The 72,089-nt window shown below is 37.6% G+C and overlaps 5 protein-coding genes and 1 long non-coding RNA gene across 6 annotated transcripts; 3 read left to right on the plus strand and 3 right to left on the minus strand.

The window, feature by feature from the left end:
- Positions 1-16,412: 16,412 nt before the first annotated feature.
- Positions 16,413-20,000, plus strand: LOC145557763 (uncharacterized). The gene is made up of 3 exons (XM_081618939.1): positions 16,413-19,009; positions 19,087-19,174; positions 19,269-20,000. Exons 1-3 carry the CDS (start codon positions 16,413-16,415, stop codon positions 19,998-20,000), a joined length of 3,417 nt encoding a protein of 1,138 aa, XP_081475065.1.
- Positions 20,001-20,774: 774 nt separating this feature from the next.
- LOC145559927 (uncharacterized) lies at positions 20,775-22,882 on the plus strand. The gene is made up of 6 exons (XM_081621204.1): positions 20,775-20,892; positions 20,988-21,200; positions 21,279-21,374; positions 21,457-21,558; positions 21,648-22,014; positions 22,605-22,882. The coding sequence occupies exons 2-5, from the start codon at positions 21,078-21,080 to the stop codon at positions 22,005-22,007; spliced, it is 681 nt and encodes a 226-aa protein (XP_081477330.1). The 5' UTR covers positions 20,775-20,892; positions 20,988-21,077; the 3' UTR covers positions 22,008-22,014; positions 22,605-22,882.
- A 12,260-nt stretch (positions 22,883-35,142) lies between these two features.
- LOC145558596 (uncharacterized) lies at positions 35,143-38,605 on the plus strand. Its single transcript, XR_014092554.1, has 3 exons — positions 35,143-35,412; positions 37,816-37,957; positions 38,340-38,605. It is a non-coding gene; the product is annotated as an uncharacterized LOC145558596 (long non-coding RNA).
- Positions 38,606-41,184: 2,579 nt separating this feature from the next.
- Positions 41,185-46,654, minus strand: LOC145557764 (GABA transporter 1-like). Its single transcript, XM_081618940.1, has 4 exons — positions 46,516-46,654; positions 43,176-43,406; positions 42,417-42,514; positions 41,185-41,490 (listed from the first exon to the last, which is right to left on the minus strand). Exons 1-4 carry the CDS (start codon positions 46,652-46,654, stop codon positions 41,296-41,298), a joined length of 663 nt encoding a protein of 220 aa, XP_081475066.1. The 3' UTR covers positions 41,185-41,295.
- A 3,303-nt stretch (positions 46,655-49,957) lies between these two features.
- LOC145557765 (putative mitochondrial protein AtMg01250) lies at positions 49,958-50,380 on the minus strand. Its single transcript, XM_081618941.1, has one exon. The coding sequence runs from the start codon at positions 50,378-50,380 to the stop codon at positions 49,958-49,960; it is 423 nt and encodes a 140-aa protein (XP_081475067.1).
- A 300-nt stretch (positions 50,381-50,680) lies between these two features.
- On the minus strand, positions 50,681-51,867 carry LOC145557766 (uncharacterized). The gene is made up of 2 exons (XM_081618942.1): positions 51,418-51,867; positions 50,681-51,250 (listed from the first exon to the last, which is right to left on the minus strand). The coding sequence occupies exons 1-2, from the start codon at positions 51,865-51,867 to the stop codon at positions 50,681-50,683; spliced, it is 1,020 nt and encodes a 339-aa protein (XP_081475068.1).
- Positions 51,868-72,089: the final 20,222 nt, after the last annotated feature.

Here is a 72,089-nt window from a genome sequence, read left to right on the forward strand (position 1 = left end):
CAAGGGAGACCAAGAATCAAATTAGGCACAAGTACAGAAGCAAATATAAGGGCAATTCGGGAAGCACGGGTAATAGAGGTTAAAAAAATGAGGGCATTAATGTCATATGAGGTTGTTGGGTGGCACCTGAAATTGCGATATGTGACTAACATTTTAGGGCGCCTAAAATGACATAAGTGACAATCAAAAGGGGAAGGAAGGAGTATTATGTGGCAATATATATTTTGGAAAATTCTCAATGGTAACACTAAACTTTTTCATTTTCTCAGTGGTAAATTGCAAAAATTCTTATTATCCTTGGTAAACTTTAATTTATTATAATTTTCAATGGTGAACTTAATGAAGCAATTTAGTTAATATTAAACCATGGTAAACATCTTTAATTTTTAGTTAAAATCATTAACCACAGTTGTTTAGGGTATTTTTACCCTGCCACGTGGCCCAATCAGAGGGTGACACGTGTCAGCCTCAGGTTGGTCCAAAATGGACCAATCCCTGCTTAACACGTGTCATTCCAGAAATAAAGGGGAAAAGGTGGCCTTCAGGCCCAAATCCCGAGAACGCCGAAAAACGGCGCAGCCCACCAAATGATTAGGGTTTAGTGACCTAATCAGGGGCAATTCCCAAGGACCCTATAAATAGGGAGATGTCCCTCATTTCGGGGGCACGTTTTGATCATTTAATACTCCTGCCTTCTCTTACATCGGAGAAACACCTGAGCTTGGAATCCGAGCAGATACCCACCTAAATTTCCATACTCTTTATTCCTTTTCAAGTTACTAACTTGATCGTTGGAGGCGGAGCACCACCCAACAGGTGTCTCCGTTTGTTTTGCAGGTACAGCTCATCCCGGATCAGTCTTCGTGTTGTAACTCTCCCGAGGGACAAAAACACCCAAAACATTTGGCGCCGTCTGTGGGGAGAGTACCTCGAAGATGGTTCAAGAGTCTGTACCACCCCCTAACCGTCTGGGTGAAGACCCAGAAGTTTTTACAGACCACGAGGAGGATGAGGATCCTCAGGTCGAAACCTCTACAGCCGAGGACGGCTCTCTCAGAGTCAAGCGCATCCGGCCCAGAGAGACTCTGGAGCGGGGCGCCTCCCAGGCGGGTCCGAGCAGACCTACTGGGCAGCCGGAAGGGTCAACCCAAACGGCAGCTGGATCGGCCCCTGTCACCCGAGACGAACTCATGAGGTTCATGACGAGTTTCAAGGGTGAAATTACAAAGCTGATCACCAAAAACCAGGCTGGCCCAAGTAAAGGTCAGTTGGTGAAGAAGACTCCTCCAGAGAAGGGGAAGTCAGTCAGAAACCGGCATCCCACTCCTCACCCAAAGGAGAAGGCAGCCGGGACCATCGATTGGTCAAAAATTCTCCTTCCTGGGGGGAACACCAATAACACTCGCCGGCCCCAACAGCCGGTGAGAAGTAAAAAACCAACTTCTGATGCCCGGGAAATTATTAACCAGAAAAGAAATCAATCGCTGTCTGAGTCGGCTTCAACGTCGAACTTTCCAGACAGCTTCAACAACGTTTCTGCAGGGAGTGCACCCTCCTTGCATGAGAGTCAGACAGGCAGTAATACCGTCCATTCTGGCCCTCATATGATTGGAGTTGTCCCGTATATGCCTTCTCCGGCTTACGGGCAATATCCTCCTCACTTCATGCAGCCGGCCCTCTTTGGGGGTCAGGCGGCATATCCAAATGTCCAGCCTTTGGACTGGCAGCTTCGTTTGCTGCGCCTGGGTGAACAACCTTCTGCGTTCACTCGAGAGATAACCGAGGCGGCTCAGCCGGCCAAGGTTAAAAATGTGTTGGTTGGTACCTATGACGGTACCTCCAACCCGGAAGATCACCTCATGGCGTACACCAACCTCATGTATCTGCAGGGGTTGGATGATGCCGCTTGGTGTCGATGCTTTCCGGCTACATTGAAGGGCATTGCCCAACAATGGTTTGGTAATCTGCCAGCCGGGTCCATAGACAGCTTCAGGAAGCTTGCCTTCCTGTTTGCCTCTAACTTCTCAATGAACATCCCTGCTAAGAAAACAAGCCTTGATCTGAGCACTGTTAAGCAGGGAGAGAGAGAAGGGCTGCGCTCATATGTCAGGCGGTTCAATCTGATAAGAATTTAGATTCAAGGACTGTCTGACGAGGTAGCTTTTACAGACTTTTTTAAGGGTCTGAGAGACGGGTCGACCTTTAAGTTCGACCTCGTCAGAAAAGGGGCTTTCACCTTACAGGCGGCCCTGAGGGAGGCGGAAAGCTATATTCAAGCTACCGACCTCTGCTCGCCTGGCAGCCAGTCGGACTCTAAGAAGTTTGACAAACAGAAAGACAACCGGCCTGCTCAGCCGGCAAAAAAGAAAGAAGAGAGCAAGAAGAGAAAAGAAGTCTGGGCGGTTAGTGACTCTGACCAGCCGACCCAGAAGAAAAAGAAAGAGTTTAAACCGTACGTCCCCAAGTACGAGTTTAACAAAGACTCCAACACCATCTTCATGGAGGTAAAGGACCGGCTGTCCATTGAGAAGCCGAATCCTATGAAGAGTTCTGTCCAGTCACGGAACAAGAATAAATTCTGTCAGTTTCATGAGGAAGTTGGCCATGACACCAACGACTGCTTCAGTCTTCAGCGTGCGTTGGACCGTCTGGCTGACAAAGGGCTGTTGAAGTCCTACATTTCTAAGTCCCCAGCCGGGGCAAAGAAGAAAAACAAGGGTCAGTCCTCCAAGACTACCCCCCAGCCTGCTAGTAGTTCGGATACCGATAAGGAGCCGGTCTACACTATAGCTGGCGGGTTCTCATGTGGTGGCCCTACCATCCGGGGCACCAAGAGCCATCTTCGAAAGATGGACAAAGATGATGATGAGCAGGCGGAAGCCAGCTCCTCCTTCCCAGACGTCCTGATCACTGAGAAGTACAGGGGCAGCGTCCGCCGCCCGCATGATGACCCGGTGGTCATTGAATGTAAGGTTGCCAACCAGCTAGTTGGACGGATCCTTATAGACACCGGCAGCTCATCAGACATCATCAGCCTCCGGTGCCTGCAAAAGCTGAAATACAATGTCAGCAGCATGCATCCGGTCACCCACCCCTTGGTTGGTTTTGGGGGTGGGATGGTCTACCCAGCCGGGAGAATTGACTTACCCATCCGGCTGGGGGAGAAACGCCAGGGACGACACATTGTCGTCAGATTCTTGGTCGTTGAGGAGTTGACCGCCTACAACATCATCCTTGGCAAGCCAACCCTTAACGTAGCCAAGGCAGTAATCATCCCGTCTCTCATGCTCATCAAGTATGAGAGGGATGACGGCTCTGTTGGTTCCTTGAATGGGGATCAGAAGACGGCCCGAGAGTGTTATCTCTCAGCCGTTCGAGATACCGTGGCCCCAGGCGGTCAAGAACCAATAGACCTTGACAATGTCAAGGATGCCGACCCAGCTCCCGCCCCACCAGCAGTCGGTAAGAAAAGAAAGGCACCTCTGTTGGTGGAGGTGAAGAAGGAGAAAAAATAGCAATCACTGACCGGTGAGCGGTCAGATGAGCTCCGTCCCCAACCGGCTGACGAATGCATTGATCTCGTTCTGGATGACAGCCGTCCAGAACGTACTGTTAAGGTTGGGACGGTTGCGCATGCTACCTTGGGTGCAAGCCTACACCTTCTGCTGAAGGAATTCAAAGACATCTTCGCCTTTGAAGTGGAAGAGATGCCAGGCGTCAGCCCGGATCTCGCTGTCCACAAACTTGCCGTGGATCCCAAAAAGAAGCCCATCCGGCAAAAGAAAAGAAACCACGGCGAGGAAAGAAGTCAGGCGGCAGCTGCCGAAGTCAAAAAGCTGCTAGATGCCAGGTTCATTCGGCCTTGTAATTTTCCCGACTGGGTGGCCAATGTGGTCCTTGTTAAGAAACCGAATGGGACCTGGCGCATGTGTGTTGATTACACAGACCTCAACAAGGCGTGTCCAAAGGACAGTTATCCGCTTCCAAAAATCGACAGCTTGGTCGACTCTACAGCCGGCCACGCCTTGATGAGTTTTATGGATGCCTATTCCGGCTTCCATCAGATACCCCTGTGGAAAAAAGATCAAGAGAAGACAGCCTTTGTCACTGATCAGGGGTTATTCTGTTATACTGTGATGCCGTTTGGCTTGAAAAATGCGCCTGCCACCTTCCAACGAATGATTAATACGGTCTTTGTTAATCAGATTGGGAGGAATGTGGAGGCGTACATTGATGACATGATAGTCAAATCTAAGCAGCAGGCGGATCACCTTGCTGATCTCCGAGAAACCTTCACCACACTCAGGCGGCATAAGGTCATGTTAAATCCTAAGAAATGCGTCTTTGGTGTTGAGTCTGGGAAGCTTCTCGGGTTCCTGATTGATCAAAGGGGGATAGAGGCTAACCCTGAGAAGATACAGGCGGTGATTGACATGCAGTCACCCCATTCTGTCAAGGAAGTCCAAAGACTCACCGGTTGCCTGGCTGCCTTGGGAAGATTCCTCAGCCGGTCAGGCGACAAATGCCTCTACTTCTTCCAAGCAATCAGGAAGAAGACCAGATTTGAATGGGGGGATGATGCTGAGACGGCGTTCCAGAGGTTGAAAGAGCATTTACACTCTCTACCTAGGTTGGTCAGCCCTTTGCCTAGGGAGATGTTGTACATGTACTTAGCCGTCTCAGACCATGCCCTCAGTGCCGTTCTCCTTGTTGAGCGAGACGGCGTGCAGCTCCCGGTTTACTTCATTAGTCATGTTCTTAAAAATGCTGAACTCCGGTACCCCATGGTTGAGAAATTTGGCCTTGCTTTGTATATGGCATTCAAAAAATTGAAGCCTTATTTTTTGGCACATCCGGTGGTGATCTACACGGACCAGCCACTCAAGCGGCCAATGTCCACCTTGGACTCATCCGGGAGAATGTTGAAATGGGCTATTGAAATGCAAAGCCTTGAAATCACTTACGAACCAAGAAAGGCAGTGAAGGGTCAGGCGTTTGCCAACTTCATTGTAGAAATGACTCGTCCGGTGGCTCCGGATAATTTTGATCAGGTTTGGAAAGTGTATGTAGACGGGAGCTCTACAAAGAACGGTTGTGGTGCAGGTGTAATTTATGAGTCTCCTGAAGGAGACAGATTTGAGTATGCACTACGCTTCAAGTTTCAGGCCTCTAACAATGAGGCGGAATATGAAGCCCTACTAGCCGGCATGCGTATGTGTAAGGCGGCGGGGGCCATGAAAATTGACGCCTACTCTGATTCTCAATTGGTTGTTAGCCAGTATGAGGGAAGTTATGAGGCTACACATCCGGCTATGATCAAATATCTTCGGGCAGTCAAAGAGGAGGCCGGGGCACTTGAGGAATTCCGGCTGAACCAAGTGCCTAGGTCTGAAAATAACCAGGCGGATGCGTTGTCAAAACTGGCATCTTCCGCCTGCCATGATACGCCTCGGTCTGTTTTTTGGGAAGTTCTAGAAAAGAGAAGCATCAATGAAGATCCCATTGGAGTTTTGGACCGAAGCTCTACCTGGATGGATGGCATCCGGGCTTATCTCTCAGACGGCACACTTCCTGATTCGCCACAGGAAGCAGCCGTCCTGAAGAAGCGAGCTGCAAGATTCGAGTTGAGAAGTGGAGAACTCTTCAAGGCGGGGTTTTTGAAGCCTTTGTTGAAGTGTGTCACCCCAGAAAAGGGGAAAGAAGTTCTCGAAGACTTGCACTCAGGATTCTGCGCCTCTCACATAGGCGGCAGGTCCCTAGCCGTCAGAGCCAGACGACATTACTTTTGGCCCACTCTTGAGGCAGACGCCAAGGAATTGGTGAAAAAATGTGACAAGTGCCAAAAGTTTGGAAAACTTATTCATCGACCGGCTACTGATTTGATGGCCATCCACAGTCCAATCCCGTTTGCAAAGTGGGGTATGGACATTTTGGGTCCCTACACGCCTGCTCCAGGCGGAAAGTGCTATATCTTAGTGGCTGTGGACTATTTCACCAAGTGGGTTGAGGCTGAGGCGGTTAAGAACATCAAGACCTCAGACGTTATTTCCTTCATCTGGAAGAATGTTATCACCCGGTACGGGGTACCCATGTCCATGGTGTTTGATAATGGTCCTCAGTTTGAGACGCCTCAGCTAAAAACTTGGTTGGGAGATCAGGGGATCTCAAGTTATTTTGCATCTGTTGGTCGCCCCCAAGCAAACGGCCAAGTTGAAGCTTTCAACAAAATCATCTCAGACGGCATCAAAAAGAAAATAGAAAGAGCCGGTGGCTTATGGGCAGAAGAATTAATCCATGTCCTATGGGCCATCCGGACAACAACGAAAGGGGCAACCGGTGAAACCCCATTTCTCATGGTTTACGGTGCTGAAGCCGTCTTACCCATCGAACACTACGAGCCGACTCTCAGAGTCATGTTGTATGATGAAGAGGCAAATTGGGAAGCAATGCGCCTGGCATTGGATTCACTCCCAGAGCGCCGGGGCAATGCCGCCTTGCGTCATGAGATTTACCGCCTGAGAATGACTAGAGCCTACAACAAAAAAGTACACAAGCGTCCTTTGAAAGTTGACGACCTAGTGTTACGAAAAATGGAGGCAACCGGTAGGGCCAATGAGCTGGGGAAGCTAACCCCAAATTGGGAAGGCCCCTACCGGATCTATGAAGAAGTAAGGGACGGCACCTACCGCCTGGAAACTCCAGACGGCAGGCGCCTGCCTAGAACTTGGAATGTAGACAATCTAAAAAAGTACTACTTCTGAGATTGTAATTTTTTGTAAACAATGAGTCAATTATTGAAGATTAAGTCTTTGTTTGCAAATTTGAGTTATCGTTTGATTATCCATCCGGGTAATATCCAGGCGGATTGCCCATTTACCTAACTAAGTTCGATACTTGGTAAAGGTTACATTTGTTTATCCGCCTGGGTAATGCTCGGATCCCTTGTTTACTTAAGTTGGATACTTTGTTTATTCAACTGCTTAACCATTTTTCTAACTAAGTTTGATACTTAGCATGATCCGCCTGGGTAATACCCAGACAGACTCGTTTGATTAAAAAACTAAGTTCGATACTTGGTGTAAATTCAACACTGATTAAGAAACTAAGCACAAAAATGTTTAGTGGCTACACAACCGGTCTCAAACAAGACCAGAGGCTAAAATGGCCGGATGGTTGCTCTTTTTATAAAATCGCCTGTCCCAACATGGACAAAGGCGTCCGGCGACACCCCTCCGGGTGCAATCGTCGCAGAGAACAGATTATTTGTCGGTTCTACGTATCCATGCAGACGACAAAAATTGAACGACCAAATTGGTCAACTCATAGCCGTCTGACCGAAATAACCTACGAAGAACGAATAAGTTCCTAAATACCGGATGCCCATAGGCATCAGTCGGTCACCGGCTGAGGTTCTCACTTAGGTTATCCATTCCAAAAATTGCACCTCACCCCAATTGGGGCAAGAGTTCAATGGCTATGAAATCTCTACCAAGACGGGCGTAACCCGTCTGGGTAGTGACCTAAACGCCTGTGGGTGTACGGCTGTGCACTTGGTTTGGGGCAATCACTACTGTGATTGATTGACTTACAAACATATCATGCTCTTTGCAGCATCAGACGTTTTCAAGTCAATCAACCAGCTCCAACTGAAACCAATCACACAGCCGTCCAGGGGCAAGGACAGCCAGACTATTGACTAGTAAGGCAAAGAATCGCCGCATGCTTTTCATAAGATAGGCAAAATTTAAAAATTCAAATGCAAAATAATCAAAACCGACTTAGTCGGTGCAATTCATAAAGTCCATCCAACCAAACGGTTGTAATGGATCAAATGTTAACCGGACCTCGTCCGGGAGAGAGAAATTGTTAATTAACACGGCTCCACAGCCGGTAAATACAGGAATACTCGGCACGCAGGCCGGAAAAAGCAAGTTTTGGCATACAGCCGCTGAATAAAAGAAAAAGACAAAAGCGGAGATTGGCATACGGCCGCTGAAAAGTCACTTCTGGCCTACAGACGGAGCCTCCTGGTTCTCCCCCTTCTCCTCATCATCTGAGAGAATTTGGTGCGCTTCGCCGGGACCAGGAAGCTCAGGCGCGGACGGCTCATTGTTGCTGAGCCAGGCTTCAAAGGAGGCAGGCTCTGGCTCACCTTGCTCTCTCAAGTACACCACGTACTCGGCATAACTGTGCGTCATTGTCCAGATGCTATAATCAGCGTCTGGATACAAGGCAGCCCAAGCAATCTTCATACGGGCGTCGTTGTCAGCATCACTCTCAGCAACAAGGCGGTTTTGCTCCGCCTCCAGGGTTGCTGCAAAGTTTTTCTGAGCTTGAGCAGCATCCTTCTCCAGCCTCTCAACCTTGGATTTCAGTTTGCCAAGGTCCGCCTGGGCCTTCTTGAGCACCTCTTTAGCCTGTTTGGCGCTCTCGTCTGCTTTCTTCTGGGCCTCCTCCGCCCTTTTCTTGGCCGCCTCAGCATCCGTTACCCGCTGGTCGGCCGCCTTCAGATCTAGCTCCAGCTGCTGGATTTTAGACGCCTGTGTCATAATTATTGCTTTAGTTTCAAGTTCATTTACGATAGTTGAGTGGAAAGCAATATTATCAGCGTCTATGGCAGACTTCTTGGCCCTTTTTACCTCTTCCCGTTTGCGGGAATAAGGACGTTTGAGCCCGTCCACCCGCAGCATGGCCTGCAAAAAAGCAGGCGGTATAAGAATTACAGGCGGGGTAATTAATTGAAAAAATAACATGGAATTGACAAGTTTCTTACCTCAGCCAGAAGGGATAGAATGCGTTCAAGATTGAACGTCTCTATCCCAGGGATATTGTCCTTATCCCTCTTCCGGACGGCGTCCAGCATGGCCTTGGCGTGCTTCTGGACGTCTGGCCAGCGAGGAGATTGATCTGCACCACAATCAATACGTGATGAGTGCGAAACTAAGGCTGCACCTATTTGTTGCCGACCGTCTCAGGATGACGTCTGTTGGGAGTGGGATTTCACCCGTAAAGGCCACCCCAGCTCAAGCGGGGATTCAAAAGGGTTCTTACCTTCAGAGCCGACCAAGCGGGAGACGCTTGCGGACGTGGTGAACTCCGCGGCTGCTGAGGGGTTGGCAAGATCAAGGCACACGCTGCCGCCTACCTTCTCGAGTCGCCCCGCTATCCGCATCGTCTTAACCCCGGCTGAGGCGCCAGGAGTTGACGTAGAGGCGGACTTTTTTATTTTATTGAGAACGGCTGGGGCCTCCTCTCTGGCCCGTTTGAGATTCTTCTCAAACGATTTCCCAACTTCTCCCCCCTGTGAAAATAAACAAGTAAAGGTTAGTATCCGGGCAAGACAGTTTATAAAATAAACTTAAGAAAGGGTCAGGCGCTCAATACCTTGGCCCTGACCTCGGCCGCAGCTTTCTCTGCAAGCTCTTTGCGGATGGCCGCAGAAGACCGCTTGGGAGTTTTCTCCGTCTGCAGCATGTTCCATGCTTCTTCTGCAAAAAGAAAGAAATTGGTCATCATAAATCAATACCGATAGAAAAATACTACAGACGGTATGAACTCAGGTGCATACGTTTATTAAACATGTGCCCTAGCCCGCAGGCGGCTAAGAAACATTCATCCCTGAACCAGGCGCTCTTGGGAATCCAGTTCTTAGGGAATTTTATTGTTTCCCCGGTTGACAGAGTTGCGTCTTTGAGGCCGAAAAAGTCTGCCTCAATTATTTTGTCAAAGTCTTCCTCTGGGATCCGGGGAAGAGCGCACTTCCTGCCCAACAAGTCAGGCTTCTTATTGTACAGACGGAATTCATAATTCTCCCGTCTGGTTGGGGCTGACATCAGGTAGAACCTGTGCTTCCAACCATCGAACTTGGAGACCTTGTCCAAGGTCATCATATATTGCGGCTGCGTGGTTAGAGTATACCACGCTCTCCAGCCGCCTGGGCTCCTGCTGAGGTAATGCATGCTTGCAAAAGCCTCCCAGCCGGGGTTAAGCCCTTGGAATTCGCAGGCGGCAACATACCCCAGAATGTTGGTCCAGGAGTTGGGGGTAAGTTGCCAGAGCCCCAGGCCGTAGCCTCTCAAAATTGCCTTCACCGCCTGGTGAAGGGGGAAGCGAAGGCCGGCTTTGAACGCCGCCTCATAACAGCCAAAATAGCTGTTGGCGTTCTCTTGATCATCCCCCCAAGCGATGGTGCCCAGCTCAGGCGGCACCCGGATCTTATACCCGTCTCCAAGCGGGTGCATTTTCTTAAAGTTCTCCAAGTTCTCCCCCATTTGGATCCGGTCTTTGGAGGAGACGTGGATGCTGAAGGGATTGTCCTTCTCACTCCATTTTTTCCTTTCTTCCTCCTCGCTATCCGGAAGAGGGGGCAAGTCATCGCTGCTCTCGGAGGTAGAGGCGGAGTTGTCACTCTCCGTCTCCCCCTCACTTTGGTCCATGGGGGCAGAGGCGGCATCGTCGCCGCCTTGGTCACACTCTTCCAAGAAAGAGTCAGCAGGGGTTGAAGGGGCGCGCGGAGGGGATCTCTCCAGAGCCGTCTGGTCTCCCTGACCAGACGTTTCTCCCTCAGGCGTTTGGCCGCCTGAGCCTTTGCTTCTGTAATTTGGATCATTGGCCGTCTGCATTGTCCGAGCCATGGTGTCCTGCACAGACACATAACTGGTCGGAATCCATGGCAAAGGGTGGTCCCAACACCCCAAGCCGGCACTCCCAGTCCTAGACTCAGCCGTCCCTGGTGACCGGCTGGACTCTAACCTAGGCTGTGCCGAGTGTGTTGGTGATGCATCCATTTATTGCAAGAAATATGTACAAGCGGTGAAAAAAGAAAAGAGCTGAGAGAGACAGAGACGGTACCTTTGGATTTGGTATCTGAAGGAAGGCGGGTCCGGCTGGGTTGCGGAAGAACAAAGTTTCTTAATTGCGCCTGACTCAAACGGATGACTTCTGCTCTCTCAAAGTTTTTCTCTCTAGAAAATTTTTGTAAAACGTACAAAATTATGAGGGTAAAACGGCTATATATAGAGGGTAAATACGGGGACATTTCCGTAATTTACCTGGAAGGTGAACGGTTACTCTGTAACGGTAAAATTACCACCAACCGAAGCGTGACATGTGTCACAGATGCCACGTGGCATGCCACGTCACATCTGTGAGGGGCAAATGTTTAGGGTATTTTTACCCTGCCACGTGGCCCAATCAGAGGGTGACACGTGTCAGCCTCAGGTTGGTCCAAAATGGACCAATCCCTGCTTAACACGTGTCATTCCAGAAATAAAGGGGAAAAGGTGGCCTTCAGGCCCAAATCCCGAGAACGCCGAAAAACGGCGTAGCCCACCAAATGATTAGGGTTTAGTGACCTAATCAGGGGCAATTCCCAAGGACCCTATAAATAGGGAGATGTCCCTCATTTCGGGGGCACGTTTTGATCATTTAATACTCCTGCCTTCTCTTACATCGGAGAAACACCTGAGCTTGGAATCCGAGCAGATACCCACCTAAATTTCCGTACTCTTTATTCCTTTTCAAGTTACTAACTTGATCGTTGGAGGCGGAGCACCACCCAACAGGTGTCTCCGTTTGTTTTGCAGGTACAGCTCATCCCGGATCAGTCTTCGTGTTGTAACTCTCCCGAGGGACAAAAACACCCAAAACAACAGTTAGTTTTATTATTTTTTTAATAATTAATTTTAATTTAAAAATTAAAAAAAAAACCCACCCTCCCCACCGAACCAGCAACCCAGCCCCTCCCTTTGCCGACGCCGCCGCCACCCAGACCCTCTTCCCTTTTCTGGTGTCGGCTACCAGTCGTTCCCCTCCCCTTCGATTTCCACCTCTCTTCTCTTGAAACCACCTGGAACCTCACCTCCCCCACCCCCGAAACCACCATGAAACCTCCCCCACCCCCAAAAACCCCACCCACCCATCCCACCACACTCGAAAAACCCTAATCGGCCCTCCCACACCCTCACAAACCCTCGGCGACTTCTCCTCCACCCCCGAAAACCCGGGCCACCTAGCCCACAACTCTTGAAAAACCCTAATCGGCCCTCCTACACCCTCACTAACCCTCGGCGGCATCTCCCCCACCCCCAAAAACCCTACCCAGTGACAGGTTCAAGTCGTATTCACCTAATCAAAAATAAAACCTAAATCCACTAACTATGTAGATAGGGAAGAAGGGTCAAACCACAGGGAAACAAGTCAATTTATTCCTAATTAATTAAGAGCAGTCTAAATTATCAAGTAACCAATTTGTTGTAAAAAGGTAATTAAACTACTAAGGGTAAGCGTAGGAAGGGAATAAAATAGGAGATAAATCAATGAAGGAAAAACCTAGGGCATAGGTTCACCAATAAACAAGATTCCAGGCAAATCATAATAATCAATCATCAATGCATCAATTAATAAGATTATAAAGGGCTTTCGCTACGTATTACAATCCCAAAGTTAATTTACCGGTATTAAATCTCATCTCTCGAATCTCGACTTAACCATTTATAAATTAGTCCGCCTATTGAAACTAAGCCTAAACATCAATTCTCATCTCTTGAAACTCGAATCAATATTGCTAAACTCATACAATTAAATCTGGCCAAACCTAATTGCAGAGCATTAAATCATTCAATAGGAAATTAATCAAGCATTGATTATCAACAATCACAAATTACCCCTTCATATTATTTATTAGATCCCCATAAACCCTAGAAATAAAACTACTCAAGCATAATTAAATCTAAACTAATCAAAACAATAAAATAAGACATGATGAAAGAATTAAAGAAAATAACTAAAATTAAAAGAGAAGAAATTGTTACCAAAAGAAATCTGGATTAAGGAATGGAATTAAGAACAAAGTTGAGAGAATTTAAGAGAGAGAAAATATTCTAAGTAGAGAGAGAAAGTCTAAAAGAGAAGGTAATAAAAAATTACTTACAAAAATCGTACTTAAACCTCCCTAAAACAAATCCTAATTGAAAACTAAAAACTCGGCTCCGAAAAACACGCGCCCGATCGAGCGAAGGGCCGCCCGATCGGGCCCGCCTTTTTCTTCATGATCTTTCTAGGCAGTCGCGCCCGATCGAGCTAATGCTCACCGATCGGGGGCGCCTTCTTGCTGATGCTCTCTTCTACGCGCCCGCCCGATCGGGCCCGGTCTCTTCCTCGAGGCTTGGACTTCGATTGGGCTTCATTCTTCGGCCCAATCCGGATTTTCTCTTCGGGTCTTGAATACTCGGTCCAAATGCCCCGGTATCACACACTAAGCCCTTAAACACCAGCTATAACCGGTCCTGGGCTTCAAAGGTGGTCGTGTCCTCCTAATGCTCGTAGATACTTCATGAAAAACTCGGAAAACGCTCCAAATGTGCAATTTCCTACAAAACTTTAGCAAAACTACAAAAACACTAGAAAACACTAATTAGTAATACAAGTGGCTCTAAAGAGCCAAAAACACCACTAATTATGACCAAGGGATGGGGGTAAAACACTATATAAATTGGACACATCACCCAGCCCACCAACCTCGAAAAACTGTAATCGACCCTTTCCCCACCCTCAAGAACCCTCGACGAGGGTTCTTGAGGGTGGGGGGAGGGAAGATTAGGATTTTTTTTCGAGGGTGGCGGTTAGGTGGCTGGGGTTTTCGAGGGTGGGGGAGGTGGGTTTCGGGGAATAGGGGAGAGAGGGGTCTGGTGAGGTGGGGTGGGGTGGGGTGGGTTTGAGGGAGGGGGATGGGCTTGGCACCGGCACCGACGTGGGGGGGGAGGGAGGCTGGCGGCCGGCCGGCCTGATGGTAGGGGAGTGGGGAGGGTGGTTGTTGGGGGAGGAGGTTTTTTTTTAATTTTATTATTTTATTTATATAATATAATTAATTAAATATTAAAAAATATATAAAATCCTAACATAGTTAATTATTTATTAAAAAAGTCATCATTAATGTCATTAGTACTAATTATAAATAGTAAAGGTTTACTAAAGATAATAAATTTTTTTGCAATTCACTACTGAGAAAACTAAAAAATTTATTGTTACCAAAGAGAATTTCCCTATATTTTTTATAAAGAGTAAATATAAAATGTGGGTACTAAATTTTGGCCAAAGTTGCAAATTGGGTACTCAACTTTGCTTTGTTGCAAGTTGGGTACTAAACTTGGGTACTGCCTGAATTTTGACCTTTAACAACAGGTTAACAGGTTACCAAGCATTAATGAGTTTTTTTTAAAAAAAAAAAACCTTCAATAAAATTAATTAACCAAAAAATTCATCTTTCCCCATATTTTCTCTCTCCCAACCTCTTTTAGCTCCCGTTTGAAAGAAAAAAAAAAACCTCTTTTAGCTCTTCTTTCTTTCTCTCAAGTCTCAACCTTTAAGAAATTAATTCAAGGCGGGTTTTGTCGGATTTGTGGGGTTTTCGTAGTAGTTTTCGTCGAATTTGTGGGGGGTTTCGTGGCTTGGGTTTTGTAAGGTTGGTTGGAATTACGAGGACATTTTCGCGAGGGTGTTAGCCTAGGTTTCGTGAGGGTGGTGGCCTGGGTTTGTGATGGTGGTCGGATTTTTTAGGGCTTTCATGGGGGTGGTTGAATTCGTGGGTTTTTCATGAGGGTGATTGGATCTGTGGGCGTGGGTCTCATGGAGGTGGAAATTTCATGGGAGTGTGGATGCAGTGGTGGTAGCAAGGCGGTGTGGGTGCCTAGGTGGTTGTGCGATGGTGGGTTGGGTGCACTACTAGAAAAAGGTCTATTTACGACCAAAATTCACGACCGTACGCGTTTTTGGTCGCAATAAATCAGTATCAACGTCGAGTTTATTAAGTGTTCGCGAATAGTATAGTTATTTACAACCAGTTACGAATCTCGTTGTACTTTGTCAATATTCTCGTCGTCAAAAATACCAAAATTTCGCCAAAAGTAAGGCGGGATTCTTCCCGGGTTTGCAATAACAATTACAACCATATGAAATTTATTTACGACTAGTTAGTGGTTGTGTTTGACAAATAAACTTTATTTTGTAAAAAAATGCTTGAAATGACAATACAACTTCAATTAAAAATAAAAATTAAAGTTGAAAATGAAAAAGAAAAGTCAGGAAATAAACCCTTTGTTTCCTTTGTCATTTCATCACCGATTCACCGTCACTTTTTTATTCTCTCTCTTCCAAGTTTGATAATTGTCAAAAAAAATTCTACTTGTTGAGCTTGGATTTTCCTCACTAATCTTAAATTTGGTTAGTATTTTAGTAGATTCATACTCCAAAGGCCCAAAATTTGGATATAATTCGCTCAATTGTTCGATTTGTTCCAAGTTGCTAAGTGTTGAACTGTGATTGTGGGGGAAAAACCTTTTGAGGTAAGCCTAATCTTTGCAATTTTATTTTCGTTTAATCATCTTTATATGGGTTTAATTTTCTATTCATTTTTCTGTTTTCATTTCTAAGGTATAATTTTTCTATGGGTTTAACTGCTTTTTTTAGGTGGTATAGGGTTAGCAAATTTGTCGTTGTTTTGGGTTTTGTTCTAGAAATTATCAGTAGAGATGGAAGAATGGGGTTTTTATAGTGGGAATTTTAGAAAAGAAAGTGAAAGTTAATTAAATAATAGTTTGAGGAATCCAAAAGATTACTTCATTTGTTAAATAGTTTGGCCTTGATTTAACCAATTATGTTTTGTAGTGGGAAGAACAAAGAGTAAAATATTAGTAGGAGCAGAGTATATGTGATATGACGTCTTTAAGAAAAATTGAGTTTTTTTTAACAAGAATATGCATCTACATACCTTCAGAATAGGCAAAATTGGATGAATGTCTTTAGAGCTTAACTTTTTCTTGTCTTCTTTGTAAATGATTATGTAGTAAAGTAAGATAGTTGTTCTGCTTCTTTATTTTTATGTAATTTATATGTAGGCCACATACTTTTATACGAAGTATGAGTGATCCCATATAGTGGGTCTTTCGATTTAATCATAAAGAATAGATTGAAAATAAAGTGATTAACTTATAGTAATTCTTATTGTTTATTATTGAATATATATTGTTAATGTTTCATATGTTTGCCCCACATTAATCGTATGACACTAAACTTTTTGCTCTTGGTTCTTGTGATTGGTATTTTTGTCTTATATGCTAATTAATTGGCGAAAAATTTATAGTAATTCTCAATTTGTTGGTTTATTTAACTATATTGTTTATAAGGTGCACATAGTATAGCTATGGATGATATTGGATCTTTCTTGTTTGTCCATTTTCCTTTTAAGTCCATTCCTTTGATTGTTACATATTAAAATTATAATTAAATTGCTAAGTTAAATAGTTATTGTTACCTAGGATTAACTATACTTTATTGTACTATATGCTTATATGTTGTCTTCAACAAATCATGGTAAAAAAATCTTTAAGGGTGATGTAAATTTGTAATTTCAGATTATGGCACCTTGTAAACTATGGATGAAACTAACAGGAGATGATCGTTTGAATAATGAATATGAAACTGGAGTTGAAATTTTTATTAAATATGCATTTGAGAGGACAGGTGAAAAAGAGAAGATTAAATGTCCTTGTATAAAATGCAAAAATTCATCATTTGGTTCTCAAAATATGGTTAGAGATCATTTGCTGACCTTTGGCATCATCCAAAGTTATACATTTTGGTATCATCACGGGGAAAGGGTGGGTGAGAATTTCTTTGAATCACCAACAAGAAATCATGGTGATGAGTTATTAGAAAGTGATAACGAAGCAGAGATACAAACAATGCTTAGGGATATTTTTCCTAATTGTGATATTCCTGAAAATGATATGTATATGGATTCACCTTCTCGTATACCTGAAAATCCAAATAATGATGCAATGAGATTCTATAGATTGTTTGATGATTTTCAAAAACCATTGTATGAAGGCTCAAACTCATCCAGATTGTCTGCAATTGTTAATCTGCTTCACATTAAAACTCTTGGTAGATGGAGTAATGAGTCATTTACTATGTTGCTGCAATTTTTGAAAACTCAGCTACTACCAAAAGAGTCATCCCTTCCTGATTGTTTTTATGATGCTAAAAAGACTATTAAAGATTTAGGTCTCTCTTATCAAAAGATAGATGCATGTGTTAATGACTGTATGCTCTTTTGGAAAGATGATGAACAATTAGAATGTAGTAAAGTATGTAAGGCTGCTAGGTGGAAGCAAGGTAAGCATAGTGGAGAAACTAGAACAAACAAAAAAGGTAAGAGAATACCCCAGAAGGTACTTCGTTATTTCCCACTAAAGCCTAGACTTCAACGTTTGTTCATGTGTTCTAAGACAGCCTCTGATATGAGATGGCATCATGACAGACATATTGAAATTGGTGTGATTAATCACCCTGCTGATGGTAAAGCATGGCAACATTTTAATGAACAACATGCAACCTTTTCTTCAGAACCTCGTAATGTCAGGTTAGGGTTAATTAGTGATGGATTCAACCCATTTTCTAATATTGCAAATTCATATAGTATTTGGCCTGTTATGCTAGTCCCATATAATTTACCTCCTTGGGTTTGTATGAAACAATCTAATATGATGTTGTCAATGCTTATACCTAGTCCAAGAGGTCCTGGGGATGCAATTGATGTCTATTTACAACCTTTGATAGAAGAGTTGAAAGAGTTATGGGAAGTGGGTGTTGAAACCTATGATGCATCCAAAGGTGAAAACTTCAAATTACATGCAACTTTACTTTCTACTATTAACGATTTTCCTGCTTATGGAATATTATCTGGATGGAGTACAAAGGGAAAATTGGCTTGTCCTTGTTGTCACAAAAAAACTACTTCTTTGAGGTTGAAAAATTGTTCTAAGCATGTCTATATGCGTCATCGACGTTTTCTTCCCGTTAATCACCCGTGGAGAAGGAAGAAAGATGTTTTTGGGAAAAAGGAAAAAGGAGAGCCACCTAAGCCATTGTCCGGGAATGAAGTGCTTGAGCAAGTAGGAGATCTTGAAGGTGTTTGTTTTTCTAAGGATCCTACTAAGAAAACTAAAGTATGTCACAAAACTAGAGGGGATAATTGGAACAAAAAAAGTATTTTTTTTCAGTTACCTTACTGGAAAACACTTTTGTTGCGACACAATTTAGATGTAATGCATATTGAAAAGAACATTTGTGATATTATTTTGGGAACCATCATGAATATCAAAGGGAAAACAAAAGATACAACTAACTCTCGTCTTGATATGGAGGCATTGGGTATTATGGAAAAACTTCATCCTATATCTAAGGGTGATAAAACTGAATTGCCTCATGCACCTTATACATTAACTAAGAGTCAAAAAGAGATATTGTGTAAATTTTTAAAACACCTAAAAGTTCCAGATGGGTTTGCTGCTAATATTTCTCGTTGTGTGAATGTGAAAGAGTGTAAGATTACAGGATTAAAGAGTCATGATTGTCATGTTTTGTTACAAAGTGTACTTCCTCTTGTAATACGTGGCCTTTTGGTAAAAGATGTATCTGAGCCTTTAATTGAGTTATGTCAGTTTTTCAGTGTCTTGTGTGCAAAATCTGTACAAGTTGAGCACCTTGAAAAAATTAAATCCCAAATTCCTCTGATTCTTTCTAAGTTAGAAGCATGGATGCCACCTTCTTGTTTTGATGTAATGCTGCATTTAAGTGTTCACTTAGTAGATGAGGTAATTCTTGGTGGGCCTGTACAATTTCGTTGGATGTACCCTAGAGAACGATATCTTCATACACTGAAGTTATATGTGCGTAACAAAGCTCGTCCTGAGGGTTCGATAGCAGAGGGTTATCTGGTTGATGAGTGTATGACCTTATGCTCAAGGTACTTAAATGATGTTGAAACAAGGTTTAATCGTCTTGAGAGAAACCATGATGCTGAAAACAGTAGCTTGAAAAAGATTTCTATATTTTCTCACTCGGGAAGATCATTAGGAGCCGCAAAGAATAACAATTTTGATGTGGAAGAAAGGCAACAAGCACACATCTATGCCTTGAAAAATTGTAGCGAAGTTGAACCATTCTTAAGGTAAGTGTATCAAATTAAAATTATTAACTTGTTGAATTTGTGTAATTTCTTAATAACTCGATCAATTTGCAATGTAGGGAATATGCTGATATAATATCAAATGAGGGTGTTGAACTATCTGCACAAGAGCAAGATGCAAACTTTGTAGTATGGTTCAGAAAAAAAGTATGTGTCTGTACCAACAGAATTAAATATTTTTTGCCCTTTTATATGTAACTTTTATGATGTTTATCATATATATTTTTTTTGTATGTTTCAGGTTGAGAAGTTACATGAAGAAAACAATAATTGTCCTTATGGGGATGAGCTTTTGTCCTTATCTCGTGGTCCTATTCAATATGTTAAATCTTATGGTGGATATGTTGCTAATGGGTTTAGGTTTCATACAGTTCAGCGTGATAAATCTTTAGCAACACAAAATAGTGGAGTAGTGGTATTAGGTGATACAGGTGATGGCCACGAAAACTTGGACTTCTATGGTGTGTTGACAGAAGTGATCAAATTGGAGTATTTGGGAGGCAATTATATAGTCTTTTTTCGCTGTGATTGGTTTGATGTGCTAGATTCTAGAAGAGGCATTAATGTGGATAAATTTGGGTATGTTAGTGTTAATAGCCAACGATTCCTGAAAACAAATGAACCCTTTGTGTTAGCAAGTCAAGTATCACAAGCATTTTATGCAGCCGATGTTGTAAACAAAGGTAGTTGGCGAGTTGCAGTTAAGACCAAACCTCGAGCTACTTATGACATGTCAATGGGAGAACAAGTATTTGATGATGATGATGCTGCATATCAGGAAGGGGAATCTTTTGTGCTGAATTTTGTTACACATGAATCAGAATACACACATAATGGAATGAACATTGAAGATAGGATTGATGTGGAACCTGAGATCGTTGATGCTTCTACTTTGACAAAAAAAACGAAAAAGAAACTAATAAAAAAACTAGTTACTTGTGTTTTAATGTGGTTTAGTTCTTATATTAGTTAATTTTATTTATTTTGTATTGTATTTCCTTTTGACATTGCTGTTTTTTGTGTTACTGTTATTTTTTTTTTTTGGCTTTATTTTCTTTTCTGTTCAATTTCACACCAGATTATTATGCTTTTTTTTTTATTAAAACTAACCCATTAATTTTTTGCATTGTACGATGAAAGTTATCTTTTGTAGGGAAATGGCACCAATTGGGAAGAAGCCTACATATCTTGCACCTGGACAACTTGGTTCATCACGTGGTTCAAGGTTAAAAGCATCTTTTCTTCCTGGAATGTTGAGCAAGACACCTTCTGAAATCACGAGTAAATATCATCAAGCTTCAAATGCCTCTAAAAATAGGAGGGTTGTGAATCAAAATACCAATGGAACACCTAGAGATGAGGAGATGAATGACGGCAATGACCGTGAAAATCTCATTGAAGCATTGAATTTGGATGTCGATAATGAAGATATGATGCAGAGATGTATTAATAATGCTGCCCTTAGTGACTTAATCGATCAGAATGCTTTGCAAGAGTCTTCACCAAACCAAGAAGAAGGTATTTTATTAACTTTTATCCTACAATTTGTATAATGTTATTGCATTATAATTGTTTGATTAAAAAAAATTTAATGATAAGTATGTAACTCAGCAACAAGGAAGGGAAATCGAAGACCTGATTCAAAGCCAAGGGGTGTAAACAAGTGCAAGAAAGTAGCAAATTTAAAAGAAGGTGAAAAGTTGGAGGTTGACTTTTATATGAGTGGTCCAGTTGGTGAAAACCATAAAGATTTGTAAGGAAACATGGGAAAACTTGTTCGAGATCGCACAATATGTCCTGTTAGAGTGCATTCATGGGATGAGATAGATAATGCTACGAAGGAGCATTTGTGGCTGTCAGTTCTGGTAAAGTACTAGTTTATGATTTATATGTAGTATATTCTGTTCCATTAATACTTTTTTTTTTAACTATGATTGAATTAATTCATATAATTGTGTAGAACAAATTTGCTGGTAAAGGATTTGAATTAGATCGTAGATCAACTATTGATCATATGAAAAGATTGTAGCAAAATTGGAGAGGCATATTGATGCAAGAGTCAATAATTAAGAAAGGTGGTCTTGAACATGCTTTGAAGCAAACACCTAATGATTTAACTCCAGAAGACTGGGAGTGGCTTGTGAAAGAGCATTTTTCAAGTCCTTCTTTTATAGTAAGTTTGATAATATTTAGCCAATCTTTATAAAAGTGACAATGCTATTTATTTTTAATTTTCTGTTATGTATTACAGAAAGTTAGCTCAAGAAATTCCAGCAACCGAGAAAAACTTACCATGCCTCATCACACTGGTAGTACACCTTTCAGACAAATTATTTGGGAAGAAATGGTAAGATTAACTTCTACTTATAGCCTTAAATTTTGTTCTACTGGATAATAATAATATTGTGACGATCTGATTAACTTTGAAGGGTGGAAAAGAAGGAAAGGATCCACCTCCTATTTCTGCTATTTTCAAGAAGACTAGATCAGGGAAGTCAAGGAACTTAAAAGAGCCTGAAATTGCAAAATATGTATGTCATCTTTGTAGTTTTAAAAGAAACTAACATCATTATATATGTGTGGAACTAGTATAATGATTTTTTTCTAAAAATTTCTATAGGATGAGATAGTAAGTGTGGAAACAGAAAATCCATCACTCTCACACTTTGACGTTGTTGAAAAATGCTTTGGGCCACAAGATCGTGGTAGTGTAGTTTGTTTTGGCTTTGGTGTAAGACCTAAGGATGTACGAGGCCCTTTACCTACTAGAGCAGATCTCACAGCAAGTCTCCACGAGAAACAGAAAGAGAATAATGATCTTCAAAATAGAATGGATGAAATGGAAAAAACTCATCAAGAGGAGCGTGAGGCCAACAACAAAAAGATGGACGATTTAGCAAAGAAACTCAATATGTTCATGTCAATGTATATGCAACAAGCTAGTAGTGGTGGTGATCAAGCTAATCCTAATGCTAATTGAAACTAAGGTAAGATGACTTTTAAACATATATATATATATATATATATATATATATATATATATATATATATATATATATATATATATATATATATATATATATATATATATATATATATATATATATATATATATATATATATATATATTATTCTTATCTTCTAAATTTTATTGGCATGTTTTTGGTGAAGTTATCTGCCTTTTTTTTATCCTTTTTGTATATACTTATCTATTGATGATTTTCTTTTTGAACTTGAAACCTCAAGTGATAAATGGTACTAATATAAAAAATTGCATCAGCTTTGTTTATGTTGTGCGCACTTTGAGTATAAAGTTTAATATATGATATGCTAATATATAATATGCTGATTAAGTCAGGGGCTTTTTAGGATAGCTCATTTGTTGTTTGTCTATGATACTCTTGTTCTAGCATGAGGTGGTTCATTCCTAATTTTGCTGTCATTGGGCAAGCTTTGTAGTTTTCTTTTAGCTGCTGCTATTTTATGTTGGTTGTTATTTTATGTTGGTTGCTTGGAGGTGGTTCTAATATGTTTGATTGTCTATCCTAAATATTACCTGTGTTTCAATGGATTGCAGGGATATATAGTAGATATTATTGGAACAACTTTTGAAGACTCGACAAAGCTCAACATGCTCATGGAAGCTTCTATTTTGGTGATTGATCGAATCCACTAATTTTAGTTAGATCAATACTTTTGATATATTCTAACTTTAGTTTATTGGAAATATTCTAAGCACATCGTATATATGATGATTTTTGCTATTTTGGACGATTAAAGAATGTGTATCCTTACTTTTGAATATTTGTAACTGACATTGTGTTAAACTATATATGATATCAATGAGCAAGTTTGGAGTTATTATAAGGGTGTGCTAAATTGCAACTTTATAACTATTTTGATGAGTATATTATTTGTGTAGAAATTATATTTAAAATTTATATATAAAAAAATGATGATAAGAAATCTGGTCGTAATTATAAAATTATTCGTCGTAAGTAATTAACATTAAATTTTCAGAAAAAATAATCGCGACAAGTAATCTGGTCGTGAATGTGTACAATTGTTGTCTATGAGGAAAATGACGACAAGAAATTTGGTCGTAATTATAATATTTATTTGTCGTAAGTAATTAACATTACATTATCATAAACATTAATTACGACAAGTAATTTGGTCGTGAATGTGTACAATAATGACAAGAAATCTGGTCGTAATTATAAAATTTAGTTGTCGTAAGTAATTAGCATAACATTATCGGAAACAATAATTACGACAAGTAATCTGGTCGTGAATGTGTACAATAACGACAAGTTTTGTACCTCGTCGCAAAAAACTTAATTACGACGAGTCTTCAAAACCAGTCGTCAACTTTTCGCGACCAAGCCTATAGCGACGACTGACGACCATACGCGTTTCTCATCGTAAAAGCCCTTTTACGACCAGATTAAGCTCATTTGCAACTGGAAAACTCGTTGTAGATGAACTATTTTCTAGTAGTGGTGGTGGTCAGATTTTTCCAGCAATTTCCTGCTTAATTTAATTGTTTTTTTACTGTGAAGGATGGTTTTTTTTTTGTTATGTTTCAAAAAAAAAAAAAGGATGGCTTTGTTATGAATTATTGTTTAGTTTAGTTACTATGAATTGTTGTTTTATTATTAATTATTGTTTAGTTGCATGTTGGATATTCATGTGCTTGTGACTGTTGTAGATGATGAATTTGACAACTTTGATATGGATTTTGTTTAGTTTGATTATATTTTTTATTCTAGATCAGAGATCATCATTATGTTTGTTCTACTGATTTTAGGAGAATTTGGTCAAATGGTGATCTGGGTTATTAGTTGTTGAATTCGAATGTTCAATTATCAATAAATTACAGCTAAAATGTAGTTTAATGTGTAAGTTCCACTAAATTGATTATTATATATATAATAATAATAAAAAAATATATATATTTGCTTGCAAATTACCTGTTGTAGCAAGTTACTCGCCGGAAAAGTAAACTTAGGCAGGTAAGAGTACCCTATTTGCCACAAGCCAAAGTTGAGTACCCAATCTGCAACTTTGGCCAAAGTTTAGTACCCACTTTTTATATTTACTCTTTTTATAAATTAATAAAAAAATATAAAGTCAATGTAAACAAATAAATAGTGCAAAACTCAAAATGATGCAGTTATTACAAAATAGAGAGAGTACTTTTTTTTTTTTAAAACATATTCTTGAACCCAAAAGGTTGACCATGGCTCGGCTATTCAAAATAAAAATGACCTGGACTCTTTGCCTGTAGCTATATAATCCATTGATTCTTCTATGTTGTACAAACCTTATTCTTTAGAACAAAATTAAACTAATATATAGTAAAATGTCATCCGTTACATATTATTTGCAATGATTAGACATTTTCTCTCTCTACTTTATATCAATTGTTGCAAATAATATGTAACTGGCCAACTGGGATAATATTATTATTATTAGAGTTCAAAGAGTATGTGACAACACAATAACCTAGATAAGCTAAGAGTTTTATAATGGTTTTAGGTGAGGATATTTTGGTTTATGTATAGTACGAGTAATAAGTAAAAGATAAAAAAAAATTGTTGCATCCCAATCGATGACGATAATGTAATGTTATTGAATGTTAAGTACGTAATTAATACGTAGTATGAAACTTGTTCTTTTCTACTACTTATGTCACTAAAACTCAATTTTGTGACATTTGATATTCAAATGCTGAGGTATTGTACATTTAGACTTGCTGTCTGTAGGAGGGTTTTTCTTTTCTTTTTTTTTTTTTTTTTTTTTTTTTTTTTTTTTTTTTTTAATGTGTGCAAGTAGAACGAAGCAAGTCAAAGTACGTAACTACTACGTCGTTTTTGGGTTGAATTTTCTCTATAAATGTACGAAAATTCATCTTTCTAAAGTTGTTATAATGGATTTCAAAATCTACTGACTTTGTTGACATCTGTGCAACGTAGTTCTCCTTACATTAATATATGTCATAAATCAATTAACTTTGAATCAATTAGCCCCTTAGATGATTATTAATTTATTATAGATATCCCTTAGATGATTATTATAGATGTCTTATTGTTTGGTCAGCGAATTAAGGTCTAGGAACAACACGCATAGAGTAAAAGCTAATTGTGTACTCCACTATCTGGGTAAGATTTAGTGAGCAATAAGTGGAGCTAAGCTTCAGTTCCCGTGGTAGTGACCCGAGTTCGAGGCTCATACCTCCCCGAGTAATACCCCCTTGATATTCCAGTAATAGGAAATTTAGGTGGGGCCCACCCCTTACCCCTGAAAAAAAAAATCTGGGTAAGATTTAGTGTCTTTTTTATTACTAAAAGGACTTTTTGTGAATAAATACCTTATACTTAGTGCTGTCAACTTTCAAACCGAAACCGTTGAACTGCCCGAAACCAACCGACCCAAATAAGAACCGAACCGATTAAAAATCAATTTTGTAAAATCGAAAACCGACCCAAACCGTATTTAAGTAAAACTGAAACCGAACCGATCCGAATAATGTCAAACCGTATAAGAACCGAACCCGTTAACAAACCGAACCAGTTCTAAACCGAACTGAAATCAAACCGAACCGAAAAAAAACCGAATCGTTTCTAACCCGAAACCGTTTGAACCGAGGTAAAAACCATTTACACCGAACCGTTAACAAACTGCAACCCGTTTGCACCGAACCGTTTATGAACCGAACCACTTACAAACCGAACCGTCTATAAATCAAACTGTAATTTCGATCTCACAATAACTTATCAAATCATGATTATGACACATTAATTAGATGATTGAATAAGAAGCAGCTAATAATGTGATAGTAAAACAATAATAATTCATTAATACATTAAACTTTTATAATCTACGTTACTTCGTAATAAACTAGTATGATCAGTATGATATGTATTTTTAAAATTGATGAGAATTTGTATATAATATAATGCCTAATGCCTAAATATGAAGTGATGAAGTCTCGGCTTGATATAACTTGTTAACAAGCAAAAGGTTAGCAAGTACTGTGAAATTTCAAACCAAAATCGTTTAACTGCCCGAATCCAAACGACCCGATTAAAAACCAACCTTTTGAAATAAAAAACCGTTCTCAACCATAATTTAGTAAACGTGAAATGGAATTGATCCGAATAACGTTAAACCGTATAAAAGGCGAACCCGTTAACAAACCGAACCAAAATAAAACTAAACCGAAAAAGAACCGAACCGTTTCTAACTCGAAACCGTTTCCAACCCGAAACTGTTTGAACCGGTATAAAAACCGTTTACACCGAACCGTTAACAAACCGTAACCCAGCTGCACCAAACCGTTTACTTCCCGAACCGTTTACAACCCGAACCAAATTAAAACCGCTTAAGAATAAACCGAAATCGAATCGAACCGATAACTATTTAAACCGAACTGAAACCGACCCGCGAGACATTTAAACCGATTTCAAACCGACCCGATTTGATACCAAACCGATTTCAAACCGAACCGAACCCAAATTGTCAAACCGTTTTGACAATGCTACTTATACTAGATCTGGCAATCCTGACCTAGATCCGATGACCCAACCCATGATCCGAAATTGACCCAAAAACATTGACCAGAAATTGATCCGACCCAACCCATACCTAACACGAAAATGGAGTTGACTCGATCCTGACCCAACACCCGAACTGACCCAACCCGAAGTTGACCCGACCCAAAATTGACCCAAAGTGTTAGACCCGGACATACCCAATACCTGAATTGACCCGAGCAGACCTGATACTCAAAATGTCCCAAAATAAATTTACATTATAATCTATATCTATACTTCTATACTTAGTATTTAGAAACACAAACCACACATTACTCATATGCCACATGTCACCACGAATCACTCATATGCCACATGCCACCTTCTTTATCAAAAAATAATGTTCATGTCTTTATGCATTCCGTAACTTGCAAATTTAAGTAAGAAAATTAAATATTTGAACTACACCAAAATAAAGTCGCAGTCTTTTCATATCCTAAATTTAAAATAAAGTAATAGTAAAAAATAAAAAAAAAATTGACTAAATTAGTCCACATTATATAAACATATACAATACAATAAAACAATGCTGACTCATACAACACATTACAAGAAAAATATTCTAAGTAATAACCCGTGCATTGAACGGGTCAGAAGGCTAGTTAAACTTAAAATGTCTTGTACCAAAAATAACTCAAATTGTTCATTTTCAACTGTAGCTAAGCTCATAAATCGAATTGATAGTTTTTAGGAAAAAATAGAAATAATAATCTCAACTTTCATCAATTTTGGTAGAATAATCATAATTTTGAATTATATTGGAACAATCCGAACTTTGAGGGGGCTTCTTTTTCTTCAATCCCTAACCGGTCAACAAAAGTCAATGACCTATTATATCAGGTCACTTGACACGTGTCAATTGGTCCAAATTTAAAATTAAAAAAAAAAAAAGAAAGAAAAACACCCAACCTCCTCTTCCCCCACCCAGCCACCCTAACCTCCACCACCAAAGCCCAGCCCACCACCCCTTTGATCTACCCTGACCTCCATCACCACAGCGGTTCAACCCGCCGCATCTTCCCTACCCCCTAAGTCGTTATTTCCCCCCTCCCTAAAACTCCACACAACCACCGAAATCACCGAAACCCACGCAACCACCGTAACCCCAAAATTGCATCCCCGAAACCCCCTAAATCACAGCCACCAGTCAAAACCCCTAAAACCCACCAACGAAAACGAAGGTTTCAGGGGTGGGTTTAGGTGTGTTTGGAGTAAGGGGGGGTTTCAAGGGAATGTGCGAGCAGAGGTGCACAGGTGGCCGAGTTTAGTGGCAAGGGGCAATTGAGAGAAGAGAGAAAATGAAAGGGGTTTCGTGCGTGGTGAGGCAATTGGTCGGCGGGAGGAGGGGTTATAGTGGACAACAACGTTCAGGCGAGGGGAGGGGGAAACCTGTGGATCGGAGTTGGGGCGTCGAGGGGTTGCCGGAGTTGAGGGGTTGTCGGAGTTGGGAGTTTGATCGCCAGGTGTTTTTTAATTTTTTTATTTTGTTTGTTTTTTTTTTGTTTTTAATTTTTTTAACTAATTAACATGTGACACGTGTCTTTAAAAAAATAATCTATTTAACCGGTCATCGGTTTTTGGGATTGAAGAAAAAGAGGAACCCCCAAAGTTGGGATTATTGTAGCAAATTCATCTAAGTTGGGATTATTATTTCTAATTTTTCTTTAATAATAACAAATTATATGCTCCGTATAAAACAACCCGAACATGACCCGACCAGATTTTGACCTGACCTGAATATGACCCGCACATACTTGATCCAAAATTAACCCGGCCCAAAGTTGACCCGACCCGAGTTGACCCGAAACCCGAATCAACCCGACCCGACCCATACCCGACCCGAAATGACCCGAACCGAAAGTGACCAAATCCAGACCCGACCCGAATGACCCATTTGCTAGTTCTACCTTATTGTCCTTATACAGGTCCATTTTTGTGAAATACCTTATAAAAATAATTATTATAAGAAATTACCTATAGATGTTGTAAGAAACTACCTTATAAAACAATTAATGTTGTAAAAAGCTATCTCTTGCCGAAAAATTTCATTAAATAAGAGACATTAAATGACCTATTTACTACCATTTTTTCTCCTTTCCACCCAATTTCTCCATAAGCTCATTTATATCCCCTAATTCTCTTTCTCTTTCATTGTTAAATTAAGCACATGGTAGCAACTTATAACATTTAGCTTTTATAAGGTAGTTTTAACGACAATTATGCTCATATAAGGGGTTGAACAATACCTTTCTTAATGTTAAATATCTCTTGATCAATACTCTCAGTTACATGTAAGGTCTCTTTTTAACTTTGTTTCATGTGATTCCTTAAAAGTATTAAAGCTTTTTAAGCTTGGTTAGAGTGCTTCTTCACTCCACCTCACATAGATCTACTTTTGGCCCAGTGAACTTTAGTCATTTATGGTCTAATAGCGTGAACCTGACTCTAATACCATGTTAATAAATACAGGTCTAGACTGCACCCGCAACCTAGAGAGAGTAAGTCCACTTCACAAGCAAGTCCAAGAAGGTTTCATCCCAAAACCTTATGGTAATAGCAGGAGTAACCTCTTAGCCTTATAAAGTAATTAACTCTCTCTTTATTCAACCAATGTAGGACACTTACATGTGATGATACAAACTGATACTTTCCACTTTTCTCCTTCTAAATCTCAAAATATCTTCTTAAGCATCCAGGGGGTAGTTTAATTTCTTCCAGCCAACCTCGAGGAAAATTCATGTTTGCTCCCTTAGCTTGCGGGTCACCTAGCGGTACCGCTAAGATCCAACCATCTCCACTAACGAATACTGAAAAAATCATGTGCGACCTTAATTGATTATTCATTGTAATTCTTTCTAATGCAACATCCAGCTATCACATTGTTGTTGCATTAGTTATAATTATATAAAGCTAATGCAACGACAGTTTTTTTTTTCCCTTACAATCATATTCGTGAAGAAGTGCTCTGTTGCAAACTTGCAATGAATTCGGACACTGTATTAGTCCTAAAATGTACTAGTAGTGAATTTATCAAAATAACATATCTATATCTATACTTAGTATTTAAAAACTATAACCAAGAAACTAAGAAAAACACATGTCCCCATTCATTTTATTACACTTCTCTAATCATAGTGTCACATGTCATCTTACATTATTAATTTTTGGAAATTTTGTGAAAAACTACCTATTATAATCTAGAATTTGCGAGAAACTACCTATTAAAAAAATGTTGTAATTGACTACCCAAATTTTTTAAAATGTTGTAATTTACTACCTTTACGCCGGATTATGAAGGAGTTTGACCAAAATTCTCCGGCATTGACTTGGTCACGTGACACTTGTGAAAGAAAAGGGTCATTAAGTGTCACGTGATGGTCACGTGACCAAGTCAACACCGGAGAACTTTGGTCAAACTCCTTCATAATCCGGCGTAAGGTAGTAAATTACAACATTTTTCGAAAATTAGGTAGTCAATTACAACATTTTTTTTAATAGGTAGTTTCTCGCAAATTCTGGAGTATAATAGGTAGTTTTTCACAAAATTTCCTTAATTTTTTATTACACAATTTTTTTTAATTCTTTCATTAAACTTATACTTCTTCTTTCATACACACTTCATCTCTCCCCTTTAATTCAACATTTTCCTATTCTCTCTTTAATTAAGCTCTTCCACCTTCTATTTAAGCCTCTTTTTCGATTAAAGTTCCAAAATTTTAATTTCTTTAATCATGTTTCCGATTACATATTATACCCTATAATGACTTACTGATATTTCCTCACTTATCTCACAATACAATTTTTATATGAATAACCCGTGCGTTGCACGGACCAAAAAGCTAGTTATTTATTAATAACTACACTAAAATTATCACCAAAAATCATATATGTGTCAAAAATGGATACACAATTAATTGGATTAATGGAGTATTTATTTTGCAAAACTATTTTAAAATAATATATTTACAATACACTATTGTAAAAATGTCAATATATGTACCAGTACATTTTTTTTAGGAAGATGAATGTGTGTACATAATTAGTGAGTTTGATTTTGTAATATAAGGAAGCGTGACAGTTAAAGTATGCTGGACTTATAAAAAATGTGTGAACATTTATTGGGACAGGGGTATAGTTTTCTACTCTATATACTAGTGTATATACAAGTATAAAAACAATGACTAGAATAATGTTTGGCTACCTATTTTTAGCATGGTATTAGAGCAATCATCACAATACTTATCTTTAATCTAATTTTTTTTTAATTGAATTAAGTTTACCAATATCAAGAAATACAATTATTTGCTAATCAAACATATTTACAATAAAAATTCTACACAAATCACATAGATCAATTATTCCAAAACTAAAGCACCTGGTATAGGTCACACAAACTAAATTGTGTCTATACACTTTCTTGTATCAACTAACTGTGTCGAAAAATATTCGGTTAATTAAGGTTTTAAAGGGCATATTAGCCTTTAAGGGTTCGAGTTGAGCTCGGAATTAGCAAAAAAAAAAAAAACAAGTGTTTCATTTTGCGTAACAAAAATATAGGGGGGGTACTAAACCGCGTCCGGTATTTACCGGGTAACGCCCGTATTTTTATATGAACTCCCTTAAGTAACCCTTTCTTAAATAACTCTTCAATTTTATCTCTCTCACTTTCACTTTTACTTTTCTCTCTCTTCACCTTAAAAATTTCATTCACAAACACCACCAATCAAATCACCACCACCAAGCAAACCACCACAATTCCGTCACCACCAAACAAAGCCACCATAATTCCGTCGCTACCAAGGATTGCAACCGGCTACAAGGGACGATATCAATCGAAAAGGTAAGGGGGTTGGCGTCAGGTATTTGTTTTTAATTTTTTTTTTATTTCAGTCGTTCCAGACGAATGCCTGAAATTTTAGGATGTTCCATGGAAGGAACACCTGAAATTTTAGAATCCCCCCTCGAACATTCTAAAATTTCAGGCGTTTCCCCCTATAACATTCTAAAATTTCAGGTGTTTCCCTCCTTGAACGCCTAAAATGTTAGAATGTTCCAAGGGTGATTCTAAAATTTCAGGTGTTCCTTCTATGATTACGAAAAAAAATAAAAATAAAAATAAAAAAATTCATAGCACTTACCGACTCCCTATGCTCCGACGATCTTTCTAGTGGCGTCATTGCTTCCTTAAACTCGTTCATTCACCGCTTGTGCTAATTGGTGCAAAACAAATATTTAAAAAAAATATGACATGGTGGTTGTTCGTAGGTGATGGTTGTTTGGTGGTTGGTGGGGTAACAAGTTAGAGAGTGGTTACAGAAAGTGAAAGTGAAAGTGAAAGTGGAATAGGGTCAATTTTATATGGGGAGATGTTTGTAAAGTCATGTTAAAATACGGGCGTTACCCGGTAAATACCGGACGTGGTTTAGCAATTCACAAAATATATCGATTTATGAGCAATTATTTTTTGCTGTAAAAACGAGGCACTTACGTTAATTTTTATCAATTCTGAACTCAATTTGGTCCCTTAATAGCTAATATGGCCCCTAAAACCTTTACCGAATATTTTTCGACACACAAATTGATGTAAAAATTGAATTATGTTGCAATTTACAATTTATAACAAATTTTAAGCTGCAATTTGCAAATTTTTCCACATTTGAACAGACTTCTAATGTATAATTCAATATCAGAGAACTCAAAAGATTATACATAGTATTAATTTGCTATATTATTTACATCATATGTTGAGTGGAAACCTCCATGCTCAAATATTCTAATGGCATCATGTCCTTACATTCTAACATGTATCACATGAGAAAAAAAGCCAATAGTTAAAGTCTTAAATATAAATATGTACTTTTGTAATCTAATTAGTCATCCATTGCATGTTATAAGGCCAAAATTCGATCATAAATGAGGAAATAATCTTAAAAAATTTGCATCAAGAATGATTTCCCTAATAGCAGCCGCGTATCCAACCACAACCAAGACGAAGAAAAGAATCATTACGGCTAAGTTAACCCAAAAGATGAAGGAACGCATTGAAGGCCTAAATGTGATGTTATAGAATATAACAGGCAAAGCAAAGTCGAGTGGAAGAAACCCAAAAGCTCCTATGATTCCCATTATATCTCCAAAAAATGGTAACACTGCTGCTAGAAAGGTTTCTGAGGCGACGAATATGGACCTTGATACAACCCTAGGGATCACATTCCGTTGAGAGAACGGGTGGCTTTTTGGATCACTCAATAGGCTCTCTAGCACTTCATTTGTGGGTTGCATGTATACCTACAACAACATATTTGTATCTTATTTATAATTTTAAGGAAATTTTGTGTAGAACTACGCTAAAGATAGGGTCATTTGTGAACAACTACCCATTTTTTTTTAATTTGTTTAAAACTACCCGCAAGTTTGGAAAAGTTTGGGTAGCACTACCCACTAACGTTTTTCGTCCAATTAAAACGTTATTTTGGTCCAATTTTTCACTTTTTCCAATTACAATAGCCAATTAATACTAAAATAAGCAAAAACCCCAATTCAATTAAACCTCCAAACCTTAGAAATTAAAATCCCCAAATAATATATACTCATGAACCCTAAAATGAATTATGATTAAAACCCTAATTAAGTTAATTAAAGTAGATTAAAACCTTTATACAAATTGGGAGAGTTAATTGGGTGGCAAAAGTGAAAAAAATGAGCTCCGGTAACGTCTTAATTGGACGGAAAATGTTAATGGGTAGTGATACCCAAATATTTTCAAACTTGTGGGTAGTTCTAAACAAATAAAAAAAAATTGGTTAGTTGTTCACAAATGACCCTATCTTTAGGGTAGTTCTACACAAAGTTTCCTAATTTTAATACTATTATTCAATTTGGTCATTCTAATTTACAACGACTGTATTAGATATTTTGTATATATAAATTAGTGGATTGGATTGGAGTTGAGAGGAGTTCTTACCACTCCAAAAGCGGCTAGTTGAAACGTTACAAAGGTAATAGTCATGATAACGAACCACCTCCCCCCCAAGGTTTCTAAACGTTACAGAGTGGTATGGGGTTGGAATCAGGAATGGGGTTAAGGTGGTATCGGGTTGGAACTTGATACTTAATACCATGTGTTTGGTTTAATTCTGGAATGGAATATCTCACTTTTTTCTTCTTTTATTTGATACCTAAGGGAATGGAATGAGCCAAACCCACCTCCCCCCCAAGGTTTCTAAACCCCATACCTCATGGGTTTGAGGTATGGGTTTGAAATTCATATTTTTGACAACCAAACATATGGTATGGGTTTTAGTCATTCTAAACCCATACCTCATACCTATATTTCGTGAACCAAACGCCCCCTTAGAAGCTTTAAGAACTTCAATCATGGCTATAAATATGGATGATTGATTAAATTTCAATTTCCAAATATTGGTCACTTAATTTCACGGAAAATACAAAAAAAAAAAATAAATAAAAATAAAAATAAAAATAAAATTAAAAATTTTAAAAATGATATGTGACATTAGAAATTCATAAATTTTATGTGTCTGGTCACACCGTGTAGCCTGGCCGCCTGGATTACTTATTCAGAGGTTACCCAGTCAAGCAGGGGTTACTCGGTCAAGCAGGGATCACTCGGCCAAGGTTTTTTTATTTAGGGATTACTCGGTCAGTGCTAACCAATTAAGTAACCCCGAAATAAGTTATCCTTGACCAATTGAGTAACCTCAAAATATATAACTCTTGAAGAAGTGAACCCGGTGAAACGCACTAATCGACTGAGTAACTGCAAAATAAGTAACCCTTGATCAAAACCCCGGCCACACATGTAGTCAGCCACACACAAAAGCACTGTTAAATATTTAATACTACGATTACTCTTTTTTTTTTGGAAAAATTGCTCCCATAAATCCCAACTTTGCCTCGTCCGCCCAAATTAATCCCTACTTTTGATTATTATCTATTGCACCCAACTTTAGGGGGTATTAATTTCTATTGCACCCAACAGGTCACCCAACCTGATGTAGCAGGTTACCTAGACACGTGTCAGCATATGATTCGCTTAAAAAAAATTAAAATTAAAATTAAAATAAATAAATAAAGTTTAAAAAATTAAAATTAAATAAATAAATAAAAAAAACACCTTCTCTCTCCTCCCTTCTCCCCCTTCCCTCTCTGCTTCCTCCCCACATCCCTTCCCTCACGGCCACCCGCAATCAGCCGGCGGCAGCACTACCTTCCCTTCCCCACCTCCGTATCGCCGCCTCCCAGCCCACCTCCCCGCTTCCCCTTCCCCTTACGCACTTCACACACGTACTCCACCAACCTCCCTGCTTCCCTTTCCCTGCAACCACTACTACAAATCCCTCAGTTTTTAGACGCTATTGGCTCGACGTTGTGTATGGGCCGTCAGCGGTAAAATAGATTTCCGCTTTTTTTCGACGCTTTTTGATGTGGAACAAGTTTCTTGACAAGGAAAAGCGTCCACAATGTCGTATGACTTGCACGTGACTCAAAAATAGTGTATAAGGAAAATAATAAAAAAAAAAACCGCCGTATAATTAACCACACACAAAATATACCCATATCTCTCTTTCTTTCTCTCTCCCTTTCTCTCTCTCTAACTCTTAGATCTTAAAACTTCAAACAAATTAAACCTAATTGTTCACCATTTATCATCCATTCTTATACGATCTCAGTTCAGCCGTTGAAATAGCTTGAAATTTGGCTAAAATAGGTGAAAGCTTGTTATAATTTCCTGCATGTCCCTGTTAATTTCTTCAATTAATTAAGGTAATCTCATTCTTTTCCTCATCAATTTTACTGTTTTTATGCTAAAACACCATTCAGATTATATTTGTTATATTTAATTATTGTGAAATAACATTGAATTTTTAGTTATTGTGTAGAAAGCCATTTTATTGAAATCTAGGTTCTTTCGTATGTGTTGGGTGCAGGGGATTTAGAATAAATTTTTGGTTTTTACGTTTTATTTAATTATTGTTGATTTTGTTCTAACTTACATTTGCATAATTGCATGTATTTTTCCAATTCTGGGTGTAATTGCAATTCTTTTAAAAAAAAAAATTTGTGGGTGTTTCAATTTAGGGTTCTAATTGATTTTGGGTTATTAACTCAAATTTAATGAGTCGAGTTTATCATTTTATTTATCTCATAATTGTTTGGGTTTAGCTCGATGATTCATATCCTTTGTTTTTGTATCCTTCTTAACTTAATTAGTACAAGAGCTATTCACTCTTCATTTTCTCGATCTGTTAGGCGTTTAGTTATTTGCTCTGAAATTGTTTAGATTAGGCTTGAATGTTATGAGATTTCCCTAATCAAATGGAATTTAAATATTGTACCATTTAATGTGATTATTTAGATATATATTAGAACAAATTGGGTATAATATTGGCTACGGAGTATTAACTTATTTTAGATGCCTTGTTAAACTAATGGTGTATTATTTGTCCTTTTCGTCTTCGCTATTAACTTGCATGAAAACCTTATAAGATTTATTACCCTCATTCATATAGAATATACTAATTCTTTGTTTCTGACATCTATTTATGTTTGAAATGCACTGTGTTTTATCAGACTTAAAAATGAATTATATTAAGCTTTGTTTGCTCTACAAGCTACAAAAACACTGGTAGCTGATGGCCCTCTTTCTAGTTGCTTTAATTAAAACCAAGGGTATGCACATAATTTTAACCGGCGATACCCTTTATCTGATCACCTTTCCATGTTTTTATTAGATTGAACTATTGTTGTGTTTTTAATCATGTACTGTTTTCTTTTAGATGCAACACACCCTTTAGGGCAGTAATTAAGAAAGGTGGGGTTTACATGATATAATAAACTTTAAAATAGGATGAGTGGTTTTTAGGAGTGTAATTTAATAGGCCATGTGCTTTAAATAAGGAAAATAGTATAGCTTTTCCCTAAAGTAACTTTCCTTTTATAGTGTGTTGCAAGTATTGTGACATTTCCGTTTTAGGGAAGTGTTGCAAGTAAAAGAAAACGGAGGAAGTATATGCTATGGCATGTCTGTCCTTGTCTAGTATGACAAATGATAAGACATAAAAGTGATAAAATAGAAATCAAACCTTCAAGGCTGCTATTTGACAGTGAAGTAAAGATATGCAAAGTATGAGCAATACATTCACTTTCTTCATTTAAGTTTAATTATGAGATATTGAGTAATAATCCTCATTAGTGTATTGAAGGTCAAGGAAAAGGCGTGATTTAAGTAGGAGCTCAATTTTAGAGCTCCCACCTCGCAAGTCTTGGGCTAATTATCTCGTTTTATTCTATGTTGTTCTATTTTTGTCTTATTGCTATTGTTTTTCACCCACTACTTGCCTACTACTCTACTTCAAGTATTATCCACATTTTTTATGCACATCTTAATCAAGTGCTTTGTATGAATTGTACCCATTTTTGTTAGTGTAGCTCATAGTTAGCTTTTTATTTCTTTGTTCTCCTTGTTAAATTTCAGCTTTTGGGGTTTGTCTGATACTTTGTAGCTCACAGAGATGCTCTGCTTTTGTATTTTTTTGCTCTTGCATTGGTATGTAGCTTTTTATTTCTTTGTTCTCCTTGTTAATTTTCAGCTTTTGGGGTTTTTCTGATACTTTGATACTTTGTAGCTCACAGAGATGCTCTGCTTTTGTATTTTTTTTTGCTCTTGCATTCGTATGTTGAAATCACCTACGATTTTTAGGATTAAGTGTAATAATGTTGTGATTTCTTGGAACTACCTTAATAAACCTAATTGTAAAAAAAAATACTGAGTTTTCTCCTCCGGTCAAGCAAGGAAATAGATGGCTCAAATTTGTGTACTGGTTGAGGAAGTGTTATTAGTGTAGCATCTGAATATGTTATTCAATAAGTATATTTGATTTCATTGGTGGTTTTCTTAATTATTGGGGTTATGGTTTATGTAGGATATGATTTATTTTTCCAAGGTCGAGTGCTTTCCCTTTTAGTGAGGGGTGGCGTGGCTTGGTATGGTAGACCATGTTAGTTAAATTTTTCTTAGGTGACAATTAGCTATTTAGCTTCAAATGTATCTTGTTGCTTTTATTATTGAATATTCATTGTTAGCTTTGATACATTGCTAACATTATTCATGATTGAGTTTCTTTGTTTATAATTGATCTTGATTAAAATTCTGTTATGTTGGCTTAGATTTGAGGATAGATCACCAAACTATTGGATAAGGAGCAGTTATAAACTGTCTATCCAGAATATGTATGCAAAAGATCCACGATTACCAGGTTGTCTTACACTTGATATCTTCCTAGCTGTCTCATTGATTTCTAATATTCAGGTAGCTTTTTTTTTTTGAAACTTTAATCTCTAATATTTGTTATCATATAGTGCATTCCTACCTTTATTTACTCTGCATTGTCCAATACTATATATGATTTCTTGACATGATTGTGGTCTTGTGGGTGCTATTAATTATGAACTTCCTCTAGCTTCGTTGAATTTGGTGAATATTTATACGAAAGGTTTAACAGTTTTTTTTCGTCCTATATGAGAAGATTGTTGTTGTTTTCACTGAATATTTTTTGAGGTTAATGATTCTTTAAATAAAATAGTAGAAGAAATGGTGTAGCTATTATTCGAGTTTAACTATTTTTGTGGATTTGTATGAGCTTAAGGTTAATGGCTTTCCTATTAATTTTGTTTTCCTCTCTGGATTGCAGGTCTGAGCATTTTGTATCTATCCTTTATCTGTCCAACGGTCGTACCCACAATTATAAAATTAGCAGTTCAAGATTACGAGGATGGAAGAAAGATAATGTTAAGCTGTGTAAAGATTTTCTATCCGTGTATCAAAATTTGTTCCACTACTAGCTAGTCACGAGTGAAGTGCAAGCTGGAATTATATATGTTGTAATAGATAACTCAGTACTATATATGAGATATTGTACATATACTATAATATATTTAAATATATGCAATAATAAATTTTGGCATATTTTTGCTATATACTTATGTTTATATATTTTGGTAGTACTAGTATACTAGTATTATTTTGCAGTGAATGAAATATATATATGGGTAAATGTAAATATATTGTAGAATTTTTTTTTGAAGAAAGTGTACAAGAAAAAGCGTCTCCAAGATATTAGACATCAACTATATAAAACTCTGGACATTGAAAAGCGTCACCAATTTTATGGTTCTAGACAAGAAAAAGCGTCTCTAAAGTTGATAAAGTGCGCCAACTGTTACATTTTTCGATGCTTCGTATAAGAATTTGGACACAATACAACGTTGATTTTTAATGACGCCTAATTTTTTCGACTCACTTATTCTCGACGCTTTTTAGAGGCGTCGAGAAAAAAAATTTCGACGCTTTTTAGCGTCGAAAATAGGCTTTAAAAGCGTCTTAAAAACACGGATTTTCTAGTAGTGAACTCCACCAACTTCCCGTTGCAACCACGACCACCGGCAACAACCTTGCAAACCACCTCCCCTTTCCTCTTCGATCACTTTGCAAACCACTCAAAATCCCCCAAATCCTAACCCTTAACCCTAACATTCGAAATACTACAAAAACGGCAACGAAATCAGCCACCAACGGCCGAAATCGGCCGATAAAGGGTTGAAATCAACCATTCAGGCCCATTATCGACTGATTTCAGCCATTTGTGGCCAATTTCGGTGGTAGATTTTGGGGAAGGGGGTTGTTTTATGGTGGGGAAACAGTCGTGCAGTGTGCGGTGGTGGTTGGCCATTTTCGGCCATTGTGGTGGTCGATTTGGTGAGGGGGCTGTGGTGGTTTTCGGTTGTGGTGGGTGTGGTCGTTTTGTTGTTGTTGCGGTGGTGGAAGAGAGCAGGGGTTAATGGCGTGGCTGTGGTGGAGATTGATGGTGGTTTCGGGTCGGTTTTTGTAGAGTAGATGGTGGCAGTGGTTGCGAGTGGTTTGGTGGTGGGAGTGTGTGACTGGTGCGTGGCTGATGGTGTTGTTGGTGTTGCGGGGTGAAGGTTGTAGGTGGAGCTGGTGGTTGATTTTGTTGGACTGGAGCAGGGGGCTGCGTGGTGGTTGATGGGAGGTGGTAAGGGAGTTGCGTGGGTCTAGATGTGGGAATGAAAGCAGGGGAGATGCGAGATGGAGTTGGGATGGTGGTGGCGCTGCTGTTTGCGGCGGCTGGTGGTTGAAATTGGTGGCGAGGGTGGTGATTGCAGGTGGTTTGCGTGGGTGATGATTAAGGGAGTGCATGTGGTGGCTGGTGGCGAAGGCTGCGTGAGGGGAGAGTGTGCGCTGGTGGTGGTGGTGCGGTGGTGGAGGTGGGGCAAGTGTTGTATTAGTTTTAGGAAATTAATTTTTTTTTGTTTTCATTTTTTTTTATTTTTTTTTCCAACCAATTACATATTGACACGTGTGCAAAAAAAATTAATTCACAAATGTTAACCTGATTAACCGGTTTCAGGTAAATTGGGTGCAATAGAAATTAATACCCCCTAAAGTTGGGTGCAATAGATAATAATCAAAAGTAGGGATTAATTTGGGCGGACGAGGCAAAGTTGGGATTTATGGGAGCAATTTTTCCTTTTATTTTTTTTCCCTCTTTTTTTGAAAAAAAAAAAAAAAAAAAAAACTCATTTTTTAGTGTATGACTTAAAGGGGTCCAGGACTCCAGGACCATTCCATGGACATTGGTGTCAATAAAGCCCAACATTAAGACCATACAACCCAAATAAACATTAGAGAATATAGACCGTAATCGATAGAGTCAACGAGGCCCAGTTATAAAGTCGAACAGCCCAAAGAAAGAAAGAAGTCTGGCCATGGGATTAAAAGCAAAATTTTCAAATAACAGTCATTTTACACATAATAGTCATCCAATCCAAGACTTCTATAAAGCATAATGAAGTAAAAGAATATGGGACATTCGATGAAACAAGTAATCAAACTTGCATTTTACATATACTTTAGCCTTTATTAGTTCTTACAGTAGAACTTAGCATTGTAGTTGTAGCAGCCTAGATTAGTGTGCGATGGCAATATCATTAGTATGCTTTTATCTGTCTGTGCAATTACTCTTAAATTTTTTTTTTTAATTGTGATTAATCATGGAGATAACTTTTCCTTCTTGGATCTAATTCAATGGTCGTTTGTTTCTCCAAAACTTCCTACTTGTAGTTGTGTTCTAATTTAAATGGATCAAATATCTCCGTCTTTTAGGGTCTGTTTATATTTATTGAACTAAACTGAACTGATTGGAGCTGAACTGAGCTGAGCTGTGATGAAATAAATATTTTATGAGAGAAGGAAATTAGGAGCTGAACTGAACTGATTGGAGCTAAACTAAACTGAATAGAAATTAAGATGAAGTGAACATGCCCTTAATCTATATTGCTTTGATAGTCTTAATTATTCATAGACTAGCAAGACCACTAATTCAAAGATCATATATCTTTATTGGCATACACCTAAGGTACTCTTATCCTTCACAGGGTACGGTATTGTTGATGTGTTTGTATTTTTGCTCTAACAAGTACAAATCAAATATTTTTAACATTGATTGACACAATAATTAGTCATAAATTTCTAAATTAATTAATACTAAAGTAAAACTGTATTTTAGTACTTGTGTACCACAAAGTATACTAACATACAGCCTTAAGAATTGCATTTAATATTACCATAAGTCATTTACCTACATAAATGGAAGCAGCAGTAGTACAAGCACTATATGCAAGGCACAAGATGAGTGAAGTTAAGTTGATATGCCTTAGTGAGTGAAATGACGGCATTTGAGCTAAAATTAGCATTAGTCCGCCAAATACTATAACAAAATCTCTGAGCTTCATCTCTCCATCTGGATTTGTTAATAAGTAGATAGCCTACATTATCAAATATGTTAAGTAAGATTATTAATAGGTCTTTATTCATGTAAGAATTATATTATCCCTAATGTAAATTTGAAGTAGAAATGTAACGACTAAATTTACCTTTTATAAGTTGTTTAAAGCTAAACTTGGCTAATCCTCTTATAACTACCAATTATTTTAGGGTCAAACATCACTTGGGCCATATTAGTGGGCTTTTCTCTCCTCCTTTTATTCATCATTAGTATAAAGTGATCTATACTTTTAACCAATAAGAGTTGACTCAAGTACTAAACAGCTTGATGTTGCTTAGGCCTTAAGGGAGAGTTCGAGCCTCACCGAAGGCAGAAAACTCTTATTAGGAGACTTACCTACCATAAGTCAGGTTTGCAACCCGGGTCGGATCCAGATGTAGTCTGAGCTAAGCTCCGGTGAACCGGATGGGGCAAACTCACAAAAAAAGAGAAAGATCCATAGTTTTAAATTTAGGTCATGTCTAATTCACTTGATATTTACTGAATTTAAATAATTTTACTGAAACAAATTATTATTTTCATTAGAATAGATTATTTGTGTTCAACCTAATATTTTTGCTAATTAAAACTTATTTTACTTATGTTCTTTCAAGTTAAGGGTAAATTCTCTTCACTTTAACAATAAATAAATTAATATATAAAAATAAAAATATATAGTAACAATATCTTAAATTCAATAATATATGCGTTTCCAATTCATGTGCATACTAAACAACTACTCTTTGTTCAAAACTCCTCTCAAAAATCCACTCAAGACTAGGCATAAAAATACCCTTAATTTCCATTCTATTTCTTTTCAATATTCATACCAAACATGCACTAAAAGTATACTTGTATTTTATTAGGTTGTTTAATTTCTCATAATCTTATAATTCTTTACCTCTTCTGAAAGAAAAACTAACAAACCTTTATACATTGCCCACCTAGAAGACAAGCAGCAACAACTGAACCATAGCACACTGCGAGTTGAATTGGACCCACAAAATACTTTCCCCAACTTGGGCCTACAAGATCGAGTTCAAATTATAAACTTGCACATGTCTTGCGTTAGAATTAAATATTCTTTTATATTGAAATTTAAATTAGGATTATAACAACTAAAATTAAACGAAGATAATGGCCCTGTTTGGTAGTTAGCTTATTGGGGGTATATTAGCTTATTTGACTAACTTTAGCTGATTGACTAGTCAAACAAGCTAATACAAGTGTTTGGTACTAAGCTTATTGAAAGAGTTTATTCCACTAAATAAGCTCTTTTTGAAAAAGCTCATTTTAGGAGCTTTTTCAATTAGCTTATTCATTAATTATTGTGAAATTACACTTATGACCTCATTTAATTTAAAATCCTATCTAAACTACCTACCCCACAATTAGCTTATTGGTCATTTCACATACTCAATCACCTTTAAGCTATCAGCTATTTACCAAATACTTTTATATAATCAGTTAATACAATAAGTTAGTCAAATCAGTTAATAAAATCAGCTAGTCAAAATCAGCTAACTCAATCAGCTTCAGCTTTCAGCTTTCTCCCAAACAGGGCCAATAGTTTTATATAATGTTCTGGTGTTATAACTAGAATTTTGCTACATTATTGTTACTAGGACGTATTTATAAGTATTATTTGATTTGTGATTAGTTTTTGGAATAGAGTTGTAAACATACCTAGAATATCATGAGCCATAGCCCGAAAATGAAGCTGACGACGGCCTAATTGAGCATGGTGTTCGAGGACCAACGACAAGAGCGTGTAGGAGTAAAAGGTGACGAATGCTCCTGCTGAAAGGCACAAGAGACCACCACCCCAACCAAGAAAGGAAAATGCATATGGAATACTCAACAATGGAAGTGCAACTATTGATGTTGTTAGATGGTAGCTACAATGTAACCATGATCCTGTCACAATTATAATTTAGGAAAAAATGCTCCCATTAATCTGAACTTTGCCTCGTCCGCCGAAATTAATCCCAACTTTCGTTTATTATCTATCACTCCCAACTTTAGGGGGTATTAATTTCTATTGCACCCAACCGGTCATCTAACCTGATATAGCAAGTCACCAGACACGTGTCAACACGTGATAGGTCCAAAAAAATAAAAATAAAAAGAAAAAAAAATAAAACAAAATTTTTTTTAAAAAAAGAACCAAAGTCAGCCTACCACCCCTATCCCGGTAAACACCCCACCCCCACCCCTACCCCGCCGGAAAAACACCCCCACCCCGAAAACCCCTCCCCCGCTGCCGGAAAACGACGCCCACCACTCCCCCACCCTCCAAACCCACCCAATCTTCACCAGCCCCCGCTGTTTTCGCCCCCTTCTCCATCTCCTTCACCGCAAAACTCACCCACCATAACCCCCTGTTCTTACACCAACCCGCAACTCACACCCCCCAAATTCGCACAGAAGCAGTCGCAATTAGCAACCCATAGCCTCACCATGACCCGCAGCCGCCCTCAAGTTCGGCAATTCAAACATAGTAGCCCGCAAATTCAAACTTCGAATCAACCCCAATTCGAGTTCGTCGCCAGCGTGGCCTCTGCCACCGCGGGCGCCCCTTTCCTTTCCCCTGCTTTGGTGCGCGAGAGAAGAGAGATGGATGGGGGCATGAGGCTGCTGCTTTAGGAGGTTGGTGCTCCGGGGGAAGAGGGATGGCTGGCAGGTGGCTGCGGGCTGCGGGCTGCGGTATTGGGTGGTTTAGTTTTTTTTTTTTCATTTTTTATTTATTTATTTATTTTTAACCAATCCGGTTGCGACACGTGTTTACCTGATTAACCGGTTGCAAGTCATATTGGTGCAATAGAAATTAATACCCCCTAAAGTTGGGAGTGATAGATAATAAACGAAAGTTGGGATTAATTTCGGCGGATGAGGCAAAGTTCAGATTAATGGGAGCAATTTTTCCTATAATTTAAACACCTTTACTATCATCATATGGTAAAACTCACAATGAAAATAATCATTTAAATAATATATAAGGTTATATGTATGTTCGGCACATTTTTATTTGCTAGAAATTAACAATTTTGAAAGTATGCATTAAAATTACCTCCGTATAATTGTTAATCAACACGTTTTCTTATCACGTGTCAATTTACAAATTTAACGATTAATTATTACCTCCATTTCATATTCTTTATAAGTTTAGTGTATTATTTGTGAGATAAAAAATATTCCAAAATTGCAAATAATATGAAATGAATGTGGTAATAATTAGTTGATCTTAGTAAATGAAATTTTTTTTAATTCATTTGTTCTTTAGGTTTAGTTGAAATTAACATTTTTTTTTTAGCGCTTGTGGAGATTAGACATATTTTTGGGGTTTAAATGATGAAAAATGTTATACATAGCCCTTATGGCTACATATAACCATTAAATTTACACTTGAAAATCGTAAAAAGTTAAGAAATCATCAAAATATAAACACTAATAACACTGATTTACGCATGTTTTTGTCATGAATTCCTAATTTTATACAATTTCCAAGAGAGTATATTTAATGCTTATATATAGCCCTTAGGACTACATATAACATTACCAATGATATGTTCCTTGTATATTTTTGGATTCATACTCTTTCCATTTAGCTCTTATATTCTTTTAGCTAGGGTCAATATATTTTTTGTTTAAAATCTTATTTTTGTGCCTTTTTATTCATTTTTTTAATTAATCATTTATGTTTATTGGATGCACATTGAACACTTTTGCACTTAGGGCTTGTTTGGTTCACCTTATTTTTGCTAATCTGATTTGGTCTTATCTAGTCTGGTCTGGTCTGTTCTGATGTGATTTGATATGATCTGATCGGATCTGATTTGAATGACAGATTTTGACCAAAGTTTGACCTTAAATAATACGATAATCTATAAAGAAAAAATTGTATCAAGTGGGGTCTTGTTAGATTCGTAATAATGTGTATTTTATTAATGTGTGATTTTCATAATTATTTTCACTACGAAAACAAAGATATTTAGCGATAAAAATGCACATAAAATAATAATCTGAACTTATTTTTTCTGAAATAGTAAAAATAAGGTGAATTAAACAAGGCCTTAGGTGCACAAATCAATAATTGCTAAAAAAAACAAGTTGAGAGAGGGAACGACTTTAGAGAAATTTAGTACTCCGTATTTTTCTATTCGCTCGATCTTAATTGTATTTATGTTATTTAATTTGATTTGTATTATTACGCATTACTCCTTCCGTCCCCGAAAAAATGACCCGTTTGGCCTAATTTTAGTTCCAAAAAGAATGACCCATTAGCATTAAAATACCCACCAATTTACAACAATATTTGTGCAAAATTAGCTTCCTCATATAAAATTTTGTTTTTCCATATACTTTTATTACTATCTCTCTTTACGTTTTTGTAAACCCCATGTAAATTATTTATATGTCCAATATACTTTTACTTCTTTTAATTAACTTTATTAAAAACCGCGAAATCAACCCAAAATGGTCGTTCTTTCGGGGACGGAGGGAGTACTATTTATTCTCGGCCGCACGATTTAAAGACTTGCGTGGACCTGGTCCACAATAATGTTATTGTGGACCCGAGGTTTATACACACGCAACTAACATTATATTGAATATAGTGACCCTTAATTTTTACATAATAACCCTATTTTTAGCATAGTAACCTTTATTAAAACTAGTATAACGTTTAATATTCTTGTGAACTTAAAGTATAACGTTATGACCCTAATTTTAACATAGTGACTTTTATTATTCATATTAACCAGTATATAAAATATTTTATTACAAAAATAAACCTCTTATAGCCTATATATTACCAAAATGACTTTTATTTCAACATAGAGACCTTTTTTCTATTATAGTGACCCGTTTTTTTACTAATAAAATAACAGTAGTTTTCCTAATGTTAGTGGTCCACAATAAATTAGTGTGAACCAGGTCCATTTAAGAATTTGTATTAAAAGTATATGGTTAAATCTCACGTAATAATGTATATAAATGATAAATGTATGTATAATAGTATACTTACCCTTAGATTCAAGAACAATATATGAATAAAGGACATCAAATTCTTTTTTAGGAGGAAGAGGAACTTCACGCCATTGTTTAGATTCCACTTCAAATCCTTCTAGTGGAACAACTGAAGAACTTCGAAAGAACTTTAACATGTTTACTCTTTTATATTTGTTTTCTTCTCCCACAAGTAATTTATGAGAAAATATATAGCAAGGAGAAATTCATAAATTAGTAATAAATTGCAAGCATGTAGTTACTTAAGCTTAATTAGATGCGATCATGGAATTTGATTTGTGCAATTTAAATTAAGGGTTTTCAAAGATATAAATTTCAAGATTCCTATAATAAAAAAAAAAATTAAATAAATAATAATAAAAAATAAAAATTAAATAAAAATAAAAATAGGAAATCTTGGAGATTTGTTAGGAACTTGAGAAATTCCTTAGATATAAGTTATTCTCCAAGCACCAAAATTTTGAAGGTTCTAAACGCCAAATGAAGGGGTGAGTCATTGATATATATATTATTACTTGATTAATGTCTAAGTTTAGGATTTAGCATTTTGTACAAATATTTTGGGGTAGTAATTATTTGAAAGAGAAAGAAAGAAGGGAGGAGAGAGGTCAAGGGAAAACCTTTTAATAATATAGAGCTTTCAATTTAAATTTGATATCTATAAATGAAGTATTTGTGGAGGAGCAACTTTTACAACTATTTAGAATTTTTAAAAATATATATTTTATTCCCTAATGATGCTAAAACACTTAGTGGATAACTAGTTACGGGCTTGTTTGGCATTATTTTGGTTTTTAGTTTTCTGTTTTTTTAAAAACTAAAAACCAAAAACATGAAACAAGAAAAAGGTGTTTCCACTTTTTTTTTTGTCAGTTTTCAAAATTATTATGATTTTAATAAGTTTAAATAAATTTTTATTCATTATGTGACATATATCATATATTTTTATACAACAAAAAACCAAAAAACAGAAAACCATATCAATGCCAAACGAACCCTACACTGCTACATTTTTGTGTAATTTAATCTCATAATAATGTTAATATGCTCATTTATGCTCATTTATTATTAACATATATATATATATATATATATTTATATATATGTTAATGAGCATATATGTACCTATCTATGTATATAGATATGTTAATTATTAATGAGCATAATCTCATAATATTTAAATATATGCTCATTTATTAACATATTATTAATGTACATATAATAATGTAAATAATTAATTAAATAGATAGGTACATATATGCTCATTTATTTCATCAAAATATACAAATCAATTTGTTTCAAATAGATAGGAATAACTAAATTGGAGGACATTATTGGTCCAACGTTTTTTGCTATCTACTTTTTATTTAAAAAATAAGCTCAAAGTAACCATTTTCTTTTTTTAATCCTGGAAAAGGAATAACCAACTAATTAAACTAGAGCGTACCCGTGCTAAAGCACGGAATATATATATATATATATATATTTATTGGTGCATAAAGAGAGATCAGGGATCTCAGAAATGAAAAAACAAACTAATAAATAAAAAGCCTAAACAGGAATTAAACGTGGCAAGGCCACCTCAACTATGTCGTCATGTAGAATTCGACCTAAATCAATAGGCGGGAATTGAATCAACTCTAAGCGGTTGTTTTGAACGACACCTTGGTTAGCTAGCCAGTCTGCAACTCTATTTGCTTCCCGATACACATGATGAACCTCCACCTACCATGAATCTGCCTCTATTAGCTTCTTACAATTGCTGATAATGTGGTACCCCTGTCCTCTTTGTTGTTCAGTAGTAGTGATGGCTGCAATGACTGCTTGACTATCCATCTGTACTTGTAATTTTGTTGCACCCATCCTTTTTGCTAGTTCAAGCCCAACTCAATTGCTTTAAGTTATGCTATAAAAGCAGTACAAGCCCCTAATTTAATTGCAAAAGCATGGATTAGCTTCCCAGTGTAGTCTCTTATAAGCCCTCCTCCCCCTGCTATCCCAGGAGAGCCTTTGGCTGCTCCATCGGTGTTAAAGGCCAACCAACCAATAGGGGGAGCAAGCCATTTCACAAATACTTCATTCTGTCGAGCAGCTTGGTTAGGGAGATGGCCAATATGCTCTCTGTCATTCAGTAGATGTCAGGTTTCTTCGAAATTTGCAAGGATAAATTGCTTTATATCAATTGGATTATCATGTGTTCTTTAAAAAAACAACATTATTTCTCCATTTCCATATCCACCAAAGTGCAATGGTGAAGTAGGTTGGCCAAATTTCAGGAGAAAGATCATTCCTTATTTGAACCTTAATATTCTGGTAAATCCAATGCTTTAGATTGCAAGTGAAAAACAAAGGTGAAAAGGCTGGCCCTCCAACCTGTCTCCAGACCTCTGTGGCTGCTCTACAATCACGAAGGGCGTGCAGGGTAGTCTCTTCATAGGAATTGCAATTGGCACACCAAGGAACATTAGATAGGTTTCGCTTTACTCAATTAGCATTAGTCATAATTCTGTCGTGCATTGCCAACCATAGAAAAACTTTTGCTCGTTGTTGAACCTTAATTTTCCAAATAAGATTCCAAGTTCCATCATTTCCTACATTATCATCCTTTCTAATAATTGTCAAGGCCGATTTAATTGTAAATTTGCCTCTAGAGGAACTTCCCCAATATAAGAGATCACCCACTCCATTATTTTCCTTCAAAGCATGAGCTTCAATCAGCAGTAGCACATTGGCAGGCAGTAAGTCAGCAAAAATTTCCCACTTCCACCCATTCTCTGCATCCCAAAGTTCAGCAACTGTAGCACCATCAATTTTAGTAGGAATAATATCAATTGCAACATCTCTTAAAGGCTTGGGCGTTGCCCAATTATGATCCCAGAATAGAGTTGTTGTTCTATCATTAATGTCGACTCTCGAGCCTGTGGTAATAAGCTTAGTATTATCCGAGATGCCCCTCCACACATTTGACATATTTGTCTTGGGTTCGAACATATCGATATCAGATCTTCCTTTGCAGTATTTTGCTCTTAAAACACGCGCCCACAAAGCATTTGGCTCCGTTAATACCCTCCATCCAAGTTTTGCTAGGAAAACTGCATTGAGTTGTCTTGCCGAGCGTATGCCTAGGCCCTTTTTTCCTTAGGTTGCTGTATGCATTCCCAGGATAATAGGTGGATACGCCTGTGTTCCTCATCTCCACCCCAAATAAATCGACTAACTCTTTTATCTATGTCATCACAGATGGTCCGAGGGATCTTTGCCGTTTGCATGGCATAAGAGCTCATGGTGGTAAGGGTAGTGGTAGCTAGAGTTATTCGTCCAGCCAGGGAAATGTATTTAGATTTCCACCCCGCAAGGCGTCTATCAATTTTTTCACAAAGATAAGCAAAAGTATCTCGAGTCACCCTGCTAGTTAGAGTCGGCATACCTAAATAGGTACCCTAATCCTCTGTTTCATCAATGCCGAGTGTATGACATATTGGTATAATATCCTCCATTTTCATATTTTGTGAGAAATATACTCGAGACTTTGGATAGCTAACCTTTGAGCCAGATGCACTACAAAACAAGGCTAAGCATTCCTGGATTATCACAGCTTGCTCCACCATAGCTTCAGCAAAAAGTATGATATCATCCGCGAAACACAAATTTGACAATTTTGGCCCATTCCTACTAGCATATATCGGCTTCCACATATTACCAATGATAGACTCCTTAATAAGTTGATTAAGCCTTTCTATGCACAAAACAAAGATGTAAGGTGATAAGGGATCACCTTGGCGTATTCCTCTTCCCGATTTGAAAACTGGAGTCCGTTCACCATTCCAAAGAACCCTCATTGAAGAAGTTGTGATGCATTCCATTATTAAATCTGTTATTAGAGGGGGAAATTTAATTTCATAAAGGGTGTCCTTGATGAAATTCCATCGTAGCCTATCATATATAGGCTTTTTCAAAATCAATCTTGATTTCCATAAGACCCTTTCCACTTCTCTTATTTTTCATAGTGTGGATCACTTCTTGAACAATGACAATATTATCCGTAATCTGTCTCCCCGGAACAAAACTAGTTTGAGTGCATGATGTTAAATGGGGCATCATCGGTTAACAATGGCTTTTGTAATTATTTTGTATGCCACATTACAAAGGCTAATGGGACGAAACTAAGTTGCTAGTTCAGGATTGTCCACCTTGGGAATTAAGACTATAAAAGTCTCATTTAGATTTTCCGGTAACCCCTTGCCATTTAAAGCATCCATAACCACTGGGGCTTTTATAGCACCCATTTCAAATACTACTTTCTCGATCTCACATTTAGCAAAGGGTCTCGAGAGAGTATCCCAATCACGGCTAGTAAATTCTGGGAATATGCCTGTGGGCATTGTACCAATCAGGGGGGTCTCCTCGGTAGCAAATAGAGTTGTGAAATATGAAATAATATTGTTCTGAACTTGATCCTTCTCATACAGCCAATTTCCATTTGCCGTTTCTTTTATTGCAGTGACTTTATTTCTCCATCGACGTGCTATCGTGCTGAGGTGAAAGAACGAGGTATTCCTATCCCCATCCCTAATCCATTCAACCCTCGATTTTTGATACCATAGCAGCTCTTCTTGCTCTAACACTTCATCAAGATCCTTCCAAATTTTCGACTCAAGTTTGATTAAATCTCTTGACCTTTGTTCCGCAAGACATTTTTGCACCCCACCAAGTCGAGCCAACAAGTTGCGTTTCTTTTTAAAAATGTTATGGAAAACATTTTTATTCCATTCTTGTAATTCATGCGCTACCTGGCTAAGAAGGGGAACGAGAGGAATATTTTTGTTCCATTTATCCTCAATAAACCACGAAATTGATCATGCGTTAACCATGCAGCCTAGAACTTAAAAGGCCTGTTAACCGAGGAGATAGGTGCAAAGCCGTTTTGTGATATAAGAATAGGGCAATGATTTGATTGCACAGCTGGTAGTACTTTGGCTCCTGAATTTGCAAATCTTAGGCTCCATTCACCATTGCACAATGTTATCTCAAGCCTAGCACTTGTATAAGTTTCAACAGAATTTCCACGAGACCAAGTATAATTCGGCCCACTAAACTCCACCTCCAATAAATCCATCTCCTCCACCCATTCATTAAATCTTGTTGTTGTCCTACTAGTTTCAGGGCAACTAGAGCTACGTTCATGAGAGAAACGGGTGTCATTGAAATCCCCTGCTAACATCCATGGGATGTTATGAGATGAGGCAAAATCATAAAGCTCGCGCCATAATTCTGCTCGTTTAGTCGGATCCGGACTAGCATAAACTGTAGAGAAATACCATGGAGTATCTCCTACACGTTTTATCTCCATTGTAATATGTTGGCCATGCTTAATTATTGGTTCAACAGTAACCAGATCAAGTTTCTAATAAATCCATATTCCACCACTCTAGTATGACCTTGATAGCCAATTATGTTAGAAATTTTTTCATCTTGTTGGCCACCCATATGTGTTTCCACCAAAGCAATGACAGTAGGTTTATTTGTTTCGATTATTTCTTTAAAAGAACTAATAAAAGCGCGACTACCTGCCCCTTGAACATTCCATACCATGCATGAAATAGGCAATGAATTCGGAGCCAAATTTGGTATTGTATCTTTCATTAAAACAGGAACTGAAGGTAAAGAAATAACATAAGCTTCTTGAATAAATCGCATTAAACGACCTACATCAATGAGGATTCTAAGAGTGAACACCAATTCCATGGGCTCCGGAATCGGTTCCATCCATGATTCAATCCTCACTTCCATAGCATTCGTCAGGGGGTTTGCTATGCCCAAATACGGCTGCTCCATCAGTTGACCAACACAGAGGATTTTGTCTGTCGGGATCAATAGTTTGATGACATTCGAAGGTGGGAATAATATGTGTGAAGTCAATTGATTGCTCATCATTCAAAGCTGCTTCTTTGTCCTCTGAAAACTCTTTTTTATGCTTCTGTGTAGTGTCCTTCTCAATAGCTTTTAGTGAATTTTCCTTCCCTGTAAGTTCTTTAGCACAAGATGTTTGTACTGGTGGCTTGAGTGTAGTCATGTTTGTAATTGGAGCAAGTGGCGTACTAGCTTGGTTTATACCCTTTGTGACCCTTGTAGCATCTTTTTTCTTATTATTAATTGAGCCTCCAACTTTCTTCCCCTGATAATTCTTCTCAAAATCAAAAGATAATGATTTGGGTTGATTTCCAAAATTATCTTGTGATTGGTCACCAAGATTAACGGTGGGAATATTTAGTTCACCACTAGTCAAAGATGATATTCTCAAATCTTTAGAATTATCCCCTGTTTCCAAATTAATAGCACTTGTTTGCTTATCTTTTTCCACAAAATCTTTCAAAAACGCATCATGATCTTTATCTTGGGAGGCAAGTACTTCAAAATTTGATCTTTTTCCTTCCATGCTACCAGAATTTTTTGTAGTATTTTTATTTATATTTTGGTTTGGCTCCTTAATTAAAATAGTACTATCCCTGTTTTGCCCCTGACCCGTTTTCTCGGATTTGAAGTGCGCTTTCGACCCGGTTTTTTCACCAGCATCCAATCACCATAGTTATCAACCTCTTCAGGTTTTTGCACAGCTTCCTTGTGCTGAAAATCAGTAGTGTTTAACTGATTATTGACATTATCAATCACCATTTGATCCTTATTTTTATCAATTACACATTGATCCTCGACATGCCCGAGTTTACCACATTTATAGCATAACATTTTAATTCCCTCATATTGTATCCTCCAGATTTTACCTTTTAGCAAGAATTTAGAGGGGTTTCGACAGATCAATTTCTACACTTAATCTAGTGAATTGTCCCCTCTCCGCATAAGTTGTAGACTTATCCACCCTAACCACTTTACCAATCTTAGCTCCAATTTTCTTAAGGAACTCCTTATCAAAATATTCGACTGGGAGATTTGGAATTCTTACCCAAGCAGTCAATACATTAATTGAAGCTTCTCAGGGATAAAATTCGGAGACCATTTTCGTATAGTTACATATTTATCATCAATTAGCCAAGGACCTTGCGTGAGCACATAATTGTAATCATCAACATTATTGAATATTGCAATAAAATACTTACACCCTATGTCTGTGAGAATCAGGTCACCCTTGAGACTCCATTTCCTTTTGAGTCTTTTCATCAGTCCCATATAACCTAGACTCCCATCAAACATCCTGATGATGAGAGTGTGCTTCTATGCTTGGCGCATGGCACGTTTCTCCTCCTTAGTAAGCAAGATAATAGGGAATCTCTCGCTATCCTCCATTCCTTCCGGGGTTTAATCATCATCAGAGACATCATCCTCTTCAATCTCAAGGGGGTTTTCCATGTCACCATGGATAGCAAGTTGAGTATCCCTTATCAGATCCCGAAAGGACTTAGGCGCAACATTATTGGCCTGAGGGATAGGGTTTTGCCCATTGGCCATGTGTTCTGCCTCCGAGTTCGTTGTGTGACCTAAATGGCCTCTCAAAACATTCCCATCTTCAACATCCATATCTGTGTTATCTTGGTTCCTTCTAGGCTCGGTTTCTTTATTAAAGAATAGATGCATAACCTTTCTTTTTGGTTTCTTATTTGAACGATTCAATTGATCAACCATGTCAGGGGGGTTTGGAAGCAGATGGTTATGGCTCATTCTTAGAGAGAAAAAAATTTTTTTGTAAGAGTTTTTGATTTATTTTTCCTCTTTCTCTTTCTCTCTATTATGTGAGGAATAAATGCTTAGTTTGAAGAATTTGTGGTTCAATTAAAGTTTTGATTTGGTTTGATTTCATGGATTACTGGGTGATGGGCACTAGACATTTGGGTAAAATTGGACAAGAAGAAGAGAAAGGAGAGAGAAATGTTGAAGAATCATTGATAGTAGATGCTTAAGATTTGGGCTGGGTTGACCATATATTTATTGTATGTATCATTGTTTTTTTTGTTACTACTCCATACAATATTATTAATTTATCTAATATTTAATTTAAGAGTTTTTTTTTCAACTTTCACTCACAATAGTACCCGTGCTACTGCACGGGATATATGTATGTTTAGAAAAAAAAATAGTATAAGTGGAAGTTATAGTTTTTTTTTTTTTTTTTTCCTTGGTAAAGGAAGTTATAGATAAGTGTTTTTTTTTACAAGTGTTAATTTGGAGTTGTAGCATGCAATTATTTGGAAGTTATTTTATTAAACACACATAAAAAAAAAATAAAAAAAAAAGAAACAAAAAAGAAAAAGAAAAAGAAAAAAGGGAGTGCATGAGAATTGAGAGTTGGAGGTTTGGAGTAATATAGTTAAGTGCTGCAAAAATGACTCTGCAATTATATAATAGATTGCAATAACTTCCACTTCTCCATTTTTTCAAACCATTCAAAAAAAAAATCTACAACTACCACTTAATTTTTTTTTTTATTTTTTTTTTTGAAAGAATATAACTTTGAAAAAGTAAACCCCTAGTATTGCAAGGCCACCGACATAAAAGAGTAAGACCCTTGTTTTTTGAGCTTCTAAGCAAAGCATAGAATATATATCATATTTCAGCATAGCACAACAGGTGTCAGCACATTATTAATACGATTATTAATACTCAATACAACAGAGCTAATTAAGGTTCAACAGAATCGACAAGTCCAAAATCGACCATTACAACTCAAGTCTAAATTACAACATCAAAATCAACTTTTCATATTTTAAATATATTTTTTCTTATATCCCGTGCATTTTGCACGGGTACACTCTAGTTTGTGTAAATATGATAGTGGAAGTTATTGAATTTGTTTAGTAGAAGTTATGAAATAGGAAGTTATGGTGGAAATTAGTAGGGTTTTTTTTTATTTTTTATTATATATATATATATATATATATATATATATATATATATATATATATATATATATATATATATATATATATATATATATATATATATATATATATATATATATATATATATATATATATATATACTCTTTTGTAAAAAAAAAGAAAGTGAAGTTAACAAAATTGAGAATTTAGAGTTTAGAGTTTAAAGTGTTGTGGTTAAAACTTGAAAATTGACTCTATAATTATATACTAGTAATAGATTATAAATTAGCATATTTATATTTCCTGAAAAATGGGTATTGAGATTTGTAGCAGCATTTTTAGTACTCGTATTAAACTATCAACAATTTTCAAGGATCTTACAATTGTACGTTCTAATTTTTCTGATTTGATGCCCCCCCAACCCGGCATCGATCTACCATGGGATCCTGATTTAGACAATCGTGGCCACTAACATCATCTTTATCCATATAGCTGCTTAAATTAATTAATTCTTCTCTTTCCAACTTAATGAATTTTTTTTACAAAGAACTTGATGAATTTAAAGTCTATTATTGAAATATTCCTAAATACACCTATCAAACTTTAGTGCAACTATGCAAGCGTTACTGAAATATTAAAACATTTTTCCAAACACTTTCATTTGTTTATTCCATTTTATTATTTCGTAAATACTAACAAAGTGTTGATGCTAAACTTTTGTGAATCACGACTTCATTCTCATTAATTATGAGGCAACGATATATAGAGTACAAGAAAGCCTAGAGTTACCTTAGATTTGGTAACCTATAAACTAGGAAACAATCACAAAGATAAACATGATTACCATAAACAAACTCTATCAAATATACTCTAATATCTCGAAAATATATCCTCAATACCCCCCTCAAGTTGGAGCACGAGAAGAAGATGCCCAACTTGGACAAAAGGTAATCAACCTGCGACTTCCCAAGAGCCTTCGTGAAGATATCAGCTAATTGAGAAGAAGTAGGAAGATACGATGGAGAAATCAGGCCTTCAGTAATAGCATCTCGAACAAAGTGACAATTGACCTCAATGTGCTTCGTCCGTTCATGAAAAACAAGGTTCTTTGCAATATGCAATGCAGATTCGCTATCAAAAAACAACTTAATTACCTTGGGATTATTAATACCCAAGCTCAATAACAAAGCTTTGAGCCAAATTAGCTCACGAATAATTGCAGACATGGACCTGTATTCAACTTCTGAGGATGAAGTCGATAAAGTGGGTTGTTTCTTAGTCTTCCAATAGATGGGGGAATGACCAAGGAACACAAGCCAACATGTCAGATAACGACTAGTTAAGGGACAAGCCGCCCAATCAGAATCACACCAACCTTGCAGAGTTAACTCAATATCTGCTTGTAGCAAAATTCCTTGACCCGGGGTACCTTTCAAGTACCGAACTACTCGCAGAGCTGCCTGCCAATGTTCAATGCACGCAGCTTGCATAAACTGAGAGAGAATGTGAATTGAATAGGCTAATTCGGGTTGAGTGACCCCAAGATAAACCAATTGTCCCACAAGCCGTCGATAAGCCTCGGGATTTGTAAGAAGGTCTCCTTTAGCAAGACCCAATTTATGATTTTGCTCAATAGGGAAGCCACTTAGCTTTGCCCCTATCAAATCAAACTCGGAAATAATATCCAAAGTATACTTTCTTTGGCACAAAAACAACCCTTTCGAACTACGAGCAACTTCTATACCCAAAAACTACTTCAAAGGACCAAGGTCCTTCATCTTGAAACAGTCACTGAGATAAGCATTGAAACTAACAAGTGTAGCGAAATTGTTACCAGAAATAATAAGATTATCAACATAAACTAAGGCTCCGTTCTTTAGAGCTGCTCTGCTCTGCTGAGCCCTGCTCTGCTCTGCTGAGCCCTGCTCTGCTCTGCTGAGCCCTGCTCTGCTCAAATCAAATCTGCTCTACTCAAAAGAAATCTGCTCTGCTTTGCTCGGCTCGGCTCTATTTTCATATAATTATTTATAATAACAACAATAATAAATAATATTCAATAATAATAATTAATATTGTATAGATGATAATAATTTATTATTTTGAATAATTATAATAATTATTAATATTAAAAATAATTTTAACAATTATTAATATTAAAAATAATTTTAATAATTATTAATATTAATAATAATTAATATTTATTAATCATAATAATTATTAATAATAATAATTATCAATAATAATATTTAATAATTAAAATATTAAAAATTAATATTTAATAATATTATTAATTAATAATTTCTAATAATTATAACAATTCTTTCAAAAAAAATAAATAATAATAATAACAATTAATAAAAATTTCTTTTATAAACATTTAATATTAGAACCATAATGTGTAGAAACATTTTATGTGGTTATTGATTGTTAGTTCATTGAGTTGAATTATTTTTCAAATCTTTCCATACATTTTAAGATAAAAAAAAAAAAAAATTTGTTGTTTTCAAGTAGTACTTTGTATATTATTATTAAAAATATATGATTAAGATAAATTTATAAGTAAAATCATTATTACTCATAAATCATTTTATTTTAAAATTTTTGTGAAATAAATATAAGTAAACCTTTGTCTTTTACCTTTCTACTATTAACATATGTTAAATATGATATACATATATTTATGTTTTCACTCACCTAAATTGTATATGCACTTAATAATAATAATAATAATAGTAGTAGTAGTAGTAGTAGTAGTAGTAGTAGTAGTAGTAGGTAGTAGGTAGCAGTAGCAGGAGCAGTAGCAGCAGCAATAGCAGCAGCAATATGAGCAGTAGCAGCAGTAGGAGCAGGAGCAGTAGCAGTAGCAATAGCAGTAGCAATAGCAGTAGCATTAGCAGTAGCAGCAGTAGTAGTAGCAGCAGCAGCAGCAGCAGCAGTAGTAGTAGTAGTAGTAGCGATAGGTTGTCGTACACCTGTCAAAAATAAATTCCTAACAAAACCAACTAACGATGTATTAGGGTAAGTAGGGTCGAATCCACAAAGAGAAGACAATTCAATCTAGCTTTCAAGGTATGGAGAAACTAAACTATATCACGAAATTGGGATAAAATTATTATAGTCTAAATTAAAAGAGGGATAAAATAATTAATAAAAAGACCTAGGGTTATGGTTCACCATGTTTTTAGTTCTAAATCTATCAAATATCAATAACAATTCAATTAATCAATTATCTAGAGCAATTTCTAAGCCTACGGTCGGGTCTTAACGCTCTCTATTCAACATAAGTAGTTTGGTCACTGACATAATCAGAATTACTAATTGTAGGTAAGCCTCTAAAAGTAAGATCTTTCGATTCAAACTCTTATTAACAAGAATTAATCAAATAATTGATGAGGTTTCAAGATTAACAATAAAACACTATCAATTAGAGAAATCAATAATCAAAATATCAATAATATCAAACAAGATTCATTATATAAACATGGATTCCCAAACCCTAGAAATAAACTACTCTAGCATGAAATTAATAAATAAAACTAGATCTAAGGAATAAAACATAATTAAAAGCAAGAAAATAGAATAAAATACCTCAATGAATTAAATTAGTAAACCCAATAATCATCCATGGAAGAATTCATGGAGATGCCATGAGAAACTAGGGTTCAAAAGAGAAAACTAAAAAGAACGTAAAATAATAAAAGGCATAATCCGACATAAGGGAAAATAATAATCCCTTGAGTATTTATAAACTTCCTAAATTCTAATCCAAAAAATAAATAAAGAACATATAAATTACATAAGTTGTATTTTTATTGGACGATAGACGGTGACGTGTCACGAATAAGATCGACGGAATCGAGGGACGAGTGAAGGACGTGTAGCGATGAAGCCTCGTGGGCTGCTTGGGCTGGTCGTGTACTCGCCATATCCTGCGGCCGTAGGTCAGCCCGCGCCCTAATAGTAGCTACGGAGCCTCAATTGGGCACGGGGTATAGTCACAGGCTACACGCTTGGATTGAAACGACCGTAACTTCTGTTTTAAAAGGCTTCTTGGAGTATGTGACCTATAATTGGAAAGTTCTTCAAGTCTAGTTTCCAACTCATCTTGAATCACTTCAATCCTGTAGAACTTTAGTTATGATCAAAAGAGTGGACATAGGTCATTTTTGACACTTTGTAAACCATCGTTTTCCCTCGTTTCTAACTCAAATTCAATTCCGAAAAGTGAATAACGACCCTTGTGGATGCTATATTCATGCCTCATGCATATAAATCTCAAAATCAACACTTCACAAACATGGTATCTTCTATTAATAAACTTGATTAATCGGCTTCCATCTATATATCATCCGAATCAACTCCAATCACTTCGAAAGCGTCCAAATGACTATAAAATCACCTGAAACATTAAGAAAAACACAAACGAGGCGTAATAGAGCACAAAACAAACAACTTATGCATTTGCGTCCTAAAAAGCGACAAAAAGACCTAAAAAGCTACTATAAACTTAGCATAAACGTGCCTATACACTCTATATAAATATGACTCATCAAGTAGTAGTGGTAGTGGTAGTAGTAGTGGTAGTAGTAGTAGTGAGTAGTAGTAGAAGTAGTAGTAGTAGTGGTAGTAGTAGTAGTAGTACTAGTAGTAGTAGTGGTAGTAGTACTAGTAGTAGTAGTGATAGTAGTGGTAGTGGTAGTGGTAGTAGTAGTAGTGGTAGTAGTAGTAGTAGTAGTAGTAGTAGTAGTAGTATGTTGAAATTTGCTCTGCTTGGCTCGGTTCGGCTCTGCTCGGCTTCGCTCTGCTCTGCTCTGCTCTGCTATCCTGAAATCTGCTCTGCTCTGCTTGCTCTGCTATCCTGAAATCTGCTCTGATCTGCTGAAATTTAATCTGCTTTGCTCTGCCAGAAGCTCAAAAGAACAGGGCCTAAGACATTAATCTGAATGTATCCTTTAGTATATGTAAACCGAGAATAATTGGAAGAAGTCGTACTTTTTCAAAGTTGTTGTCAATTTTGCAAACCAACACCGCGGAGCTTGTTTCAAGCCATACAACGACTTTCTAAGACGACAAACTAGTGATGGATTCCAAGTTGCAATTTCATATACACTTCCTCATCAAGATCACCGTACAGAAAGGCATTGTGAACATCGATCTGATGAAATTCCCAATTTTGAGAGGCCGCTATTGCAAGAACTACCCGAATTGTGGTTATCTTTGCAACTGGAGCAAACGTCTTACTGAAATCAATTCCTTCATGTTGATGATTCCCAAACCCAACCAAACAAGACTTAAGGTGTTCAACATCACCATTAGACAAAATTTTTGTCTTGTACACCCATTGACTCCCTAGAGACTTTTTTCCTGGAGGAAGACGCTCCAGAGTCCAAGTCCCATTGATTTCCAAAACCTGTATTTCTTCCTTCATCGAACGCCGCCAACCCTCGGATTTCACAGCCTCTTTAAAGGATTTTGGGTTTTATATAATGTGCTATAAGGTAAGGGGTACTGTAGGGAATAATTTCAAGCCTTTAAAATCCCACTAGCTTGAACCCCACTGTGATCATACACTAAAGTACGGTGGCGTCCAAAAGGGAAGAAGATAGAGCAAAAGAGTCGCCAACAAGTTTTTAAGGAACTTGTAAACCGTTCACGAGGTGAAGGTTACACCCCTTAACGATCCAAGAGATCGTCAACTCCATAAGGTCATGAACCAAAATAGGGTTCGGGGATGAAGGTACAAATCCAACCTAAAAGAGATTGAACCTGCCCTAATAATAGGCCTCTACTTTATTCTGATCGTATTCATGTGCGCTTTCTGATTAACATACAATCAATAGATTAACCCTAAACCTGTTTAATCTATGTTGGTTGAATTTAATGCACAAATAAACTATTATTGGCGATCACTTGAATTATAATCAAATTAACCCTAACAAGATTATTAATTATCTTATTAAGCATGATTACAAATACAAATTCCCTTTAACATGCAATAAAAGGTGTGACCAAGCAATAAAGAATAAATAATCAAGCAACACAATAATAATCAATAATCATAAATAATAATTATAATAATAATAATAATATTCATAATCATGTTAAAGCATAGTAAACATAGCAAGATCCTAGGCATGATACTAACAAGATTAACAACAAGCCCTAGCATGTCACTAAACAATAAAAATCAAATCTTTAGCCCTAACATGATACTAACGATCATAAATATTAGGAAGAACATAGGAAGCATCGTAACAATCATATTTAATATTAAAAATACCCTAGACATGATACTAGGAATATCATAATAACAATATAAACATGATTTCTACATCATAATATCAATAAATCATTAAAGTACTTACTTGGATGCCTCGTATCTCTTTCTAATAACAAAACACACACGTTAGTAACTTCAAGGAAAATAATAAACAAAACAATTAAATTAAATAATTGAAATAGAGATTTGGGACCAAACCCTCAGAAATTAAAACCTTTCACGTCTAGGGCGAAGGCAACTTCGAATATGGCTAGGTGTTTCTAGATCTTGCGAATGCGGAATTTTGTATGTGAAAACAAAGTTAAGAAAAGAGAGAGAATAATCAAGAAATTCTTGATGAGAGTTGGTGAAAACTTAAGAATGAGGAGAATTGGTGAATGATGATTGTAGATGAATGAAAACGGAGTTTTTAATACGATATTTATAGAGAAAATCAGCCAAAAAAGATAATTTAACAAAATAGAGTATGAAGATCGCAAAACAACATTGGCGCCAGACCTGGCTAGTTGGCGCCAGCACCAGTGGCTAGCGCCAGGCGCCAATGGCTAGCGCCTGGCGCCAAGCCTGGTTCCAGGCGCCAAGGCCTGGGGTTGGACGCCAAACTGGTTTTCAACGCGTTTTCGAAAATCTGATAAATTTCCCGTACTGGAAGATAAAATAATATAATTTCTTCGAAAATGCTATTTGATCTTGATTAAAACTCTGAAGAGTCCTAATTGAATTAGGAATGAAAAGAACCTTCTAGAAGATTCTAGAAGACTAAAACCATTCCTAATTGCATTAGGAATGATAAAACATATTAGGCCCTCCCCTAGATCATTGGGTCGTACATAAAGCTCAAACCGGGTCCAGTTTAGTAAATTGGCCATAACTTCCTCAATATTCATCGGAATTGGGCTTATAATATATCGTTGGAAAGGTCTTTGCAAACCCCATCCAACTACACCACTATTGGACCCATATCATGGACCAACCAAACTGGATTGGCTGTTTTCTTAAAATAAAGTTTTCAAAACAGGGAGAAAAGAAAAGAAATAAAATTTTCCGCAACACTAGACCTTTCCACACTTTCGTTTCATTCGATTATGATTCGACGTGAAAGGCACTCATCACTGGGTTTGGTTTTGGGGAGACACAAATGGGTGTCTACAGAATCCCCTACTTTGACCGAGTTTGGAGAAACGTTAGTTTCGAAAACGAAAGTCAAAGTATCGATAGGGACGGAGAATGATTCAGAACGTTCTGCGATCCTAAATCAATCTTATAACTCCGATACCTGCAAAACTAGCATTAGTCAAACAGATAAAAGAGTTAAGAAACGCGTATCTTGAACCGTCGAGCACACGTCTCTGAAAGTAACCGATTGTTGCTGCTTTACTGTTTTGATGACCTCCTGCAAACTAGAGAATTCCATCCCGCTTGAAAACCGCTACGCCCGTAACTGCTTCCAAATTAGAAGATTGCTTCGCCTGAAACTATCCTCCTCCGCAATGATAATATTCCGTGTCCAAGGGAATACCATCGAAGATTGCTTCTCTTGAAACAATCTCCATCCGCATTGATAATATTCCGCGTCCAAGGGAATACTATCGAAGATTGCTTCTCTTGAAACAATCCTCAGTTGTTTGTGACAACTCTCCATAATCCAGGGAACGCCACCTTGCTGTTTCGATGTTCACTCGTCTCTGAACAAAGAGCTTCCTTTTGATATGTTCACGCGCCTCTGAACAAAAGAGCTTCTTTTTTATATGATCTTCTGAATGATGTGTCCACGTATCTCTGAACGAAGAGTTTAATAATAGGATGCCCACGCGTCTCTGAGCAAAAGAGCTTGTAGGAAATGTCCACGCGTCTCTGAACAAAAGAGCTTGAAAAGGATTGTCCACGCGTCTCTGAACAAAAGAGCTTGTAGGAAATGTCCATGCGTCTCTGAACAAAAGAGCTTGATGGAAATGTTCACGTGTCTCTGAACAAAAGAGCTTGAAAATAGGAAATGTCCACGCGTCTCTGAACAAAAGAGCTTGAATGAAATGTCCACGCGTCTCTGGAGCAAAAGAGCTTGAATGAAATGTTCACGCGTCTCTGAACAAAAGAGCTTTGATGATATGCCCACGCGTCTCTGGAGCAAAAGAGCTTCTGATGGAAATGTTCACGCGTCTCTGAACAATAGAGCTTCGGTGCTTGAATGTTTGTTGCGATAATGTCTTGAAGAAAAAATTTCCGAAGACCAACGTTTGTCAATCTCTAAAGCTCGCCTGAACTTTATTCCGCTAAAACCAGTATGTCGATGTTTCCGTGATTAGGCGCTTTAAGCTAAGTGAGACGATCTTTCATCAGGTCGATCACTTATTGTGATTGTAATCAAACTGACTACTTAATCATGTCAAATTGCTTATAGGGGCTAACTGGCGGTCCAAGGAACCCGAAATTGCTGTATGAAGTCGAAATCACCTTTCTGAGAGGCTTCGAGCTCTGTCGTTGCTGAGATATTTCTGGCGCCAAGAATTGATTCTGTCGCCAAACGCTGTGATAGGGTCTTCCCTGTTCTGCTGCACCTGTATTTATTTTGACTATAGAACTTTGCCAATCTTTAATTATCTTAGGGTTGACCTAAGGCTTAAAATTATCTTAGGGTTGACCTAAGGTTTAATGTCACTTGACTCATCGACTTGACACGACTCAAGGTATAAACTTGACTCGATATGATTGACTGACTCGAGATTGACTCGACTCGAAGTGTATGACACATGTGACTCGTGACCCATGTGTGCATTGTAATGTGATCGTGCGACTCGAAAAATGCAAAAAAGCAAAAATTTTCCGTCAATTTTGTGGAGGGTACCGACTTTCTCCCGAAAAAGAAAGACGTGAAAAACAAAATCAAAAGTTTGAAGATGCATGTTGAATGAGCTTAGTCAAATGTCATTTGATACTACCTCTCAAAGTGCAAGGATTAATTCATCCTAGGCTATCTCAACTGTTGACTCAATGATGAAAGCATTTGGGTAACTTAGGCACGGAGGCTAAGCACTTCATACTTCTATGTAATGACAATTATGAGTGATGAGTGATGTGACAAGGCATGCTTCATCGTTATGTTAAGATTTCATGACAAAGGGTTCCTAAGGGAAGTATATTTGGTCATGTATCTGTGCAGTGTGTGAAAGTGACACTAAGGCTAGGCCGCAAGAGCTAAGTGTGTGGAAAAATATATTAAAAAAGAGTCAAATGGTGGTGACTCTTAGGCTAGGTAAGCTAATAATATAGGGATCAAGCCCCCAAGTCTAGCTCTAAATGAAAAGAGATGAGCATAGGGAATTCCTTGATATGATCATGGTGTAAGTGTGTGAATGTGAATATGAATGCATGTTTATTACGGTCGCACCTCGATGTGAGGTTGCCTACGGAATCAGGCCGAACGTAGCTCTAGCCGAACCTCGCACAAGTGTGTATACCTCAAAAAAGGTCTTTTTAAGGGTTGTAACGTGGTTAGGCTAAAGGTTTAAAGAAGAAGGGGATAAAGGCTCAAGACCCTAGATAAGCCCCCAAGGTGTGCAACCTCGCTTTTGAATCTTTGTATTTTCATGTTTGAATTTCTATTCTTTTTTAGCTCTTTTTGCTTTAGCATTTATTTTATTTTATTTTTATAAGTATGGGCAATCCCGATCATGCAGTCTATCACTCACTTGGCATTCGTGTTTCTCAGGCACGGTACCGAGCACTCGATAAGAGACGTAATCTGAGACGTGCTCATATCAAAGATATTTTCATATCAAAGACATTGGAACACTTGCCCTTTTGTACACTTTTATTTATTATTTTTTTGCTTATTTTTGCTATTTTGATTTTCTGAAATCACTCAAGCTTTGTTCTTTGAATATTGCATAAGTTGCACACCATCCCATCCCAAGGTTAGATAGATGTAGGTTGAAAAAAGAAAGGTCTATCGTTAGACGAGGCTCAAAGTGGTTTATGAAGAAAGGATTTGTAAATTAGAAAGGCGAAAGGAGATATGATGTGGCTACAAGGGGTGCCTCAAATCATTGGTATACCTTGTGTTTAATTCGACATTTTTTTTTTTTTTTTTTTTTTTTTGCAATGCAATGTAATGAAATGATCATATATAAGGAAATAAATGTTCATTTTATTAAAAAGGGAAAAGAAAAGAAAAACTACAAAAAATAATCTAAAGGAAAAGAAAAGGTGCCTATGCTAGACTTATTGGGGAAAGGAAAAAATGAAAAAGAAATAGAAAAAGAGGTCATGAAATCTTGTCGTTGAAGCTCGCCTCTTGTCTTGTGTTGCTTCCCTTATCATCACTCGCTCTTCTTGTTAATTAACTAGAGGTATGGGAAGCTTGTTCTTATCAATCAAATGCTGGATAGCCTCCTTTAGCTTCCAACAGCTCTCAGTAGTATGACCCTTACCTTGGTGGTACTTGCAGTGTTCGTCTGGATTCCAACTAGGCAATCTTTTCTTAAGTGGGGGATCTTTAATAGGTCCTATGGGAGTAATGATTCCCTTGGCATGGAGTCGATTGAAAGCATCATCGTAGCTAGTTCCAATAGGGGTAAATTCCCTTTTCGGTTGCTTTCGATTATCCATGGCTAGGATCTCACTAAGGTCGAAAGTACCAATGCTATTACTAGAGTAGGTGTTTTCGAAAGAAGTAGGATAGTCGTTCTACTTCCCTTTACAGCCACTGATACTATTGTTACTAATCTTCGCCTTCTTGTCGTGCGGAGGATCATGAAGGAAATTTGAATCAATGAGATCTTGAACACGATCTTTGAGGGCGAGGCATACTTCGGTGGTGTGACCACGACCTCTATGGTATCGACAGTAAGAATTTGGATCCCAATTGGGAAATCGTTTTTCAGGTGGAGGGTCTTGACTGGGACCAATAGGGTGGATAAGACCTTGATCGTGAAGACAGTCGAAAGTTTCATTGTAAGTCATTCTTATTGGTGTGTATTCTTCAATGGTCCGTTTTGCTTGTGGCTTAGGAGCATTGAGTTCTTCATTAAACCCTTGGCGAGAATTTTGTTCAATGGTCATCACCCGATTTGCTAATCCTTCTACCACATTCAAGAGCATGGCAATGACATCTTGCAGTTTTCGAATTTCCTCTTTTAGACTTGACGAGTCTTCCTTGGTATTATCTAAGAAAAGACTTTCATCCTCCTCAATTATGGCCACTTCATCGAGAGAGGTCATATAAGCTGTCTCGATCACGGGCTCTCCTACAGGTGTGATAAGAAGTGATGGATCAAAGGATGCTTGGTCATCTTCGATGGCTAGAATCTCGGAAGTTTCATTGTCATCGATCAGATCTTGAATAGCTTCTTTGAGTTTCCAACACTCTTCAGTGTCGTGACCCTTTCCTTGGTGATATTTTCAATGCTTATTAGGATCCCACTTAGGTGGCATGGCTTCTGGAACCGGATCTTTGATGGGCCCATGGGCATGACTAGTCCTTTGTGGTGTAGCTTCTCGAAAGCCGTTTCATAACTTATACCAAGTGGAATGAACACCCTTTTTGATCTTTGGATTCGTGGTTTAGAGGTGGTTGTAGCATGTACCTCATTAGAAAAAGAAGAAGGATGGTCGCTCTTCTTTCCTCTCGCACTACTATCTTTCAGAAGGTCATCTTCAATGTCAATGCCTATATTATAGACAGCTTTGAAAGTATTCAAGTTGTGTTGGTACTTTAAGTGCTTTGAATACTTCCCTTGGAGATTCTTGATAAACATCCTCACAGATTCTTTTTCGGTAGGAGCCTTGACCATATTAGCAGAAGTTTCCCTCCATTTATTGAAGAAAGAAGTGAACCCTTCGTTTTCCTTTTGTTTTAACATCTCAAGTTGTTTGTGGTCTGTCTCGTCTTGGATGTTGCTTTTATATCTATCTATGAAAGCGTTTGTTATCGACTCCCAAGAAGAGGTTTTTTCTTTCTCGAGAGAAAAGAACCATTGTTGACAAACGGTTTTGAGAGATAGTGGGAACAGAGAGGGGAAAACCTTCTTATTGATACCCTTAATGCTCATTATAGTTTCAAAAGCTCTTAGATGGAAGTAAGGGTTATCTGTTGCCTTGAATTTAGGGATGTCAGTGGTGTTGAACTTATGCGGAAGAAGTTCTTTGTCCAGCGAGACCCCTTGTGATGTAAGCTCTTGAAACTTGTAATCGCTAGACAACTTGCTTAGGCTCTCTTGCATGAGGTCCATCTGTTGTTGCTTCACAGGGTCATCGATCTTAAGTGCGAGAAGGTTCAGTGTCTCAGTCACGGTAGCCAGTTGATTCTTAAGATCATTGACTTCTTCTTGAGTTGCCATTATCTTCTTAGCCTTCCTCTTTTGACGAATCGGTTTATCAAAAAGCGAGACTTGAATAAAGAGGTTGTCCTTGATTAATCGCCCTTCTCTCCTCGACCAAGTACTGTGGGAAAGGAATTTGGGGATATTCATTATTAATTATTTAACTCAAACTCTATTCGACATGCAATGGAAGGAGGAAGTGAAGAAAGATGGAAGAATGTGGAGAAGAATGATGGAGGGATATGAAGAATTAGGAATAAAATGTACCCCCCAACTCAAATGACGGAAAAAACCGACTCATGCATGAACCTAAGACATGGTCATGGTGACATATACTCAAAGTGTGTGCTAAGACTAGTGAGTGTAGGTGACATGTTGAGACTTTTGTGTAAGACCATGGGACTTAGTGCCTAAACTCGAACATTGATTCAATTAAGCATTATTGTCAGCAAAATTAACCGAATTAAACAGAAAACTGATTAATTAGACATTAGGTGATGACTCGACAAATAATCCGAACTGTCGGCCAAGCGACAGGACTGGCGTCACAATATGGTGATTGGCGCCAGACAATTTAGTTAATGCCTGGCGCTACACACTATACTGTGGCGCTACAGCTCAGACTTTGGCGCCAATATTGGAGCTTCGGTCTGGGACTGTTTTCGGTATTATTAGTCAACTAGGGTATGCCTAAAGTCGTACTAGGTCAATTCCGATTAAAAAAAAACTTTATTGACTCAAATTAATTAATTAATTAATTAAATAGGCAAAAGTTCTTTAAGTCATTAATTTTAGTCTCAACACAAATCAACAAACGGTTAGGAGAAACATAGAATATATATGCACAACAAATAATGCACAATTAGTCAAGTAGGCACAATATGATGCAATGAGTTCGCAACCTAACCATGGCTCTAGTTCTCTAAAGTTCGGGATATGGTTCAGTCAAATAGGGTCCATGGTTAATTGTCCGGATGCACCGCGCAGAAGCCTAACCGTGAAGGGTTAGCGCGTGTGGATGGGACACCGCGAGTTTTTGACTCATTACGGATGGTCTTTCCAATGAGATCCTTTTTATGCATATGACAATAATGTTAATCAAAATTACGCACATGAAATACTTAGAACTTTTCGAGTCTCATCCACTCATTCTAAATCATTGCCGAAACAAATTCAGGAATTAATATAGAAATCCTCCAGTGGAGTCGCCAAAAACTGTAGGGAATAATTTCAAGCCTTTAAAATCCCACTAGCTTGAACCCCACTGTGATCATACACTAAAGTACGGTGGCGTCCAAAAGGGAAGAAGATAGAGCAAAAGAGTCGCCAACAAGTTTTTAAGGAACTTGTAAACCGTTCACGAGGTGAAGGTTACACCCCTTAACGATCCAAGAGATCGTCAACTCCATAAGGTCATGAACCAAAATAGGGTTCGGGGATGAAGGTACAAATCCAACCTAAAAGAGATTGAACCTGCCCTAATAATAGGCCTCTACTTTATTCTGATCGTATTCATGTGCGCTTTCTGATTAACATACAATCAATAGATTAACCCTAAACCTGTTTAATCTATGTTGGTTGAATTTAATGCACAAATAAACTATTATTGGCGATCACTTGAATTATAATCAAATTAACCCTAACAAGATTATTAATTATCTTATTAAGAATGATTACAAATACAAATTCCCTTTAACATGCAATAAAAGGTGTGACCAAGCAATAAAGAATAAATAATCAAGCAACACAATAATAATCAATAATCATAAATAATAATTATAATAATAATAATAATATTCATAATCATGTTAAAGCATAGTAAACATAGCAAGATCCTAGGCATGATACTAACAAGATTAACAACAAACCCTAGCATGTCACTAAACAATAAAAATCAAATCTTTAACCCTAACATGATACTAACGATCATAAATATTAGGAAGAACATAGGAAGCATCGTAACAATCATATTTAATATTAAAAATACCCTAGACATGATACTAGGAATATCATAATAACAATATAAACATGATTTCTACATCATAATATCAATAAATCAATTAAAGTACTTACTTGGATGTCTCGTATCTCTTTCTAATAACAAAATACACACGTTAGTAACTTCAAGGAAAATAATAAACAAAACAATTAAATTAAATAATTGAAATAGAGATTTGGGACCAAACCCTCAGAAATTAAAACCTTTCACGTCTAGGGCGAAGGCAACTTCGAATATGGCTAGGTGTTTCTAGATCTTGCGAATGCGGAATTTTGTATGTGAAAACAAAGTTAAGAAAAGAGAGAGAATAATCAAGAAATTCTTGATGAGAGTTGGTGAAAACTTAAGAATAAGGAGAATTGGTGAATGATGATTGTAGATGAATGAAAACGGAGTTTTTAATACGATATTTATAGAGAAAATCAGCCAAAAAAGATAATTTAACAAAACAGAGCCTGAAGATCGCAAAACAACATTGGCCAGGTCTGGCGCCAGCACCAGTGGCTAGCGCCTGGCGCCAAGGCCTGGGGTTGGACGCCAAATTGGTTTTCAACGCGTTTTCGAAAATCTGATAAATTTCCCGTACTGGAAGACAAAATAATATAATTTCTTCGAAAATGCTATTTGATCTTGATTAAAACTCTGAAGAGTCCTAATTGAATTAGGAATGAAAAGAATCTTCTAGAAGATTCTAGAAGACTAAAACCATTCCTAATTGCATTAGGAATGATAAAACATATTAGGCCCTCCCCTAGATCATTGGGCCGTACATAAAGCTCAAACCGGGTCCAGTTTAGTAAATTGGCCATAACTTCCTCAATATTCATCGGAATTGGGCTTATAATATATCGTTGGAAAGGTCTTTGCAAACCCCATCCAACTACACCACTATTGGACCCATATCATGGACCAACCAAACTGGATTGGCTGTTTTCTTAAAATAAAGTTTTCAAAACAGGGAGAAAAGAAAAGAAATAAAACTTTCCGCAACACTAGACCTTTCCACACTTTCGTTTCATTCGATTATGATTCGACGTGAAAGGCACTCATCACTGGGTTTGGTTTTGGGGAGACACAAATGGGTGTATACAGGTACCTGAAGGAGGTGTGGAAGACAAAGACGGATCTAGAATGATTTCATAGGGCGGGCCGTACTTATAAGTTTTTGTTCAAAATAAAAAGGAAAGGCAAAAAAATGTTGCTAGTAAGAATTGAACACAATACACACTACTAGTTTCATTTGAGTGTTTGGGCAATGTAGCAAAACCAATCTTAGCCAACACAAATTTATGTTATTTTTTGCAGCAATAGACTATTTATATCTAAGAAATTTCTGTTCATGGGGCTGGCCATGGCCTGGGTAGGCCCGCCCCTAGATCCGTCTATGGAAGACGAAGGAGAAGGCGACGGATTTTTAGCAAATACAAAATGAGTCACATAATTATAATCGTGAAGTTTGACTGAAGGAATCTTCTCATCACGTTGGCCACGACCTAACAAATTTATGGAATGTTGTTGTGCCACTTCGGTACCACCGCTGACTTGCGGCACTTCGAGTTAACCAAGCTGGTGCTTGCTAAAGGGACTATCACACACACCAGCGCCCGCTGGATTTCCAGCTGGTTGAACAATAGCTGGGGGCTGCTGATGTGTGGCCTCACCAGCGCTCGCTGTATTTCCATTGGGTTAGATAGTGATTGGGGGCTACAGTTCTTCTTGGCGAGCACTGCTGGGAGAATTGGCAACCTCATCCAGCCCCTCATTACCATCCAAAAAATCTGCATACTCATTCCACGGTTCATACTTATTAAAATCATCATGAACCTCCCATTGTGACTCATAATTTTGGGAATTAATATTAACATCTTCCAGGGAACCCTACGGAAACATATCCTCAACAAACTTAACATCACGAGAAACAAAAGAAACCTTAGACTCAAGATCATACAACCTCCAACCCTTCTTCCCAAACAGATACCCAACAAAGACACACTTCCTACTCAGACTCGCAATTTATCACCATTTGTTTTCTGATTATGAGCAAGCACAAGCACCCAAATGTCCGAATAGCATCAAATTGAAGGGGTTTGTGGAAAAGGATTTCAAAAGGAGTTTTATTTTGAAGTAAAGGGGTAGGAGTTCTATTGA

The sequence above is a fragment of the Chenopodium album genome, chromosome 9 (genome assembly GCF_948465745.1).
Source record: "Chenopodium album chromosome 9, dcCheAlbu1.1, whole genome shotgun sequence".
Taxonomy (NCBI): Eukaryota; Viridiplantae; Streptophyta; class Magnoliopsida; order Caryophyllales; family Amaranthaceae; genus Chenopodium; species Chenopodium album.

Excerpts from the sequence above, each read along its gene's own strand:
- LOC145557763 (XM_081618939.1), top strand. The coding sequence starts at position 16,413 with ATGGCACCTTGTAAACTATGGATGAAACTAACAGGAGATGATCGTTTG. Across the intron at positions 19,010-19,086 it reads GAAGTTGAACCATTCTTAAG|GGAATATGCTGATATAATAT; the intron begins GTAAGTGTATCA and ends TTTGCAATGTAG. Across the intron at positions 19,175-19,268 it reads TAGTATGGTTCAGAAAAAAA|GTTGAGAAGTTACATGAAGA; the intron begins GTATGTGTCTGT and ends TGTATGTTTCAG.
- LOC145559927 (XM_081621204.1), top strand. The coding sequence starts at position 21,078 with ATGCAAGAGTCAATAATTAAGAAAGGTGGTCTTGAACATGCTTTGAAG. Across the intron at positions 21,201-21,278 it reads TTTCAAGTCCTTCTTTTATA|AAAGTTAGCTCAAGAAATTC; the intron begins GTAAGTTTGATA and ends TATGTATTACAG. Across the intron at positions 21,375-21,456 it reads AAATTATTTGGGAAGAAATG|GGTGGAAAAGAAGGAAAGGA; the intron begins GTAAGATTAACT and ends TTAACTTTGAAG.
- LOC145557764 (XM_081618940.1), bottom strand. The coding sequence starts at position 46,654 with ATGTTAAAGTTCTTTCGAAGTTCTTCAGTTGTTCCACTAGAAGGATTT. Across the intron at positions 43,407-46,515 it reads TATTGTTCTTGAATCTAAGG|GATCATGGTTACATTGTAGC; the intron begins GTAAGTATACTA and ends TAATTGTGACAG. Across the intron at positions 41,491-42,416 it reads TAGGTGGGCAATGTATAAAG|GCTATCTACTTATTAACAAA; the intron begins GTTTGTTAGTTT and ends TTGATAATGTAG.
- LOC145557765 (XM_081618941.1), bottom strand. The coding sequence starts at position 50,380 with ATGGAATGCATCACAACTTCTTCAATGAGGGTTCTTTGGAATGGTGAA.
- LOC145557766 (XM_081618942.1), bottom strand. The coding sequence starts at position 51,867 with ATGGAGATAAAACGTGTAGGAGATACTCCATGGTATTTCTCTACAGTT. Across the intron at positions 51,251-51,417 it reads GCTTTGCACCTATCTCCTCG|AAACGCAACTTGTTGGCTCG; the intron begins GTTAACAGGCCT and ends ATTTTTAAAAAG.